The 66,961-nt window shown below is 31.8% G+C and overlaps 7 protein-coding genes across 19 annotated transcripts in view; 4 read left to right on the top strand and 3 right to left on the bottom strand.

Moving 5' to 3' along the window:
* Nucleotides 1-12,187: 12,187 nt before the first annotated feature.
* LOC124424483 lies at nucleotides 12,188-39,655 on the bottom strand. 7 transcript variants are annotated; one of them, XM_046963589.1, is made up of 5 exons: nucleotides 39,095-39,655; nucleotides 37,636-38,341; nucleotides 14,575-14,838; nucleotides 13,993-14,222; nucleotides 12,188-13,183 (listed from the first exon to the last, which is right to left on the bottom strand). In XM_046963589.1, exons 2-5 carry the CDS (start codon nucleotides 37,769-37,771, stop codon nucleotides 12,875-12,877), a joined length of 939 nt encoding a protein of 312 aa, XP_046819545.1. In that variant the 5' UTR covers nucleotides 37,772-38,341; nucleotides 39,095-39,655; the 3' UTR covers nucleotides 12,188-12,874. The 7 variants fall into 7 exon arrangements, with proteins under 7 accessions (XP_046819545.1, XP_046819556.1, XP_046819566.1 ...); XM_046963600.1 differs by having other exon boundaries at nucleotides 37,636-38,317; XM_046963610.1 differs by having other exon boundaries at nucleotides 37,636-38,292.
* A 7,225-nt stretch (nucleotides 39,656-46,880) lies between these two features.
* Nucleotides 46,881-48,901, top strand: LOC124423039 (E3 ubiquitin-protein ligase CHIP). The gene is made up of 5 exons (XM_046960292.1): nucleotides 46,881-47,073; nucleotides 47,158-47,329; nucleotides 47,386-47,584; nucleotides 48,144-48,481; nucleotides 48,573-48,901. Exons 2-5 carry the CDS (start codon nucleotides 47,213-47,215, stop codon nucleotides 48,813-48,815), a joined length of 897 nt encoding a protein of 298 aa, XP_046816248.1. The 5' UTR covers nucleotides 46,881-47,073; nucleotides 47,158-47,212; the 3' UTR covers nucleotides 48,816-48,901.
* Nucleotides 48,902-49,182: 281 nt separating this feature from the next.
* LOC124423010 (GPI inositol-deacylase) lies at nucleotides 49,183-53,835 on the bottom strand. Of its 2 annotated transcripts, XM_046960234.1 has the most exons (11): nucleotides 53,174-53,835; nucleotides 52,680-52,798; nucleotides 52,449-52,602; nucleotides 52,259-52,369; nucleotides 52,024-52,127; nucleotides 51,496-51,939; nucleotides 51,164-51,417; nucleotides 50,640-51,074; nucleotides 50,185-50,574; nucleotides 49,693-50,076; nucleotides 49,183-49,616 (listed from the first exon to the last, which is right to left on the bottom strand). In XM_046960234.1, the coding sequence occupies exons 1-11, from the start codon at nucleotides 53,187-53,189 to the stop codon at nucleotides 49,343-49,345; spliced, it is 2,685 nt and encodes an 894-aa protein (XP_046816190.1). In that variant the 5' UTR covers nucleotides 53,190-53,835; the 3' UTR covers nucleotides 49,183-49,342. The 2 variants fall into 2 exon arrangements, with proteins under 2 accessions (XP_046816190.1, XP_046816180.1); XM_046960224.1 differs by having other exon boundaries at nucleotides 52,680-53,835.
* Nucleotides 53,836-53,952: 117 nt separating this feature from the next.
* LOC124423045 (peptidyl-prolyl cis-trans isomerase 5) lies at nucleotides 53,953-55,177 on the bottom strand. The gene is made up of 4 exons (XM_046960306.1): nucleotides 54,945-55,177; nucleotides 54,648-54,855; nucleotides 54,365-54,549; nucleotides 53,953-54,284 (listed from the first exon to the last, which is right to left on the bottom strand). Exons 1-4 carry the CDS (start codon nucleotides 55,161-55,163, stop codon nucleotides 54,150-54,152), a joined length of 747 nt encoding a protein of 248 aa, XP_046816262.1. The 5' UTR covers nucleotides 55,164-55,177; the 3' UTR covers nucleotides 53,953-54,149.
* Nucleotides 55,178-55,476: 299 nt separating this feature from the next.
* LOC124423030 (peptidyl-prolyl cis-trans isomerase FKBP8) lies at nucleotides 55,477-57,959 on the top strand. Of its 2 annotated transcripts, none has more exons than XM_046960277.1 (5): nucleotides 55,477-55,665; nucleotides 56,133-56,443; nucleotides 56,535-56,734; nucleotides 56,816-57,120; nucleotides 57,234-57,959. In XM_046960277.1, the coding sequence occupies exons 2-5, from the start codon at nucleotides 56,135-56,137 to the stop codon at nucleotides 57,533-57,535; spliced, it is 1,116 nt and encodes a 371-aa protein (XP_046816233.1). In that variant the 5' UTR covers nucleotides 55,477-55,665; nucleotides 56,133-56,134; the 3' UTR covers nucleotides 57,536-57,959. The 2 variants fall into 2 exon arrangements, with proteins under 2 accessions (XP_046816233.1, XP_046816225.1); XM_046960269.1 differs by having other exon boundaries at nucleotides 55,483-55,774.
* A 331-nt stretch (nucleotides 57,960-58,290) lies between these two features.
* LOC124423021 (CCR4-NOT transcription complex subunit 10) lies at nucleotides 58,291-62,013 on the top strand. 3 transcript variants are annotated; one of them, XR_006941994.1, is made up of 13 exons: nucleotides 58,291-58,433; nucleotides 58,518-58,956; nucleotides 59,125-59,450; nucleotides 59,535-59,641; nucleotides 59,716-59,867; nucleotides 59,939-60,138; nucleotides 60,222-60,513; nucleotides 60,591-60,938; nucleotides 61,060-61,169; nucleotides 61,284-61,362; nucleotides 61,440-61,583; nucleotides 61,663-61,891; nucleotides 61,995-62,013. XR_006941994.1 is itself a non-coding variant. In XM_046960257.1 (11 exons), exons 2-11 carry the CDS (start codon nucleotides 58,548-58,550, stop codon nucleotides 61,493-61,495), a joined length of 2,079 nt encoding a protein of 692 aa, XP_046816213.1. In that variant the 5' UTR covers nucleotides 58,291-58,433; nucleotides 58,518-58,547; the 3' UTR covers nucleotides 61,496-61,999. The 3 variants fall into 3 exon arrangements, 1 of the variants encoding a protein (XP_046816213.1); XR_006941993.1 differs by having other exon boundaries at nucleotides 61,663-61,999; XM_046960257.1 differs by having other exon boundaries at nucleotides 61,440-61,999.
* A 617-nt stretch (nucleotides 62,014-62,630) lies between these two features.
* LOC124427043 (protein MTSS 2-like) overlaps nucleotides 62,631-66,961 on the top strand; it is a 5,289-nt gene continuing 958 nt past the window's right edge. The window contains exons 1-13 of one of the 3 annotated variants that reach the window (XM_046969483.1): nucleotides 62,631-63,220; nucleotides 63,635-63,696; nucleotides 63,809-63,882; nucleotides 64,016-64,100; nucleotides 64,190-64,281; nucleotides 64,369-64,661; nucleotides 64,749-65,048; nucleotides 65,266-65,394; nucleotides 65,520-65,676; nucleotides 65,908-66,204; nucleotides 66,275-66,411; nucleotides 66,502-66,869; nucleotides 66,947-66,961. The exon at nucleotides 66,947-66,961 is cut by the window's right edge and continues 958 nt beyond it. In XM_046969483.1, coding sequence (XP_046825439.1) covers nucleotides 63,149-63,220; nucleotides 63,635-63,696; nucleotides 63,809-63,882; nucleotides 64,016-64,100; nucleotides 64,190-64,281; nucleotides 64,369-64,661; nucleotides 64,749-65,048; nucleotides 65,266-65,394; nucleotides 65,520-65,676; nucleotides 65,908-66,204; nucleotides 66,275-66,411; nucleotides 66,502-66,869; nucleotides 66,947-66,961 — 2,081 coding nt within the window. In that variant the 5' untranslated portion in view covers nucleotides 62,631-63,148. The remainder of the gene's footprint in view (nucleotides 63,221-63,634; nucleotides 63,697-63,808; nucleotides 63,883-64,015; nucleotides 64,101-64,189; nucleotides 64,282-64,368; nucleotides 64,662-64,748; nucleotides 65,049-65,265; nucleotides 65,395-65,519; nucleotides 65,677-65,907; nucleotides 66,205-66,274; nucleotides 66,412-66,501; nucleotides 66,870-66,946) is intronic. The other 2 variants (XM_046969501.1, XM_046969492.1) reach the window with 2 other exon arrangements.

The following is a 66,961-nucleotide window of genomic DNA, read 5'->3' as shown; positions in this document are numbered from 1 at the left end:
AGGTAGGAATAAAATTTTACTACCGAAGAAAAATAGTACTTTTCTTTGAGCTTGTCATAAGCAAAGGCACGACGAATTAAGAAACTTTATCGATTAATTAATTTCTCTCAATCAATATATGTACTTCCATTAACGTGATAGAAATTCGTCGGATTGTTATTTTACCTTCATACAATGTAATAGATCTTAATGGCCGAAGTATAGTTGGATATCGCGTGAGTCAAAGCAATCACTCTTTTTCGGATACATGTCTAAGGGCCGTTTCGCCCTTATGATAAAGGATGACCGTTGATCCTTCTCTCGTCCTTTTCGACGAGAAAGCCACTAGCAAGAACTTATCGTATCCACAAAATCTCTTCGAGACTCTCTCTCTCTCTCTTTCTCTCTCTCGAAATACCACCAAGAGAGTAAGAAAACTTATCAGATCGCTCGTAAAAAGTTATTTCCTGAAAACGAACTCGCTAACCTACCCGTTTCAACAAAATCGGACAGTATCGTGTCGATTTTTCGAAAAGTAACTTTCCTCCGACATCCAAAACCCATGTATTTATAATAAAACTACATTGGTTAGTTGAATTGTCAATGAAATTTCTTATATTTATAACATCAAAAATGTTTTTCTCGATGTATAATTCATACATACGTATAAATCGTATTTCAATTAATAAATGTTTTAGTAAATAAAACGTAACATTTATATTTTATATCTTTATATCTACAAAATTCAAGTTTTTTTTTTTTTTTTTTTTTTTTTTTTTTTTGGATAAAAAGGAATCTCTCTACATTACCGTAATCTTATGTTAATGGCCGACCCTTTTGAATATAACATTCTCCATTTGTGCGTTCCGCTTGTTCGCAATCATTTTTGATGATCAAAGATATCTAGAAAATAACAGAAAGAAGAGAGAAAGGAAATAAGATAAGGAAATAAAAATGACTATAAAGTCTGATTATACGAAAAGTTGAATAGACATTTTCTGACCAAAAATCTTGATCCATTAAATTCGCAATTTCTTTTTTATTCTTTCTTATATCCTCTTTCGTTATTTCGCTTTCTTTTCGTTTACTCTCAGTTCGACATGTCGTGGACACAGAAAAAAAAAAAAAAAAAGAAAAATTTCGTGAAACATCTCAACACTTTATCGCCGTGGGGAAATATACACTCTTTCTCTTTCTCTCTCTCTCTCTCTTTCTCTCTCTCTCTCTCTCTCTCTCTCTCTTTCTCTCTCTTTGTAAACGCTTGCCGACGAGAAAGGCAATGAGAACAGTAGTTTTATTTGCAGTAGAAACACTTTTTTAAGGTACAAAGTATCGATCGTTTCAGGTAAAAATAGCTATCGCGTTAGTTCACTTCTAGCATAGTAAACATTGTTAATTATAGATTAACGTGTCATTCGAATTAAAAGCGAATAAAATGATCAATTATAACTAGGATTCGTTCTAATGGAAATTTATTCGTATTTAATCCGAATCCATTCGATATTTTTCAAGAAATTCAGATGATTTTAAACGAAGATATTACGTTCCTAGGTAAAATAGTCTATTACTTACATAGAGCGGAAAAAAAACGATTACGGTTGAATAACGTTTATGTAGTAATGGCATTAGAGGACATTGGTCTGCTAATTTTATTTTAATTAGAACAAAAGCTCGGGTTCATCCAGAGCAAATCCCACGGAACAAAAAAAAAAGTGGTACCTACGTCTTTTCTCGTCTTTCTGGCGAATGCTCTAGACCTCCTATCTCGGGAATAATTCTCAGGGAATAATGGAGTAAGCCCGTTCAAAAGTCCCATAAATCCACGAAACGCGCGCCCCCACCTATGGGGGGCGCGAGGGATGTTGTGGGAGATGGAAGAGGTGAAAGAGAGAAGAGGGGAAGGTGGATGCCAGAGGCATCGAGATGTTAGTGGTGGAACTGACGGAGGTTGATGCTAGCTCTTGAATATATCGGTAGTAGTAAACGTTGGATGGTAGTGCGGTGAGCTTGTGGTAGCAACGATGGTGATGGCAACGGTAATGGTAGTTGTACCCACAGAATTCTATAGCGAGCGAGGGAGTTAAACAGCCGGAGGCTACCAATTCCCCGGCTGCTAACTGCCTTCAACGTACGGGCCAACCCTTCGAGCACTTTTCGTCGGGTATCGTGTAAGCATAACCGTCCTGCGTGTGCACATCTTGCTACAGTAATAATTTACCTGTGTGCTCGCTAATTGGTCCCGATTTACGCTGAGTATACGGGTGTAGAATTTTTCATAATACCTACTTAAAATATTATTGAATTGACTCACCATGGTTATTGGTAGTTATCAGGCACGGAGCTTACGAGATATTTTGCGATAATTCAAACGAAACATTCTCGTTTATTTTAAATTGCAATCTCTTTGTAGAATTATGTATTTGGTTTCGATCGATCGTTTTATTGTGATCCATTTAAAATCATTGGCAAATCTTTTTTCCTTTTTCTTTATTTTTTTTCTTTCTCTCTCTCTCTCTCTCTCTTTTTTTTTCTTTTCTTTTTTTTTTTGTTATAATCGATTAAACGATTCGCCGAATTTATTATAATAGAAAAAACAATATCGTGCATTTAATCCCTTAAGTGTTAATTGACCCTTCTTTTCCTCTCTTTTTGAATTATTGGCAAATATTACGTTTCGTTGAACATCAAAATGTTTATCGATTTTTTAACATTTTTAAATCTCTCGATCTTTTATTTATTTGCATTCATTCACTGTGCCTTTGTCATAGAGAGATCAAAGAATGTAAAGAGGTAGAACTGTAAACGGGCAAATAGAGGATTTTCTTCCGGAATATTAATTACACAATTGGAAGGAAGGATGATAAGGAGTTACCTATTGCATTGCAAATTAAAAGAGGAGTTTGGAAGAAGTGGTTCGAGGTACCATCCAATGATCCTTCTGGAGTTCGTTGGTACGGTGATTCTTTTTTTTTCCGTGGGGAATAGGATGGTGATGTCTGAAAACGTAAAGAAGCGAAGAAAGGAGGAAGAAAAGTTAGAAAGAAAGAGAGAGAGAGAAAGAGAGAGAGAGAGAGAGAGAAAGAGAGAGAGAGAGAGAGAGAGAGAAAGTAAGAGATGAAAGGAGAGAGGTAAGTGGCAAGAATCGTCGAAGAGGAATAGAAGGAGTAGGATAGAGGGGTGTGAATAGGGGGTGAAAACAATTAGCCCAGCATCCTATCTCAGCTCGGCATGCATCAGGAGACGTATCCCAGTGTGGGTGGTGCTCTTCGAGGTGAGAAAAGGAGATCGCTGGAGATGAGCCTCCATGAATATATCGATATCCCATTAGAGGTTTCCCTTCCTCTTCTCTACCCCTGCTCTACCAGAGTTTCTGCTAGACTGTTTAAAGAGTGGGCTGGAAGCCAGGATCGAGCCGATGAACGCTTCTCGCGTTCTCTCGTGTGCTATCGAAGTAGGAAACTGAGGAGGATGAGAAGGTGGAAGAGTAGGTAGGTAGGTAGATAGGTAGGTAGGTAGGTAGGTAGGTAGGTAGGTGTTATAGAAGGCGGAGGATGAGAAGGTCAGGACGCGAGGATGAAACTTGTCCGATGCTTCCAAGATGGTTGGGGCTCGAAATGGAGGTGTTCTGGTGCTTTCGAGTTTTGCCCTCGCATCGACAACGACAACGAAGACGACGACGACGACGACGACGACGACATCGGAGGACTAACGGGGTCGACCTAATCCCAACATTAATGCCACGGCAGGCAACCACTATCCATTCCTTGCGCCTAAGAAGCGCTGTGCCATCGTTTCTACGCTTAAACCCTTCCTTCTATGTTAAAAGGAGGAAGAGAGAATGGAGGAGAGAGAGAGAGAGAGAGAGAGAGAGAGAGAGAGAGAGAGAGAGTGAGAAAGATAGTTATCGTATCTCTGTCTCCTTTCCACCTTCATCATCGAGATCTTCTACTTCCAGAATATCCTCCTTCGCATATCGTATCTTCGATCGCCGATCCTATTATATTTTCAATCACGTTTCTCCAAGATAGGTACTCCATTTTTTCGATCCGAGAAGCTGAACACGGTAACGGAGAAAAAGAAGCATTTTCTTATGTGAACGTAGGCTAAGCGCTGGATTATCACTGTTAGAGTCGAATCGACGCGACGGCTTTCTCATTTTTTCCGATTTTTTTTTCTTTCTTTTTTTTTCTCTCTCTCTCTCTCTCTCTCTCTTTTTTCTCTCTACGCGTCCCGAAACTTTCTTCATTTCGGGATCAGCTGACCACTCGAGGACGTCTAGTAGAGAGTACGAATCGCTGTCTACGCACGAAGTAAATATTGAAAGGAATCTCTGTTAAAGTATCGTCGGGTTATTTAAGTCGGGGTTCACGTCCTTCCCAATAAGAATTTATTTCTCGCTACCCTTATTGCCGGTCTCTACGAAAGTGAGTAAGATATATATCCGATGACTTTAATAGCACTTTAACTTTTTCTCCATATAGAAGATGTAATTTGTATTATATTATACATTCGAGTTTATCTTCTCAAACCCAACCCCTCATTTACTTTGAACAAATATTCCTTCTATTACCGTAGACTCAGTTAATTGTACCTTTTTGGCCGTTGCCTTTCAACATCGACAACCACAAGTTAATTAGTACTTTCTCCTTGCTTCAAGTACTTGTGGTCCGTGGTTTACATTTTTTACGACACGATCCTTCCTACATTCGTATCTATCTATGTCCATTGTCGGTTAACTCATAAACCGACTCCATATTTGTCAATTTTAGCGAGGATGACTTTGACGTTGGAAATAGAAGCAATGATGGACTTTCGTAAGCACGTAACAAAATTTCTCGAGATGGAATAATAAAGATAAGTATACAGCGAAGTAGTAAAGAGAAGATTGATTCTCATTGAGTTAACGATCGATTTATTTTTGGCCTCGTAGTTATAACTCGTAAATTGAACGAAGTTTCAAATCATAAACACACACACAAACGCACGCACGCACACACGCATACACAAACAGACAGAAAAAGAGAGAGAGAGAGAAAGAATAGTTGGTAGGGTTGAATTTCTCGAAATAATATTTCTTAGATCCACTAAAGTAGAGTTGATGTACCGATCTAAAGGTAACTATGCCCCGAGGGAAGTGAGAAATGAAATTCCAGCTATCTCGGTACATGGTCAAAAATAAAGTGAGCCTCTTTACTCGACTGGCCACGTGTAATAGGTTGAAAGAGACGGGGGATACGGTGCTAGGTAGAAAACTTTCATGGAATACCGAGCAGAGTACGATGGAGGAGTCATTCGCTTTCTCGGTACGTGAGCACACGTTTGTAAATAGAAGTTGATTCATGAATTCGTAACCAGGCGATCCTTGTAAAATTTGTTAACTTTCTTGTTCGTCGATTTAAGATCTTATTAAAATTGAATGCCCTTTGAATAATAATACCATTGATAAAATATTATCGTTTTTGTTTTCCACGCATTCAATGTTTCTCCTATTGTTTTCAATTTAAATGATTTCTTTCTTTTTTTTTTCTTTCTTTCTTCCTTTTTTTTTTGTCTCTTCTTTCTTTCAGAAAGGATCGAAAAGACGTGAAAAAGTTTATCGGAAAAGAGTTTCATTTTAAGATTCACTAGATGTATGAATGGATTTAACGTATAAACATGGGAGGGAAGTTTCGAGGAACTTCAAAGATACGTTTAGATTTCAGGAAAACTCATCTTCACGTTTATACTTTGCTCCACGCGAGTCTCATTATTTCGATTTCTTTCAAGTAGTTTACCCCAAGCGAGGCAAAGATCGTAAAAGTGTGTTCCTCCAATTAGTACGTACAAGTACGTATAAACGTGACTAGAAGTTTATACGGATACGGAAAATGTAATCTGATAGAATAGCACGTTTTATGGATACAACTCTTTGGCGTGTACGTTTAAACATGGAAATACGCATGGATACGTAAGATCGAGATGTATGCAATTTCTTAAGTATCATACGCTATATTTATATTTTCACGAAGACAACGATCTGTCGTAGAAAGTAATAATGAATGCGAACGATTCTTATAATTCGTCTTTATGTTAAATAATGTTCGACGTATTTACATATGTATGTATATACATGTAAGGTAAAAAATATCTGTAATATTTTGATCCAATATAATATTTAATAATTATGTTAATTATGTTTGTATCGATCAAAGTCAAGAGATTAATTAACAGCAAATATATACTCGCTAAGCTATCAATCTATTGTATTAGTTAGTTTCCATCTGATATACGAATTTCATGTTCATTAGGTAATTTAATTGTCAACAATGAGTTAAATCCACATTAACAATCGTAAATCATAAATCGAAGAACGTATGATATCTCACGATACATTCTTGGATATTTCTAAAATATCAAACTATCAAAATATCTTTGTTACTAAAAGAATTGTCGAAAATATGTCCCAATGAATTTCAATTGAAAGGATATTTTTCCTTGACAAATCACTTACGATTTCTTATCTCGACGAACTAGTAGATTCTCTACTAGTAGAGAGAACGACCAACTTTTCTAATGTCTCCATTTAAATACTGAAAAATTTCACATTCTTTCTACTATGGATTCCTTATCGGCAATGTTTCTCAGAGATGGAGATCTCGATGTTTTTGGCGAAATTCACGAGTACGATTCGTAGTTTCGTAAGGAGTCGTTCGAATAATGGACCGATTTAATTCGTACTACGTCATTGTCGATGAAGGACAATAGGATAATACTTTCGTCGGTCGGTTTTTAAATCTCAAATAAATTTCATTGATTTCTTTCGCGCAAATGCATGTTCCTTTTTTCTTTTTTTTTTTCTTTGGTTGTTGCGTTTAGAAATTCGAAAAAGAAAAGAAGAAAAAACAAAAAAAAAAAAAAGAAATAAGAAGAAGAAACAGAAAGAAAAGAAAAGAAAAGAAGAGAGAGAAAAAAAGAAAGGAAGGAGGAATTTGATCCACGAAAATTTTAATTGATTTCGATTTCGTAATAATAACTCAATTTCATTTACAAATGGTCTTGATATCGCGGCAGGAACAATTTTCCGCAATATACTTAAACCATATCCGGATGTGCCGTTTCCTCTGCTATTTCCGACAGATGGGATTATATTGTATGCAGATAGTCGCGACCAGAAAAGCACACGACAATAATACCCACGTTGCTCGTTGCTAACGCAACGCTCCGCGTTCGAATGTATCATATACAAGCTAAGAGAATATGCGCCGTTTCGTAATGTAACGCGAGACCGCGTCGAGCAATCGCGCGCGCACGCTTCTATATGTACATATTTGTATTATATATATATATATATATATATGTGTGTGTGTGTGTGTGTGTGTGTGTGTGTGTATGTGTGTGTATGCATATCTATATATGTGGGTGATGTGTGTATACACTTCGTTCTTCTCGTTCTTGTTTTACCTTGTCGCGCTGCCCAATTTTACCAGCCACAAGAGTCCTATGTGAATATTGCGTTCACGAGATTTTACATTGAAATAGGAATATCTCGTGTGTTTTTCTGTAACTAACATGTTTACTATATATATTTTACATGTTTGCCAAAAATTAATGGAGAAAGATAAAAAAGAAATGAAAGATATTTCTCAATTGTACGATTAAAATAAACAATTTGATTTTATGGTTTACTCATCGATCCCTTTATAATGTTTTCAATGAATTAATAATCTCTACAATGCTGGGATTAACAATGAAACGTTTATTTTATAATTTTTCGATAAAAAGAAGAAAAGAAAAGAAAAGAAAAGAAAAAAAAAAACAAAACAAAAAAGAAAAAAGAAAAACGACAAAAACCATATTTCCTTTTCAAAACAATTTTTAATAAATTGATCAAAGGATAGTATCTTGTTTTTATTTTATAAATATTTCAAGCCAAAATTGTTTTATAAATTTATCTCTTTCGACAGTGCAATGGTGCTTAAAATTATAACTCGTTGTATACGTTGTTTCGCAAATATTATATGTGTCGGTACGCTGTTAGAAGGATTCATTACGTTCCATTATTGACATATGAATTAACTGGGAAATCGTAGATAAATTTGTTAACGTTAACATCATCAATTTATGATAGTTTAATAAAGTTTTAATTTGACGATAATATTATTCCAGAATATAATATCTCGTGAAATTTAATAAAAACTTTATTCGATCGAATAAAATTCTTTTATTTATTCATGAATCCGATTAAATGTTATTTTCTAAATAACAAAAGGGGAAAAAAAATTTCTGAAACATTCTCAATCGATTTGAATATCATTTACATAAAATATTTCTTTATATTTTCTTTTTTTCATGATTATTAATTATTAATTATTAATTATTGATTTCACATATTATATATCTGAAATATATATTTCTCTCAATGATCATTACTATTATAGTTCTGATACGATATTACATATTGCATATTATTATAATACTATTTCAAAAATGAGACCTTTAATAATATCATTCTGCGATATTACTGTATCCAAACTAAATGTAAATGAATCGCAATCGTACAAAAGATTCGACAATTTCTGTATGTTGAATCATAATTTTATGTATCACGATCATTTAATATATCTACGGTGATCGATAAATGAATACCAAATGCGATTAACTAAATATTTTAATGTGATCATATAAATCAATGCAAACATGATTTGTTATTATTTACGTTGATAACAAAAGTAAAGAAATATAAATCGTATAATAAGAAACAATTCAATGATGGAACATAATAATGATCATTAGTTTTATGAAGAAAATTAGAAAATCTTCAAACTGCGAAACTATTAAAATTACCATAAACGCTTAACGAAGATCGAACGTTTGAGTTTTCCAAGTAATATTAACTACCGATGCATTTACGAAATACAGTAGGTTATATCGATTTCGTATCAATTTTCGATATACCTTAGCGAAGTACATACACGCATACATATAAATAAATCTTTAATACGTATACACGGGATAGTAGTTCTTCGATGTCGCAGCATCTTTACACTTTTGTATACAGGTAAGTAACATCAGTAAAATGTGTTTGTATGTTTACGATAAAATGCTCGATAAGTTAGTATAAGTACAATATATAAAGTTTACTTTTACAACTCGGAAAGAACGGATATCACAACGTAACTACATCACCTACACAGAAAACACTCGACGATTTCTCGATCCAGAACGATAGAAGAATGACTAGAACGACATCGGTAAGACTGTTTTATTTCTCTCTCTCTCTCTCTTTTTCTTTTCTGAAGTAGCGAAAAAAGATTATATGGGTTATTCTATGTCGAGTGATTGCCGACAGGCGTTTTAGTATCTCACAACGAATATAGGAAAACGAATGAAAAAGTCTGTTCGAGTGTAATCGCTCGTCGTGCACTTCAATTGTTTTATCGAACCGCTAGAAATCATGGAAAAGTTGTGGAAACGTCCTTCTTTGAGCGAGTAGAGAGAAAATAGATTCAACGATATCAAACCTTCGAGTAGGAGAGAATTTTTTCTTTTGCGATGCTCGGCCAAGCACGAACTCGTTCATCCATGAAGAGAGTGCAAAAACAAAAAAAAGAAAACAAAGAAAAAAAGAACAAGGAAGGAAAAAGAAAAACAAAAAAAAAATGAAAGCAAAGAAAGAAAAAGAAAAAGTATGGGACGACGAATAAAAAAAGAAAAGAAGAAAAAACGGGACAGATGATACATAAGGATCCTTTGATATTGATTTATATTCGTATACGATATATGTATGTACGTATATACGTATGTACGTACTTATCTACTCTTTTCCTTCAACCATATCTATACACACATTTTGTGTATTTTTGTATGTACGTATGTATGTATGTATGTATGTGGGACTTCGTACATTCGCAAAACTTCAAAGTTCCTATTCTGGAATGATATCGATCAGGATCGATTCCGTTATCCTACCGAGTCATTCATACCACCAATTCAAAGCGTGTTTCATATTCCCAATGATGAGAGACGACACGAATTTTTTCTTTCAACAATTTCACAGTACAGTACGAGCCAGAGAAATTTCACGACTGATCCTAAAGAAGCAAACAACTCTGTTCGTGTTTAAGTATTCTTCGCGCGGATGACGAAAAAGATTATTTACTGACGCCTATCTATAGAGGAAACTGAAAGGACTACTTTTATCTCACTCTCTCTCCCTCTCACTATTTTCAGCTTTATGGGTTTTTACGAAAAAACAGGATATCCGTTAGTCTTTCGAATAGCAGAATCAAACAGATCTCATGTCGCCACTGACACGAATTTTTCGATAAGTTCGTTTTTTGTATATGTTTTGGACGCGTATCTACTCGATACAGCCTTCGGTTCCAACAGATTATCAATCGCGCAAAATTGCATCAACACAGAGAGTGTGAAGATAAAGACAAACAGAGAGAGAGAGAGAAAGAGATAGTGAGAGAGAGAGAGAGAGAGAGAGAGAGAGAGAGAAAGATAGAGAAAGAGAAAAAGAAAGAGAGAGTGTTATACGTAGTTTTGTGTCGCTTTCATTTTCGCTATCTCTCTTTTTCTCTCTCTCTCTCTCTACAGACGGGAAATGGTAGGATCGACTTACCTTCGTCGTTGGAAAATGTCATTATCGAGTTCGGTGTCTCGTGAAACCGACTCGGATCGACGCTCGTTACGCCTTCCCAAACGGACACTCGACCTCGTTTAAAGGTTCTCGAGGGCGTCCTTTCAAACCAGCGATCCTTAATTAATCTGGAAATCGAGTCGAGGAGAAGGAAGAGCCGAGTTGCGCCGATAGATCGAATCCAAAAGAGGTATAAAGAGAAAGACAGAGAGAAAGAGATAAGAGAAGTGAAGAGAAGAGAGAAGAGAAAGACAGACAGAGAGAGAGAGAGAGAGAGAGAGAGAGAGAGAGAGAAAGAGGGGGTAGAAAATGATAGGGCATAGTGGAAGAGAAAACTAACTCATTTCGAGAATCTGAGCGGCTTATAAGTACGACGGGGTTGCAATGGCCACGAGCAGTTTCTCTTTGGCCTCATATAATCCTTTCGACTTTATTGTTTCTTTCCTTTTTTGCTCTCTCTCTCTCTATCTCTCTACTTCTCTCTCTCTCTCACTGTCTCTCTTTCATCCTTAAGTTTTTTATTTATCTCTTTTCTTTATCATCCCTATCACTGCTAATATTCCACATTCTTATCTCCTCGTTGCGTGCGCGAACTACCTGATCCTTGCGGTTAGAACTTCTCCAATCATTGACGCGCTTCGTCTTCCTTTCTTCACGAATAAATCAAACGCTAATCTATAGAGCTAATTACTTGGGAGAAATAGGGTGGATGGGAGAGGAGATGAGTTAATTAAGTTCGGGGGAAAAAAAGAACTTGGAAGGGGAGGCTTCGTTGCAAAGAGGCATTGACGGAGGTCTTTTTCATTGATTCCTTCTTTACTTTTCTCTTTGTTTTTATTGATTTTTTCACTTTTTTTTTCTTTTTTTTATTTATTTATTTATTTATTTTATTTTATTTTTTTTTTTTAATAATGAGATATTATCGTCTTTATTGGTAACAGACATTTCGATCGATGGTAAGTTGACAGGTTTTTGTATCTTGTAAAATAAGTGTGAATACGACATTAACATTATACGTGTATATATATATATATATATATATATATATATATATATATATATATATATATGTATATTCGTATGTGTGAAATCTTCGACAAAAACAAAAGGAGATTTCGTCCCCTTTTCGTCCTCTTTTTTTCATATAATATACGCTTAATTATCTGTAAACATTTTTTTTTGTTCTTTTTTCGTTTCTTTTTCTATTTTTGCTTTTTAAATTTTGCTTTTAATTACTTTCATTGTTCCTCTAATTCCTTTTTTCCGACTTTCGTTTCAACGCGATTATCGACAAATCTATACGCACAATCGTACACTATTTACAACATTTTTCGTTCTTTTAATTCTCGGCTTAATTTATTTCTTTTCGCCATTATATTCATACGTGCGCGTAATGTGTATGCGATGTTTATGTGTGTATGTGTGTGTGTGTTTTCATATATATATATTTATATGTATTATATAATATATGTAATATGAACGTATATGTAGGTATGTATGTGCGATGCGATATAACCTTGAAAAATTCCGATATAAACATATCATTTATCTAGCTAAGGTCGAACACGCAATAATGAAAAAGTATTGGCAGTCAAATTAGAATAGCATTTATTACGATTTGCTTTCACGGCATAAGGTAGTATAGAGAAACATCAAAAATTTGATTTAATTTATGCCTTTGGCACATTGAATGAATATTCCTGAATCTCGTATTGCTTGGTCCGTGATTAACGAATTATCGCCGTATTGTGTATTCGTGTATACAAATAATTAGCCTCAGATTATATCAGAACGAATAAATAAATATTACAAAATAATGATTATTTCGTAAGTTATTTTCAATGGTTCGAATAATTTTGACGTTTCTCCGTAATTGGATTTCTTGTTTTTTGTTTTTATAATTATTATCATCATTATTATTATTATTATTATTATTATTATTATTATTATTATTATTATTATTATTATTATTTCCCCGATAGCATATTTTTGTATAAAGAATCAATAAAACGTACGACCTTAAAAATAAAACACATTTTCATTTGATTCACTAATTTTTAATAGAGAATATTATTATATTCGCGACGATTACTAAGAACAAGAAGCATCGTGAATTCGATTTTGATTAGCACGATATTAGACACAAACGAGAGAAGTTATCACGGTAGAGACAAGAATCGATCAAAAATGATCGATCAGGGAATGTTTCGATAGATCTTTCAATCTTAAAACTCAAAGTACCAAGTACAATCGATCGATCGACCAATCAAGCTAATTCCAACTAATTCGGAGGAAGCACAATAGCATTGTGAGCGAAGGGACGAGAATTGTACTCGAAGCCGACTTCGGAGCTTCTTGAGCAAGTCTTTGATTACTCGCCGCTAACGTAGCAGTTTTTTCTGTCTTGAAGGCTCGTACGTTCGGTATGTCTGGTAAGGAAGATTGACAGACCAAGTGAAGAGTTCCTCCAGGAAAGTGTTGCCGTTCCAAACGCAAAGAGAAACTCAATCGTGAGACTGATATCAGCATCTCTTCGTTATATCCAGTAATTGGTAAATACGTCGTTTTCGCTCTGTCTACCTGTTTTCGAGATAAAAATCACAATGCTATATATCTTATAACCGGAAAGAAAGAGAGAGAGAGAGAGAGAGAGAGAAAAAAAAAAGTAAAATTGAAAAAGAAAATTAAACGAAAAAAAAAGAAATCTCTCTCTCTGTCTCTTTCTCTCAGAATACAATCGGAATAATCCATAAGAAAAATTTTAAACACGATGAATGATAGGATCAATAATAATAATTCCAATCTCGTTAATTTACTTGATTAAAACAAAAGAGAAATAAAGGATTATATATATTTATATATATATAGAAGAATTATAAATATATTCAGAATATCAATGTGTGGTTTTAGGTCAGTCGATTGAAAATTTATGACATTGTTACGAGAGGATATAGATGTACAGTAGTAAAGTATGCCATTGGATGGGTGCAATGGAAATTGCAATTGTACACAAATCACGTTAGATTTAGGTACTTTGGCAATACGCCAAAGGTAATTGCGGTGCTTAAAGCGTAACATGAAAAATCGTATCTGTTTCTCTCGAATAAAGCAAAGGGATGAAGTTATTTGTGAAGCGATAAGAGAGATAAGCAGGTTCGAACATAGCTAATATATCTATTTTACGATAATTTTATGTATCTTCGAACTTTCTCCGAAAATACATTCTCGTGATTTCATTCATTTTCTAAGGCCTTTAAACTTATCAAATACTTTCTTTTTTTTTCCCGGGTATAAGTCTTTTTCTCTTAAAAGACGTACACGCATAACCATGTAATTCGCGTTTTTCTAAGACCTACACTTTATTTAGATATTAATTACGCTTGACTCACCTCCTTGCCATTGAGAATAAAGGTTAGCACTGCTAATGGATAACTCAATGCAGATGTGCACGCTACTTCAAGAACCTCACCGATCTCGTAATAAGGTCGAAATCCGTCAAGAACAGGCGGTTTTGTCGGTAGCACTGCGACGCTCATATTTGCCTCGGCATATGTCATACGAAAACTTGGAGCCTCCGAAGACACCTCGCATCCATAAGATCCGGCAAGATTTATTCTTTCTATCGATTTCAGAAAAGTCATATCATATTTTTAATCTCCGACATGTCATCATTTCTTTTTCATTTGTAATAAAATATCGGTACATAATACATAGTCATGTAAATTCAAAAATATAATTATTTATACCGATCAAAATATTCACATATTTATTGATCATTTACTTTAAAAAAATATCTACACCATTAATTAATATAAATAATGAATACAAAGGAATAGAAGTAAAACTGATAAACTTAAGTATATGGTCGAAAATCAAAGAAAAATGGAAACTGTCTTTTACGTTTCTATCGTATATTTTATTAAAGAAAACGAAAAATATAATCTTTTCATTTTAATAATTCAATTGCATACCTCCGCGATTGTTCGATTGTCCCAGTAACTTAACTTGTCGTCCATTACTTTGAGCAATATCCACGACTATGCCTTCGACGGGAAAATATTCGCTAACTGGAGTAGAGCTTGGCATAAATCTGAAGAATTCAACTTCATCCTTGAACCATTTCACCGAATAAAGATCTTTACCACCTAGATCGTACTCGCATTGCAAGGTGACTTCTTCCCATCTTGGATCCGCAATCGTTGGCACGTCCAATCTCACTATTTTTGGATCCTGTCCTGAAATAATCGATAACATGCGAGAATTATTATCCGCTCGTGCGTGAAAAATATAGCCGAATTTGTTCTAAGTCAACTCGTGAAAATCCTTTCAATAACATGCGGTGCAACAATTCGAACGATCGTTACTTTAGACGATCTTTTAATAAAACGATATTTACGACTATAATCCCTGTACGTTCGTTCATACTAAACATTATGTTACTCAATATTTCAATAAATACCTTGTTTCCATATATTTCTTTCAAATTATTCATATTTAATATTTGAAACGACGCTCGATACAATAACATTCAACGTTAGATATTAATCATCATTTCGATATAATTTTTATTGATAATTTCATATATATAGACATAAATTATAAAGGTAATTAGGAAAGTAATCTACATATGTTAAATTGCAGCAATGCGTTTAACTTACGATTAATGTCCAATTTCTGATTTCAATTGATTGCAATTAAAATTACATGAAAAGATTATTTCTCAAGAATAAACCTATCCATTTACCTTTTTTCTGTTTGTCATTATAATGAAAAATAATTTTTCAAATGTATAAAATAATTTTAATTATATTAATCAAAATATCTTAAAATTACGAATAACGTATGATTTAAAACACTTTCATAATCATCGTTGTTATTATCTTGAATCATATTTATGATTTAAATGTCTTTAAATTCGTCTACGTTTCGAGGATTATAATAATCGATCGAATTTAATTTCTTGTGTCATTTCAATTGGCAATGTGAAAATTAATTTAATGACCGATTAAATTCATTAATTATTTTTCTCGTAAAATCTTATATAATATTTTACATGTTTCCTTTTCATTTCTCTGAAAATGTCCTTCTTCGCATGACAATTATTCATACTCCTTACGAGTACAAGGCAAAAAAGTGAAAAAAAAAACATTAAACAAATAGGTTAATGAGAATCCTACGCAAGTAGTACGTGCGAGAGAATATTTTACTACGTACACGTAGACTTTTGTAGATGCTTTTACGTTATTATTTTGTAAATGTTTCCATTATTAATCCGTTATACGATTGCAGAATCTCTTGAAAACGTTTATGTTAAACCGACCGAGATCGGTGATAGGCGTTCGAGCATAAAGCTCCTACTACAATATTATAACGTTTACTAAAACGCACTGACCGATGCAAATGTGGAAACGAAAATACGGTTAGTTCGTGAATGATTGCATCCGCGTTTTTCTGCGAATTGAGAATTTTAACGAGACCTACTCGAGCTACTTTTTCAAGCGTATCGCCCCACTTGTGAGAATTATTTCCATCCCTCGTTTTGGAAAAATTCAATATGCGGAAATTTCCTATAATGAAATTAGAAAGCTCCAGATCTCGATTAATAAACATCAATGTACGAAGAGTAAAAGATAAAAAGAAAAAGAAAAAAAAATGAAAAAAAAAACTATTAACAAATATCAATAACAATATCCGATTTATTGATAAAATGAATGTCTCTTATTTTTATATTTCACTTTGTTAACTTCGAATGTCGCACGTTTGAACGTTCGTTTAAATATGATTGACAATTAATGAATTCAATCTTATACGAAAATATTCGTAGGATGATCGAATGAAAAATCGAAATATGAGAGAAAAGGAAAGAAATATAGGATTAAAAATAATATGAATTTTTATTCATAATCATTTACTTCGATCGATCGTACGATGGAAGAATATTAATGCATTTATTGTGGACCAATCGTCATTCAACGATTGCCGCAAACATCGTCGTAATTAAAAATATTCGTTTAACCAACCGTACGTGTAATTATCGCCGTCGAAATCGTGTATTCAACGGGTCGAAGCGTGTTGCGCAGAGTATAAAATGCAAAAGAGGGAAAGACCAACGAACGGTGGAACGAAATGTTGGTCCGAGAGTTGAGAGAGGTTGTGTTGCAGCAAACATTCATTAAGATCTTTCCCGGTTGGTGTTCTATAGCGATCGATAGAATGCAAAATATTTTTTGCTTGTTATTCGACAAGAAAATTGGTTGAAACTTTGTTGAATTATTTATACGTTCATAACACTTTTCGTTAAGATCTTTTCACCCCGATATTTTTTCTCGCTTTTGCCGAGAATATAAAAGTAAAAAAATTATCTCCCCCCGTCCCAATTTCATATCGTTTCATAGTTAAATTATTGGCAATGTACATAGACAAACACGTTTATATCTACGTAAGATATATAATTATTCGAAAAAGTGTAAATAAGGACGTAATTATATTATTTCATTATTTCTCGTTGATACAACGTTATAATCCCAATCGGTCGTATTTTCGTCTTAGCGAATAGACAAAGATACAGAATAATTGCTCTGCAATAATTAACCAAAGGCACTTTTACTGTTTATAAATGCTTCCGTACTTTGTGATTCGATAATAACCAACAGCAGAATTTTCCGAAACAAAAGGATAGAAGATGAAGAGGCTTTTATAATAGGTTTCTTTCGTGATGCCGTATTTACTAGTACAGTGGCCTATTCTTATGATGATACTACACTGAATTCCCTATGGTTTGGTGGTAATTTGACCAGAGGCTTCGCGGAACAATAACGAGAGTTTTTAAATAATTCGTTGCCTTTTCAGGACCTTTGTGTTAGTACAGGCGGTAGTTAATTGCGATACAATAGGGTCCACCCCCTTCCAGCCTTAGCTCCGTTACAAAGTCCTTAGGGTGTACGGAAACATATACTATATTTGGAAGTTCATTTTGATAAATTAATAAACCTGCTAACCACCCCCCAAGAATGATGTTTACACGTCACTCAAAAATACGAAAATGGTTAATATGTTTTATTTATCATCCGCGATTATTTATATATCATGATTCAATTAACGTTGTAATGATCAAGATAAATAATAGCTCGTATACGAAACTGTATGTATACAAACACATTATGTATCTAATGCAATATATCGTTTGTATTAACAGCTATAAGCGTTAGACTCTTCTGCATCAAGTCGTTTTCTAATTAACGTAATTGTCGAAACTAGCAAATATTGTAGACTCAACCAAGAGCAGTATATATTCCTGATTTGTACTGTATAACGCATTTTACAGTATTTATTTTATTGGTTTGCAATAAAATAAAAAAAAAAGTGTTATCGAATATGTGAAAATTGATACAAAAGATTTTTTTTCTACATTTGCCTGTTATTTAAAATAACTGTTATTAATGAAAAATAAATAAATAAAGAAAAAATAAAAAAAAAAAAAAAACGAAAAAAAAAACAGAGAGAAAAACAGACAAAAAAAGAGTTGATTCATCATCGTCGTTCGTTAAATTAATCTTTGCTTTTTTTTTCCTTTTTTTTTTTTATCATTTTGTCTATGACGAAATACACTACGTAATATGGATCTATATTATTTTTTAGAATATTTTTATACAAAATAATGTCAAAGAAATTATTACGTTTCTCGCAATTGTGTATTATACAAAAAATTCTCGGATTAAAAGGACAAAGAGGAACGTTCTCGTTTTACTATCTCTTTCTGACGTTCATTTATATCCTCGTATATATGTATGCATGTTATTTTGCTCATACTATACTTGCTCAATTTTCTGTGTTCACTTTATTCTCGATAATCGTTATAATTACACATTCACCTTCCGTTCAAAGTACTTAAACGAAGTTCGAAGTAGATCATATTCGGCGTTAAACTTAATTCCACTATTAGTAAAGTAAAACTATACGGCTTATTAAAAGTTATGTATTAAATATTATACTCTTTATTTTACAAACTAAGTACTAGTTTGGTGAGGATAATGATCGTTGCATCGATTACCGTTCATAATTAATTGTTTTACTTGAAAGAGAAGAAAACTCTGAATATATTTATTATATTAGCCAACGAGAAATTATTTTACTTTTTTTATCTCTTCTTTATTCCATCCATCCAATTCGAAAATTCTGAAGACAAGCATTTTGCTTACCTCCTCTCTCTCTCTCTCTCTCTCTCTCTCTCTCTCATTTTCTTTCTTTCTTTCTTTATATATAGTCTTTATCTTTCTTTTTAATTTGATCATTCTTTCTTTCTCTTTTCTTCTATTCTATCTTCTTCACTTTCTATCTCTGTTCGGAACAGTAGATGGGTTCTTGGCGTACCAATTACGCTGGCAATTAGTTTAATAATCACCAGATTAATTAATATGCCACGCGACGGGCCAGAGGACGAAAGACAATGGTTCTCCAACGCGATCCACCTTCCTGTCGCGTTTGCTCTGGCGTTATACTAAAAGAGATGAATAGAGGAAGAAAGAGAGAAAGAGAGAGAGAGAGAGAGAGAGAGATTGAATGAATGAGAAGCTTCGAATCGTTTCTTCATTAAAGGTAGATACTAATGCGACAAGAGTATTGAGAATCTTTAAAATATAAAGGATTTTGATTTACTTCATTTCCTTAAAATGATATACTTTGATGCTTTGATATTGAAAGTTAACGTCATACTTGAACGATATCAAGGCCTCATTGTGTATACGACTGAATCTAAATTTTCAATGTACAAATAATGTTTTCATTTTGTAAATAACATTTACTTGATGTTTATAAAGATTGATTGTACGCAATAATGTATAACATGTACATACGTAAATAAACACATAACGATCGACGGTTCGTTCGCGGAAAGATTTCAAAAAAAAAAAAAAAGAAAAAAAGAAAAAAGAGAAAAGTAGAAGAAAAAAAGAAAGAAAGAAAGAAAAGATTAGTAATAATAAGATCCTTGATGTGGTGAGATCATGCGAGAAAACGGTCCGAGATAATTTAAGTTCGTTTTATGAAAGTTCTTCAAACTTTTCCTTCGCAAACGTTGTTGAGTTTAACGAATCGAGGGTAAAAGTGGATGTAAAAACGTGGAAAATAATTAAGCATATATAATATACCGTTTCTTCGTCAAATTTTAAAAATGTGTTCATTAATATCGATAAGTTATAACAATATGAAAAAAGAAAATTACATTATCGTGATTCTTTATACGTTAGAGTATTATTTATCTATATATGTGTGATATGAACGTATATGCATATATATATAAATACATACATACATACATACATACATACATACATACATACATACATACATACTTACGTACATACACCATCATGATGCAACAATTTCACGCAAAGTTTCTCTTTTCTTTTCTTCTTCTTCCCTCTCTCTTTCTCTCTCTCTCTCTCTCTTTTTCGCATTTTTTTCCTTCCCTCCCAGTTTACGCCTAGCTAGGTCAAATACGAGTGCAACTATAGTGCTACGGGTAACCACTATTAACGGTGTTATTTGTTCGCTAATTAATCGACCAATAAATTCGGCGAAAGAGAAAGAGCGACGGAGAACTCGTTGCTTTGATCGTTTGAGGTCTCGGTATGTATGTATGTATGTATATATTTATGTACGTTAGCTCTCGAGCGTTGACGTATAGTACAACGAAAAGCGATAGGTTACGAGAGAACTAGAGTGGGGGAATGAGGGTAGAAGGGAGAGGGAAGAAGAATAAAAGAGAGAGAGAGAGAAAGAGAGAGGGTAGTAGAGTACGAGGGTAGCACGTTTATTCCGTTCACTTGCTATCGTCGCGCGTTCCAACAATTTGCTTTCCATGCGTTCCTGCTTGATCCTAACCTTTCCCTCTTGATCTTCTTTTTTTAGTTCGAATGCGATTGGAATCTCATGTTCTCGTCGCCACGAGCCATTTTTTACAAACGAACCCATTCGTCGAATAGGCGATAGCTTATCACGATATCTCTCTCTTTCTTGTTTTGCCTTTCCCTTGTGCATTCTCTACCTTCCCTTTTCATTCTCTTTCTCCCTCTCTCTCTCTCTCTCTCTCTCTCTCTTTCTCTCTTCTTCTTCACTGAATATTCCGATCGAGTAGAAGCGATCTCAACTTTTTTACGTTAACTCTAATGATAGCGTTTAATCGATGGTTGCCCGTTGAATACGAAAAATGTGGGACTCGATAGCGCCAGTCGATTCATTTTCTCTTTTTTCATTTTATTCGTGAGCTTTTACGAACCAGTCAAATCAGCCGTGATTAAAGCTTATCATTTATCTCGTCTACGTACTATACGTATTCCTTGTAAAAAGAAATGTGAAATTTCTTTGAAATTTCATTGGTAAAATAAGTTAATGAATAGTAATCGATAAATTATCGTGTGGGTGTCTCTCTCTCTCTCTCTCTCTCTCCCTCTCTCTCTCTATCTCTATCTCTATCTCTTTATTCAGTAATTTTGTTTTTATCTCTCTTTTTATATTGTTTTCACCTTTCTCTGTTTTTGTTTCTCCTTTTTCTTTTCCTTTTTTTTTCTCTTTTTTTAAATGTTCCAAAATATATTCGAGCAAAATCAATTTCCAAGGTTTCAAGTTTGTTCGTTTTCGAAGCGACGTGAACGCTTCAAGCGTCGTCAGTTCCTGTGAAAGACAAAAAGAGAAAGAGAAAAAGAGAGAGTACGCGAACGCTTCGAGCGTCGTCAGCTTCAATGAGAGACAAAGAGAAAAAGGGATTAAGAGAGACAGAGAAAAAGAGAGAGAGAGAGGGAAGAGAGAGAGAGAGAGGGAAGAGAGAGAGAGAGAGAGGGAGATTTTATTGACGCAAATTGGCCGAAATTTCGTAATCGTTTGTTGAAAGGCTATGCTCGTATTCTACCAGTGCTGGTGCCTAGTGGTTTACGAGAGATGTGGGCGGGTCAGGAAGTCAAGTGGTCAGTCGCCATATCTTCTTCTTGTTTCTTGTTCTTACTAAGCCGTTGCGGGACTCGTCAAGGGGACACTTTAACGCCACTCTCACACTAAACTCACTGATATGTACGCGTATTCCACTTACTCCTCCACAACTACTATAAAACGCGAGAGTATTATTTCTCCTCTTTGTCCTACGCAAGCACATTTTTTTTAATTCAGCTAACCAGCTGCACGAGAAACGTTGTTAACTAACGCTTGCGCATCATCCACCGAGAAAGAAGAACGGTACTCTTATTCTAACTTACTCAAGAACATAATAAGCGAGATTCTTCTTAAAACTTTTTATCTACGTTGTCCTGGTTTAAAGAAAAATAGATTTTTTTTTTTTTTTCTTTTTTTTTCTTATAAAATTTCTTTTTTTTTTCTCTTTCTTTTTTTTATTTTTATCCTCTTTCGAATTAATAAGAATAACATAGATCCGATATATTACATTCAATTTCATGATTGAACGTTGTTACTTATACTTACCTATTCATATACGTTCGTTCGGTGGATGTTACAGATTTTTTTTTTCTTTTTTTTTTTTTTGTTTTTTTTTTAATAAAAATCAATAGTGAAAGAACTAGATAGATAGATAGAGAGGAAGATAGAAAGAGAGAGAGTGAGAGAGAGAGAGAGAGAGAGAGAGAGAGAGAGAGAGAAAGAGATAGAAGAAATAATATCACATAGCTTAATATTTGTAATTTTTTCATTCTTACGTTATCACGCTGTGCGGCATGTTAATGAATTAATAATTTTTTGTAAAAATCAACGGAAAGAAAGAAAGAGAAAAAGATAAAAACCGAGATGGAGGAAAGAATATAATATGTAATTTTTCTATTCTTATATCATCACATAGAGCTATGCGGCATGTTAATTAAAATTATTCGAAATTTATTCGGAAGTTATACATTTTCTTCGATACCATTCTCGCTATTAATATTACCAAATGCATATATGCATGTTATACATTTCCTTTCCTAATAATTTATCGCAGACGTTAAATTGGTAATGAAGTAGCGCATTCGTACATAGATTAAATTGTAATTTACGAGTAGAATACGTGCATGAAATTTACGTCTACTGAAGTGTGAAATCCCCCCCCCCCTTCCCTCTCCCACCCTCCCCCCTCACCTACCGCCTTTTCTCTTTTACCATTTTGTTTTTGTATTTATATGTTCAAGATTATTTTAAAATTGAAACGAAAACTATAATTCATCGATTAATTACTGTAGTGTTTCAATTTCAATCGATTCGAGATCGTTACTTTTTCAATAAGTTAATTGTAATAAAGTGAAGCAGATAGAATTTAATCTAAACAAAAAAAGAAAAAAAGAAAAATAAAAAAACAAACAAAATTCTTAAGTAATTTCTCTTTCTTTTGTGCTCTATATTGATTGACATCAATATCTTATAACGATAAAATTTTTTATGATTTAAAGTAAGTAATATGCTACAAATCATTGCTCTTCATTGATTTCAATCGAGATATCATCATCAAGGATAACAAGCGTTTATTGGAAGATAATTGATAAATTAAAAATCAAGCCAATAAATTGACATTCCTGTTTTATTACGATTAGTTAAACTACAATTGATTATTTTATCATTTGTCATTAATTAAGAACTGAATATATTTTTTTAAAGCCAACACACGTATCCGATTAAAAAGAAATTAAATTATAGAAATATGATTAGAGATTACTTTAATTATTTTTTTTATATTTCTATTCGTGTATAATCCAACGAATGTTGAAACATAAAGACACAAAGAAACTTCGTATTTAACAAATGCTCATTATCTATTGAAATCAATGACGAATACATCAAAGAGATACACCTAATTCATAATACTTATATGTATAAATGAAAGAATCAAGATAAATACAGATTCTATTATCCGCAACAACCATGCATTTGGATTCTTTCAATATAATACATCACAAAGAAAAAAAGCATATATTTAAGCAAACGACATTAATCGAAACAACTAACATCGAGATATTCTAATTAAAAAGTTTCCTGTCCCACAAAGAATCATACGTTTTACGTAATAACATATTGCATAATATACACGTTAATACATGCAATATCGAAATAGAGAAAAATATTTATATATATATATATATATATATATATATATATTCATACAATGCAATTTCATCGAAATGAACGGGCAACCATCGAAGAAATTCGTTCAGATGGAAAAAGGAGGAAAAAGAAAGAAAAAAAAAGAAAGAGAGAGAGAGAGAGAGAGATGAAAAAGAGAGGACAAAGGAAAGGAAAAATGAAAATGACCAAATGGTCGAGTGAAATCGTAATCGAGTAGACGAGTAATAGGAAGGTAATGAAAGAGTGCGATAAGAATGAAGGGAACAGTGGAAAGTGGTTGATGAAAAGGTAAAAGAATGATCTAAGAAAAGAGAAAAGTAGCAAAGGGATGAGCTCGTTCGATAATTGGTTCTCAAAGTAGCCCTTTCTCTTTTCTATCTCTTTCTTACCTTCTATCATCGGTCATGGTATTCTAGCCACGGGCTATGCATTAATTCGGGAACGATCCCGCGGGAGGAATAAGGAATACTGTTATAAGCAAGGAGTACGTTGCAACCAGCTCTATCTCTTTCATTCCCTCTTTCTCCTCTTCCTCATACCCTTATCCTTCTACGGATAATTGCTTACGAGTTTACCCACTGTCTAGATCTCATCAGGCCTCTTCTACCTCCCTTTCTTCTCTAGCAGACCCTTTGCCTCTCTCTCTCTCTCTCTCTTTCTCTCTCTCTCTCTCTCTCTCTCTCTCTCTCTTTCTCTCTCTCTCTCTCTCTCTCTCTCTCTCTCTCTCTCTTCACACTCTCTATCTTTCTATCGTCCTCTCGGCCTCGTTTCTCGTCCTACGTGCTCCCAACGACAACACGTGGCTACTAGTATCACGCGTCCACCCTGTTTTGCAGATGCAGCTGCGACTCGCGATGCAGATGCAGAAGCCCCCAAGGGACCCTCGAGAAATTGGCTCCTACTATCGGACAGGCTCTAATGTCTTACGCAATAATTAATTTCAATACACTAAGACGACTGTAAAACAATGTCTATGTTATATAGAGAAAATCAACTAAGTTAAGGTTTCCATGTAATTCGTTCATTCTCTCTACCCGTTTCATTTTGAATTTTAATTTGAGTTTGAAATTCATCCCTTCATTCCTTCGTTCCTATTTTCCTTCCTTCCTTCCTTCCCTCCTTTATTCCTTTCTTCCTTCCTTCCTTCTAGACAAAGAAAAACATCAAATTAATCTAAGCTACTTATAAAGACGACGCCGGTCGACTTTCATCATCGCTTTGTCGGTAACGTTTATCTCGAAATAAATAGAAATATTGAAGCTCTCTGTTAAAACGTTGTTTATCGTAAGAGTTGAAAATTTTGAAGCCTCTGTCACGATAAAGTACACTCACTTTTATTGTCCTAGCGAAGATAATCAATGCTTGGCATCCCTCCTTCGGTCCATTACGAAATTGCTTTTCTCATCTCTTAGTTATCACTGAAGCTACGTGGGACACGAAACTTTCAGGTACCAACCGCATGAGCAAAGATTAAAAATATGAAAAACGATACTTCATATATCTATGCGCAGGAATGTCCTTGGCAAAAGAAGAAAAATGAAAAGAATAAAGGAAAAAATTTTCATTTAATATGGACGTTAAAATGTTCAAACCATTTCATTTTATAATTCTTCGTTATATAAATATCATAATTAATTATATTACAAGATTATTATAACTCTTTGCGCGAGTATACATTTTAGTAATATATGGATAAAATAAAACGGACTTTGACTTTTGAGTTATATTCGAAAAGAAAAAGATTTCTTTTAAGTTTGCTTTTATCATTATTATATTCCTTCTTTTTTATTTATTTATTTATTTATTTTTTTTTTTTTTTTAATTACTCTTTTACTTCGACTTCGTTTATTTGTTTCGATTATACGTATTTCTTTGCGAGAATCGTAGTCGAGCACAATTGCTAGTTGCTATGGAATGACAGTGTAGGAGGACTACTGTAATCACGACAATGGAGAAACAACCGTATCCGTTGTTCGTCGTTTTGTATAACGAGATAGCTGATGATAGCGACCGTTACTATAGAGAGACAGAAAAAAAAAAACGAAAAGTGAGAAGTGTGAGGGCGAAAAAGATAAGAGATGTACAAGATGGAAGATGAAGGAAAAGTTATTGGATGCGTTCAAATTAATTCATTAACAATGTCAGATTTCCCAATCGTATGACATCCTTAATATTTCCAAATTTGCATTGCAAATTATTGATATTAATTCACTACAAAACCGACATTATCATTTACCATAGTCTCTCATTCACAACGTTCTTGAATGTAATATGAAAACTCACAATAATCCCTTAAAGGATATTACTCGACATAAGATGTAGATAATGTATTTTAACACTATCACGTATATAGCTAAATTCATACATTATTTATATCAAATTAAAATATCATTGATTCTTATAGATAAAGCTTTTCAATATATACATATACAAAACATTTTTGAAAGAAGAAGAAGAAGAAGAACGTTCGCCTTATCAATATTTCAAATTCTTTTCGAGATCTTTGTAAAATATTTTCGAAACACGCCTACTGACGGCCAGTCCATCATTTTTAATTATGTTTTCTAACCTTTTGTTCTACCTGTCTCTCCAACGGTCCCTGAACCGTCATCGGTAGGATAATGAAGTCCCATTGGTACAACCCGAATACACAATTAGTGCTTGTAATGTTGCCTCTGAAAGCAGGCGAACGAGACGATGGCGTTCTCCCTCTCAATATTCAAAACGAGAACCAACCGCGACGCAATTGTCCCTATATCTCCTTCTAACCCTACCATAACCCTGTATCTAACTATATCCCCGAGTGCCATTCAGTCATCGAGTTTCCGTCGTTTTCAAATCGTTCCTTCTCTTTCATTTCTCTCCTTTCACTTCTCTCTCTCTCTCTCTCTCTCTCTCTCTCTCTCTTTCTCTTTCTTTCCCTCACATACTCTTTCTCTCTGTCACGTTCGAAGATTATCCTCTGATGCACGCGAAGATTTTTCTGAGAGAGGATATATAAAGAGATAAGCGATTTAACCACTTAATTCACTTGGTGTCCCTTTTTCTTGTCCTCTCTCTTTCTCTCTCTCTCTCTCTCTCTCTCTCTTTCCTTCTTTCTTTTTCATTCTCTTCCTTCCTTCCTTTTTTCTTTTACCCCATACTTACGCGTTGTACGAAAGAATTATATCACGTCCGTGCCTTTTGGTTACGTTCGTTTTACCAAGAATGGCCTTTTATCGCCGTAGAAATGTATGGCTGATGTATTTATGAGATCGGATAAAACGAATTTTTTATGGGAACTGGATGTCCGTTTAAAGAATTTCTTAGGACGTTAGGGGAACGGTTATCGATATACGATTATTTTACTGATTCGTTTTCTTTTTCTCTTTTCTTTTTTCTCTTTCTTCTTTTTTTCTTTTTTTTATTAGAAGATTAATATGATTTAATATCGTAATGTAACACCGAATTACATACGAGTCGACGTAATAAAAAATACTTTTCTATTTTTTCTCTGAACAAAGTTTGAAAGATAATAATCGCAAATTCTTCGATGCATTGTCGATTTATACATATATTTAATAAAAATTGAAAACGGGAGAAATAGTGAATGTAAAATAGAAAAAAAGAGGGAGAGAGAAAAAAGAATTCTTATACTCATAGAATGGACTTTTCGATTCTACGAAAGGCTGAAAGTGTCGCTACTCAAGAAATCCAAAGTACTAAATCTAGATTCGATCTTTACGTTAAGGACGAGACTCTCGATGCAGAAGGTTTTCTATGTCCGTGAAGAGGATATCAAGAGAGTCGATAGCTATCTCTGATTCATCACTTTTCAAATCAACCTCTCTCTCTCTCTCTCTCTCTCTCTCTCTCTCTCTCTCTCTCTCTGACTTCTTCTTTTTTTGCCTCCCCCGACATTTTTCCTGGACCAATCACGAATAAAGTGAAATCGATCAGTATGAAACTTTGAAATCCATTCGGAAAATGAATTCGAATTCGACGTATGGAAATATAGCGTATTTAAGCGATATCATTTTCGTAGAATTTTTAATCTTGACTTTATAATATTACACTCGCGTTTTTTTTTCTTATTTGTTTTCTTTTTTTTTTTCTTCTATTTTTTTTTTTTTTTTCTTTTTTTTTTCTATAAAATCGTATTGCCAGAAGATAGAAAACTTCGGTAGGAACTTCTTTCCAAACAAACTGAGTCGCGAAACTTTTGTGTACGTGAGAGTGCAATTAAAAGAGATTTCGCGAGTGCTTTTGAAAAGCGACGTTCTACTAACTCATCGAGATAATACATCTTTATAATTACGTTATACATATTAATATAATCGTGAGAGGTGTTTAATTATGATGTATCTAATAAATCCGATCTCTTATTTAACCTTATTTATTTAGATGGTAATAATCAATACTTAAAATTGTATAAAAGATATGTATAATATATGTTGATCAAATAAACTAGAATTTTTTTTTTTTTTTTTTTTTTTTTTTTTTTTTTATTACGGCATTATATTTATTATCATTATACATACATATATCTGTAGATACGTCAAATCAAAATTGAAAAGGCATAATTTCCTAATAAAAATAATTTCCTATAGATGGATTCGGCAAATGTTATTTCAAATAACAATCGTGTGCCGTTTAGATTGAATTCATTGTTTTGAAGTATTTGTTAAACAACGTGGAGATTACATGAAAAGACGAGACGCGAGTAATGAGTCTTGAAATTAAACAATTGAAGTAAAAAAAGTTAAAAGAACAAAAAGAACGAAAGAAAGAAAGAAAGAAAAAAAGAGAGAGAGAGAGAAAGAGAGAGAGAAAGAGAGGGACAAAGAGATCAATCGATCTATCTTAATCGAAACTTGAGATCGCTTGTAGTCTCGAAAGTATACGTCAAGTCTTCAAGACGATTTTTTTCTCTCTTAATAAAGGCAACGACTCCGACATTCAGGCTGGAATAATTGGCATTAATGAATCGGGTTGAAACCAGCACGGATCTTATAAACTAACGAGCCCAACCGTGACGGGGACCGAAAGGGTAAGAGAGAGAAAAAGAAAGAGAAATAGAGAAGAAAAGAGAGACAACGACGAAGTGGCCATGGTATTGTCCCACGACTTTGACTCGACGACGTTAACGAGCGCGTACAAACATTGGACCAGGGAACGCGTTTTAACCTTTAAAATTTCTTTTCTTTTCTTTTTCGTTTTCTTTTTCTTTTTTCTTCTTCGCCATTTCTTCCCGTCTCTCGAGATGGTTCCCTTGTCCAAGACCTTCTTTCCGTTTCTTTCTTCTTCTTTTTTCTTTTTTCTCTTACCGACACTATCCGGGCTCTCATTTAGATTTCTTATGTTAGCCAAAAGTAAATCGTTTGGAAAGCTTGTCAATTATCTCAATTATGCAATCCCAGGACAATAAATTAAATGTCTGGCATATTCCCTATCACATGTGTGTTTCTATATACGTGTATGTGTATATATATATAATTGAATGAAGCATACCAATGTAAACTTTTTCAATAAAGAATTCCTATTGTTTTCTCATTCTCCGTTCAGTCTTTGCAGATTCGATTTTAAAAAATAACCTGATCACTTTGTACGTCTGATTTATTCAAAAAATAAAATTACTTTTTATTACCATCTGAACAAATACGTTTATGATCCTCATTTGAATAAATAATTTAATAATTTCTCTATTGGTTAAACGATATCATTGAAAGAATTAAAACGTTTACTTCTTTTCGCTCGTAAGGGAATAAGAAGAGAAAGGAGAAACTTAAAAAAAAAATGAAAAAAGAAACAAAAAAGAAAAACTATAAATTAGTCATTTCATAGTGATATTTATTTCATGTCAGAAAAATGATAGATAGTTAAGATTCTCATGACTCCACTTTTTAAAAGGAATGAGGGATAAGGGATAGAGGGACACTCAATGGAACGGCCAAGTTAGATAGCAAATCGAACTAACAATGTCGATCAATGAAAAAGCTCTCGCTTTACGCTTCATTGTCCGCAGATTCATCGATGACAAATTACAAATTGGCGATTGTATGGGCAGACTTAGAGGGTGGGTGGGGCGGGGTGGTTCGATCGGCGGGTCAGAAAGTAACAGAGCAGATTTCTGGAGGGTCGTTCGCCGTCCCTCAATAAAATCAATCTTGTTCTTTCACGTAAAAATTAAAAATAACGTACGAGATACAAACGCGTAGAAACGAACATAGTTTATTCAGCGAACACCATTAATAACCCGATGGTACACGTATTCGTTTTGATAATTAAAAAATAAATCGAAGAATAATAATCGTTTTGTTATCTCGTCTCTGATTACTTTTTCATCGCGACATCTTCGCTCGACAGCGGATGATAACAATTTTTCTGTTCTGTTTTATTTCGTTCCTTTCTTTCCGGGATTTTTTTTTATTTTTTTTTTTTTTTAACCGCTATTGAAATCGTTCTTTTTTTTTTTGTAATCTGCTTCTCTTCTCGTTTCTTCCTCCGTACGAACTTTAAATATAAATTTGCTGCAGAAAACGATGATCCTCGATGAGGAGAGATAAATAGAAGCGCGTATATCGGAGCGCGTATGTCTATGTATGAGTTTTCGAAAAGTATCATTAACGCACCAACGATCGAGGTCAAAAGCTTGCGTACATGTCACGCGTGTTCGCGCAAGCGCATGCTTACGAGTTATACATGTTCACACGCGAATGATCGTTCGCACGTTCGCGCTACGAGTGAATTTTGTAGCATATATATGCCGTGTGTAAGAGAATAAATCCGACCGAATGCACGCGGGTCTCATATCTTTTTCTATCTGTCATCAACAGACCTACGATTCGAGGAACGTAAATATAATACGAAGGATTTTATTGACTGAATGATCCGATGACGATCAGATCTCGATCAATATTATTTTGATGAAAATATTTTCGAAAGATTCCTGCCAATATTTTTCTTCCATCATCTATAAAACAAAAAATAATGGTGAATCGATAAATACAAAAACTAAATAAGCCATAAACATTTGGTCAAATGGCTCCTTTCGAAAATTGAAAAAAATTTCTTTTTTATTATCGTTAAACGTCTTTTATTAAACGTTTTTATTAATATTTTTTTTTATTAAACGTTAACGTAACTTTTACATATACGTAAATATACGTAAAAATACATGTACGAATAATTAACAAATTTAATTTTTCTCAACGATCCAATTACTTTGAATATCTAGATATTTCTCAAGAAAAAAAAGAAAAAAAAAAAGGAAGAAAGAAGAAAATATAAGAATTATTTACAAAATTATACGACAAATTGTATAAAACATTATCAATCTAAAATCTTATGGAATTAAAGCCAAGAGAATAATATTAAAGATTGATTTACCGTCGATCAATATTAAGACAGAGATCACGAATAGCTGCGAAGTTCTTCGAAGATAACTCCTAAGCGGATAGATTTACAAAGAGAGACAAAGAGAGACAGAGAGAGAGAGAGGTTAGGGTGGGGGTAGCATAGAGAAAACGACAGAGAACGAGCGAGAGAGAAAGAGAAAGAGAGAGAGAGAGAGAGAGAGAGAGAAAGAAAGACAAAGAGAAAAAGAGAGAGAGAGAGTGAGAGTAAGAGATCGAGGGAAACTCGTTGAAGGTAAATGGTCGGATTAACGTCAGCTATCGTTCATGCCAGTTTCCCGAAACGCGGTACGCGGTAAACGTGACAACGATCTGAAGAGGCCTTAAAGGTCGACCCAGCAAACACGAGATCGACAGTCGAAAGTGGTCCTTCAACGAGACGGACCTCTCCGCGCTTCCTCGTTTTCTCTATTGTTTCTGCGAACGACATCGAGCACGCGTCCGCGAATAATAAATTCGTCCTGTCGAGTTTCGTTTCCCTCTTCCTTCGTCCTCTTTCTCTATCTCTCTATCTCTCTCTCTCTCTCTCTATATATATATATATATATATATATATATATATCAACAACACGAGATAAGAGTCAGTCAGCAACGAACGGAGAAAGGAACGCAGGAAACAGAGAGAGGAACAAAGAATCCCAAAAGGGAATATTTTTATTATCTCCAATTATTATTAGTCATCGCCAACAACGCGTATTATACCGAGAACACATTTTCCTTGATTTTCTCCTTTATTTCATTCTTTTTTTCTGGTTTTTATTTTTTTCTTTTTTTTACACGTCAGGTTTATCGACCATGAGAGAGAGAGAGAGAGAGAAAAAGAGAGAGATAGAAATTCTTCTGATGGTCATTAGACGATTAAAATTCTCACGTTTTAAATATTTCAATAATAATTTAACCTTCTATATCGAGCTACAAAACTTTTTACGATATTGATTGTATGTAAATCCACGAAATGAAAATGATTATAATCGTTGAAACATATGGAAGTAATTAATGTTAACACGAACAATCGTTCCGTATGACATCTCTCATAAAATTTGAATGATACCTCCAAGCAAATAATTAACTGCATTTACACGTATCATTCACCACCGAACGATTATGAATCACTCCGATTATAGATTATATTCCTGAATAAATATATTTTTTAATGTACCAACGGAATATATATTTTTTATACGTGAATTATATAGTACTATGTATGTATGTATGTATGTATGTATGTATGTCCACGAAAAATGTCAGAAATCCTTTCGACTGATACTTTCGTTGAATTTACGTATCAAAATGCTTAACTATATTTTCTGGCCATCTCTCTTTCTCTCTCTCTCTCTCTCTATATATATATATATATATATGTTAATATTTTGGTTATATAGAGATAGGAGAGTAAAGTTTCGTTGTGGTATCTAGCATAGCATGGACCAATATAAACAAACACGAACGCGAGTCCCTCCTGTAACGTGTTTTCTTGTCATCTCGCAAAAGTTCACTAGACGACAGCTAATTTGCATAACACGGACGTGCAATAATCCGCATAACTTACAGAAGTTTACATTGAGAAGGTAACGCGTCCCACGTGGCACGAATGTGAATTATCGAATTCGACTGATTTTGCAGGCTCGCGTTTAAACGCTTACCATAATGTTGAAGTTAATCAATATGGGAGAACAAAGAAAATTACGAAAGAATGAATTATCTCGAGCATCGAATCGTACAACAATGAGTATTAAAAATACTCTTACATATATTCAGTTGCCTTGTCGATATATATATATATATGTAGTACGTATATGTAAAAATAAACATACATAATAACAAAAGAAAGATAGAGAAAGAGAGAGAGAGAGAGAGAGAGAGAGAAAATGAGTAAATTACTTTATAGAAAAATATAATTACGTATTCCATTAATAGAAACAAAGGTATCGATGCAAATAACGACTGTAATTATTCCAAAGAGTAAAAAGTAATTATGGTCGCAGACAAGTGATCTCGTGAACGATAAATGAACGAGTCAAACGAAATCTTGAATGACAACAAAAACATACATATATATATACAAGCTTTCATGCGTGCCTTCTGTCTTTCCTTCTCTCTCTCTCTCTCTCTCTCTCTCTCTCTCTCTCTCTCTCTCTCTCTCTCTCTATCTATCTCTTTCTTTTTCTTTCTCTCTGTTTCCCCTTCTCTTATTTCCTCTATCCTCAGTGTATAACTCAACAATAATTTCAGTATCGGTCTGTACGCAGCTATTATGAGTTCTATTGTTAGTCCTAACCATTGTCACAGAGCTACTCGCGTGCAACCGCGATGTTACTACCTCAGTACATTGTAGATCTGATTATAGCGTAATATAAGCTTATATGGAATTAATAGTAGAGAAAGAGATAGACAAATTTGATATATATATATATATATATATATATATATATATATATGTACACATACGCGTATATCTATCTTAAATTATATAACATGATTTATTTTCGAGAAATTGTTGAAAGACTAGACAATAAAATTGAAAATATTTAAAAGAAATAACAGAACAAAAATTATTAACACTCAGAGTCATTTGTATTATATATATATATATATATATATATGTGTGTGTTAAAGTTGTTAAACAAATTTTTGTTCAATTTTATTACAGAATAAAAAAAGAAAAAAGAAAGAAAAAAAGAAAGAAATATCAACGATCACAACGAAATTCATATTCGAAATTCATATTTGAATTCATATTCGAAATGTCAAGGAGAAAAAAATCAAAGCACAGCGAAGCAATGAAAAGAATCATAGAAATAGCCTTAGGCGATTCGATGTAGAAGAAGACGTTATCCATCTTATTGCCGTGGCGTATCTGAGCATTTCCCTTATTCCTACGTGTTTACGTATGAAAATGATGCACTCGAGGAAATAGAAGCCAGGAAATATCGCGAAACGCGCGGCGAAATGGGCTACGAAAGGGAGTGAAATGGAGGTGATGGGGGTTTGGTGACAGGTAGGGAAATGGGCGCGCGCATGTTGAGACAGATCGCATCTTGGCTAGGATTACCCTTTCTCTCTCTCTCTCTCCCTCTCTCTCCCTCTCTCTCTCTCTTTCTCTCTTCCTCCTCCATCATTTCTCTTCATCCCACCCCTCCCATTTCTCTCTCTCTCTCTCTCTCTCTGCCTTTCTTTCTCTCTCGTTCTCTCGTTCTCTCTCTCTCTCTCTCTATCTCTCTGTCTGTCTGTCTGTCCGTCTTCTCAGAGCCACATTTCGAAGCTGGGCTCCGGATCATCATATGTGTGCATACATTCGTTATCACGGTATTGTCGCGCATCGCTATAATCCACGCATAGTCACGAACGCTTTGCATGCGAAGTCTATCCGTACGGATGGATAATAGATTGCACGCGGCGTGTGATATTTTCTCTTACACCAGTCTTCTATCTTTCAGTCTATCTTCTTCAGATAAACTTAGCTCTTGAATCGTAGGTCTCGATCAGATTCTGTTTATACGAAATGAAATACGTGTAACGCTACGGTGAGTTCGTGAAAGAAAGGAAAAAAAGAAAGAAACAAATAAACCAAGAAAAAAGAAAAAAAAAACGAAAAAGAAAAGAGGGCAAAAAAATAGTATTATCTATTATATCACGCTTGCGAAACGTTTCCACCGATAAAACTTGCGTATGTATGTATATATGTATGTAGGTGCATATGTACATAGATGGCTATTCGCTGTACCGTATCTCCTTCGAATGATCGCGAACGAGAATTCGAATATAAACAGTAGCGAGTCAAAGCTTGTTTCCAGGATGGAACAGGTATAATATTTGTATATACGAACGTTGATATTTAAGTTCTATTGAAATAGTACTCGAAACCCTTGTTCACGTAGATATATTTACCTACTCGGAGAACATAGCCGCTACAATAAATGGGATATTGCAGGCACCGTAATCTTCGGATAACCTTAATAATATCAATATTTACGTATGAAACGTGAAAATCGTTTATACAAATTGAAATTATTATTATTAATAATCATGCATTATACAAATCTTTTACTAAAGTTCTATTCATTCGTGTATATAGAACGACGAGACTATTTTAAAGCTGTAATTCGTTAATTAACATAATACGAAGGTTTGAATAAGCTCGTCAATTATTTTATATTGGATTTATGTTAATCGATTTGTGTTAATCAATTTATTTTATTTCAAGTGGAGAATTATGACGTGCGGTCGAGGTCGGTCGAATGTTGGATTTACTCGTGCGCAATGTGACTGCTTCGTTAATGGAATTCATTTTATTCCCATCTACGTAGTTTATAATCTAGATTCGTTTCTTTTTTGCTTTATTATTCTTTTATAGGTTACTTGCCTGTAACCCTTCGTTTTTTTTATATTAATGACTAATATATCGATCTGCAAGTCCGACGCGTATGTTCGTTCTTGCATGCAACGCTTATCTTGGATATCCGCATAGAGTTTTGTGTTGTAGGGGGGTAGTACGCAGGTGAAATCACTTGAACTTCAATCCGTGCGATACGAGGCTGGATTTTTCTCGTTAAAAGTATCAACGGAGTGGGAGATGGAAATTTGTACATTTTTTTAGAATCTCACGCTCCAAAAAACACAACGAATATACCACGCACCAAAAAGAAGTCTTTCAGTGAGAAACCGTTGAAAATTATTTCAAATCGATCTGAACAATAAAGGAAAAAAAGAAAAGAAGTAAAATAACAGTTCTCTACCGAAACACTAACTCTAACGAAAATTTATAAAGTTCTTAATAAAAAAAAAAAAAAGAAAAGAAAAAAAAAACAATCAGGATAAAAATCTGTGAAATAAGAAGAAACATGGATGGAAAGGAAGAAGAAAAAAAAAAGGAACAATCGAAAAGTCACGCGAACGACTCGATAAATTGCAATTGAAACGTAAATAAAATGTAGTAGAATCGAGCGCATAGGGTCAATCGCCGTGTAACCGTTGCTTTTTCGTACACGCTCCGCTATCAAGGATAATATCAATCCGATAAGGGATAAATTCGCGGGTAGAATCACAAAGGGAATGCTACGGAAATCGTGGAGCAGATCACTGATACGAAATTAATGGTCCTCATCCGTGAATATTCTACGCGTACTTGTACGTGTACAGCGAGAGTAAGAGAGAAAGAGAGAGAGAGAGAGAGAGAGAGAGAGAGAGGGAGATTGCAGAGAACATATATGGAGAATTCGGAGGCGTTGCATAGGGCTTATGTGTGTGGATGATATTCTAATGGGCGGTAGTCCGAGCAGGCCTCTCGCGCGCATTTAGTCGAATAGGGTAAAACTGCGGTTATTTGCGGTGCACTTCAATCGAATTGGCTGCCGTTTGCATAATCGCCTCCTGGTTTCGCGTACACGACGGCGGCATTCGTCAGCGTTCATGCAACTTTTCTCACGATCACTGCCCGCAGATTTTTCCATTTCTATTTCTTTTCTCTCTCTCTCTCTCTCTCTCTCTCTCTCTCTTCTCTTTTTCTCTTTTTGTTCAACCGTCAATAAAACGAACGTTTTCCCTCACACTTTTTCTCTTTTAAACGTTAGAGAGACAACTATTTAGCAGTCTATTACCTTCGTCGGTTTCTATTCTTTTCTTCCTTACAATAGTGTAGTGCCTACAATTTATGAATATTCGTTCGATATTCATAATTGAAGGCGCCCTATAAAAGTCTGAGTTATTCATACGTTGATTACACACGACTTCGACTTTTTCATTTTTTATCAATTTAATGAATTCGTTCGACGACTTGTAAATATGCTTTTTTTTATTCTTTTTACGATATATCACCTACGCGTTAAAGAATTATTTCAAATACCATTCTATTTGAAATTTGCAATCGGTTTTGATTTTCTGGATTTATTAGTACTTTGAAGAGAATGGATAAACCAATTAATGAATGAACATGATATAGTTATTTTTCTTTTTTCATGCTCTCAACTTTCCTCACGATTTCCCTCCGTTACTGCGTTTTTTAATTAGAGGAAATGTATTACAATATATTATTAACTTTCGAGCGTGTGCTTTTGAAATTGATTGAATCATTATGTTCGCATGAACAACGTAATAAGGTATAAAATTTTAATTGTAATTTTAGATAAGTTCGAATAATTTTGTTATATTTTTCATATTATAATTTGAAGATTTAAATAAACATTTAACAAGATTATATTTTATCGATTTTGAATAACAAAGCTGGGGAAAACATTAATTCTAAAAAAAGTAAGAAAAAAGTTTGGGTTACGTCTGAGTAGGATGTAATGGAGTGTGGCAAAGACGAATGTAAATGGTCTTTGAAGATAAAAAGAGTCAAAGAGAAGAGGAAACGAAGGAGAAAAGGGGAGAAAAGAAAGAAATGAAAGAAGAAGAAGAAGAAAAAGAAAAAGAAAAAGTGAAATAAAAGAAGAAGCAGAAGAAGAAGAAGAACAAGGAGAAGATGAAAAAGAAAGATGAGAAGACGAAGGTAAAAGAAAGAGTGGGAGGGAACTTGGGATCACCTCGACGAGATTAAAGTCGTCTCACCTGTCGTCGGTGAGGAGTAGAGTAGCACCGCCAGTAGTATCAGCTGCATTTTAGTCAGACACTTTCCGCACCTGGAGCACGATTCACCTACCGAAGTGGCGGCCCACTTGCGCACCTGCACCCTCGAGTGGTTCATCGTTCACTTGACATTTGTCCGGAGAAAAATCTACGACGCTTTCGCGCGGACCGATTGTCTTTCAAAGAGAAGAAAAAGAAAAAACAAAAAAAAAAAAAAAAGAAAAGAAAAGAAAAGAGAGAAGAGCTGACCTCGGAACACCGTTCTCCTCTTTTCTCGTAATTTATAATCCAAGTAGTAATTGAACTTATTGGATTCTTTATTAAGGTTTCCCTCTTCTGTAATTTTACCTAGGACGATGAAACTCCTAGGATTTGCAATTTTAACTTTTCTATTACGGCCACTTTTCTCCCTCTTTACCTTTTTTTATTTTTACTTTCTTCCCTGAAAGAGAAAGATATCTTTACGATATCTCGACGTAATTTCTAATCTTCATTGTTAATTGAAACTATTTAATTTTTTATCACAGCTGTCCCTCCTATAAATACGCCCATACAAACTCTCGTGTATTTTTATCCTATAACGATCGTGAAACGTCTTTTTCTTTTTCGTCTATTTCTTCTTTCTCTTTTTACTGCAAACTGAAAAATTTTTCTTTTCTCGTTGCTAAAATAGTTGCTAAAATTGAAACTGAACTCTTCTTTGTCGCTTGTTCTCTCTCTCTCTCTCTCTCTCTCTCTCTCTCTCTCTCTCTCTCTCTCTCTCTCTCTTTTGTTTCTTTCGGTTGTTCTCCCGTTTGCTCTCTTTGTCCTTGGGGCGTTAATTAGCACGAATTAATTATTCCCACTATCAGAAACTCTAACGCTACTTATCAAACTTTTCTCGGTTTCTCTTTCGAAATGTATTCACCACTGTTAAACCATGATACGAACGAATATTTCCCTGTAGATTTTCAGCTTGAAGTACGTTTGCGAATACTTATGGAATTTCCTTCGTTGATTTTCTCTACATAGCTCGCCGTTTCTGTCCAAGTATCGTTCTACTTATTCGTTCGTCTGATCCAATTATCGGAATACTCGTCTTCCCAACTTACTTCAACTTCTTTTTCACGTTATTGTCCACTCGAATCATCATACGCTCCGTAATTCAAATTTCTTTTTTTACAGAATAATTCCTTATTTTTTTTTTTTTTTTTGTAATTATTCGCATGCGATAATCAAACATTCACTAATTATTCGAACCTTATCTTCTTCCATAATCTGCAATCTTCACGTCGTGTAGATGAATCAAACGAAAAATAGCAAAACGAAATTCCAACAACATTTTTGAACGCGAGAAAGAGAGAGAGGGAGAAAGAGAGAGAGAAAGAGAGAGAGAAGAGAGAGAGAGAGAGAGAGAAACGCGCGTATTTCAACGAAATTTTCCCACGTGCGATTTTCTTACTTAACCACGTGGTTACGATATTCATTCACGATCTTAGTCACATCCAATGATGATTATATCGATCTCAACCTGTCCACCATTTATTTTTCTTCTTTGATTTTGTTCATTTATCACGTCTTCGTCATATCCTCTTTGATCCCTCTCACTTTTAACAATCAAGAAGCACGCAATCCATCTTTCGAATCTTCTTTCACATCACAAATAACACATTATATCATAACGAGTCTTCAAAGAAATTATCTTTATATAATATGAATTATTATAATATTCGTAAAGAGATAAAATGGATATATTAGAGATTATTGATAGAAGATCGATAGAGATTATTGAAAATTCGAAAAAAATCTTCACATATTTAATTAACTTCCGTAAGAAAATGATGGAATCATTGGTTCACGTGAAAAATTTTGACACATAGCAAGGAACCTTTTCCATCGGCAGTTCGTAGTTAACAGAAAGCCTTGGCGGGAGCTCTACGACGAATAAGGTACTACTCCCACGCGCGCATGCTCTTCCATTCTTTGGATCATCGTCCACCACCAACCTCTTGCTTTCTCTCTCTCTCCCCCCCTCTCTCTCTTACCCTTTTTATTCCCCTCTCTCTTTTCCTGTGATCCTCACGAAGAGTACTTTCGCTCTCGCTCCGTTCTACACAGCACACATCTCTCGATCTGTTTTCTTTTCGTTCGCTTCTATTCGTTTCGATATTGCCCCCACCATCAGCATTCGTACAGAGAACTGCACGTGGACGTAATGTGACCAAGGGTTGAGATGATCCATAAATCAATTAATTCGGTTTAATAAACCGTATCGTCACTCTATGACTAGCAACTTTTCGTAGGATTCCCTCTCATATTCATTGAATACTCATCTCATACTCGTGAACTTATACTCTCTCTTTCTCTCTCTCTCTCTCTCTCTCTCTCTCTCTTCGATCCAAATATTTTTTTCCATTTGAATCTTTTCGTTTACATATAGAGAAATTGATCTTTTTATTTTGTTTACGATATCTCTCTTTGTTTTGATTGAATCTTTTTAAAAAATAGTATAGGAAGAAAAATATCATGTTTCTCTCTATATCGAGCGGTTAGAAATGGATGTAGAAAATGTAATAAAAAGTTTAACGATTTATTCCTTTAAATTATTTATAAAATTTCTGCGTTTAGCGTTTAGCGAAAAGTTTAATGTGAAAAAAAGAAAATGGTGATCTAGGAATAGAGATGCATTTCAAAAATGAAATGTTCACGATAACGAGATTAAATAGGGCGTACGGAAGTGGTTACTATTAGGAAAGGTTGGAGCTTATTAATGGATCAAGCCCTTAATCGGAATCGAATAGTTCTGTACGTTGTAAATTACCGCTACGAACGCTATCACGAAATGATAGATAATGGAATATTCTTTTACGTGTAAATGAACGTTTGGAACATTCGAGTAAATTACATTGAATAGATTATTTCTCGAGAAATTTTTTTTGATGTATGGAAAGAGAGAGGAAGAGAGAGAGAGAGAGGGAAAGAGAGGGAGAGAGAGAGAGAGAGAAAGAAAAAATAGCTTTCGCAGAAATGCTTCTAACGGTTAGTATCGTATATCGCCTGTAGAATGAACGACGAAATGTAATTCTCGAGTACAATGGTAACTGTGGAAGCACGTTCGTTAATATTTGCAGGTATATAGGTGGGATGATAATTCATACAGTGAATACAATTGGTGTATTATGTTTCAATATGTGAGCTGACCGATATTGCGATTGAACGTGACCACGTAAAAAAGGGGTTACATTTATTTGTCTCGTGTTAGTGTAAAGATGAGAGCTAATTCAATTATAACGGGGGCCTATTCATCGTTCGTTTACGTTTACTACCAGGGTCTAATTTTCCCAAAACGAGTTTTCGCGTAGTTTAATTCGATTGTGGACGTAGAACCAAACATCGATTAAACTAATCGACCCCAATAAGCTTAAACTCGTAAAACCACTTCCCCGTGCATATTCAAGATTAAATGAAATCGAGTAGAAAATTTAGTAGTAGGTAGTTCGTATTCATTTTCAGGAGTATATTATTTTTTATATTTTATTACCTTAACAAGATATATGCAGGATGAATTTTTTAATTGGAAACACTTAAATATCTGGGAAACAATGTATTATTTGAAAAAGGAAAGTTTAAAAAACAAAAACTGTATATTCACGTGTCATTTTATTCTTTCTCGTTACTTTAAAGTTGCGATCGAGTTTATCGTATCAACTTTCGAGATGATAATCGTTAAATAGAATCGATTTTTCTTCAAAATGTGTGCATTCGACCCTAAAATTTTTCATTCGGCTGACCCTTCGAAAATGGACTTGCCACATCATTTTTCGAAGTACCCTGTTAAAATCGTTATTATCGTAATGTCTCAAGGCAAGTGTTATCGCGTTGAGAAGGTCTTAAAGTCCGTTAAGAGCTCATTTGTCTTTGGAACTCATCTTACCGAGTCTCTTCTTTCGTATCTAGCGAAAACTCATTTATATCGAGACGACCCTTGTCCACCACAAAATGGTCCTTGAAAACATCTTCAAATTCGAGAATTGATTTGCCATCCCTCCTCGATTCTTATACACACCCTTTCTATTTCCTCATTTTATCTATTATAGAAAAGTCGATCTTCGTTAGATCCCTTTATGATTCAGTTTAATCGGAAAATCCTGTTAATGTATCACGCAAAAGAAATCAATCTGCGTTATCTTCACACGAATTATTTTTTCTGACCGAACTGACTGATCTTGACGTTAATAAAAAAAAATGATAAAGTTAACTCGACGTTGTTCCTTCTTTTTCTTTTTTTGCTTTCTCTTCATTCGGCCAAATTCCTAAAACATATTGATCGCCATTCCCTAATAAAAGAGAAAAAGAGATAAGATTAGAGAACTTCAACTTTGTATTCCTCCATATTTCTCTTTGATTCTTCACCATTAACAGAACAGAACTTGATATCCTCTAACGAAATCACGCACATTTTTCTTCATTAGGACGATTACGAGTAAAGAGGATCAAACAAGTACCTACCGGCTATCTTTATATCGTTCTACAAACTGTTTAGGTGTGGCTCGAAGAAAGGGAGTATGTATTATCATCCAGACTTGATTTCCTGGCGTGTCGACAGAAAATTAAAGCTAATCGTTCGCTTAAGGTAGATTGCTAAGATAAATGGATTGATGTAGGTGTAACGCTATCGTCAAATTATTAAAAAATATTGCACTGGTCATTTGTTATATTAGAAAGAAACAAATGTTTAATTTAACAGACAAATGTAATAGATATATTGAAATTATTTCCTTTTTTTTGAGATCATTTCTTTTTGTTTTTCTTTTTTTTTTATCTATAAGTTATATTGAATTGTTACAATATAAAGATGGAAATATTGTGAAACATGTTGAAATTAGAATGATGTCTAATGAGCCACACAAAATGATCGGGAAAATCAGCTCTGTTATTTTCGCACGAATAGTTATTCATTCAGTCGTGAATCAGGTATAATAGGTAGTAATGGAGCGATAAGCTTCATAAGGATATATAAAATATTTTATCTAAAAGTATGTGATCACATTGAATGTTCAACATCGAACATAAACAATTTGTTTAAGTAATATCTTGAACTTTTCAATATTACTTAAATATTATGACTTTATAAAAAAATTATTTGAATTGAAATGTAATTGTCATAGCGTCAACATCTTCGAGTCGATAAATATGATAAACTCTTATAATTACATTTTATATCATTTACACATACAATTAAGCTACATATTAAATCTCTTTCATTTACTTTACGTAATCTTAATTTTTACGTGAAAGTGTATGTATTTTTTCAAATGAAAAATTGCATGTACTTAATAGTATTTAATAAATTGAGTTTCTATGTGCAGCAACCACCATATTGTTATACTCTGGCAATCGATAATACTTGCTACGTTATCCTTATCACATGATCCATCACAAGCCCTATCGAAAATGCTTAATTGATTGGATATCGCATCGAATTAATAACTTTGCTATCGAATAAAATTATATAATATTACTTTCAAAGTACATCCTTATTAATATATAAAATAATTTTTATTAATATATAAAAATTCCTTATTTATTATTTAAAAAATTTGAAAAAATTTAACAAATTTTGGTGTTAAAAAGTGTTAAAAAAAATTGTATAAATTTGGTATAATCGATACTGGTTTTTCATTAATTAAAAATTTCAATACTTTAACATTTTTGTCTCATGGTTATTTAATATAAGCCTTGTGTAATATAAGCGCATAAGGACTTTTAATGAATTTCAACGATTACCGGTTTAGTTCTTTTTTGTTCTCCTACGAATAAACATCGAAGATCTCTCTTACAAGTAAATATATTTTTATATCACACGTTTCTTCAATAATTTATCCAGTTTCTTATTATAATAATGATACTAATAATTTTTTTTTACTTTTCTGTTCCAGAAAATCATTGTAATCGCGCGCGAAACAATGATGTAATCGAGTGTTTATGACGCTAAATTTAAAATATCGCGAAATAGAAGCAGTATTTGTTCGTTCGCGTTTCGCGATTTAAATAACAAGTGTTTTTGCATCGATTGCATGCAATGCAGTGCTTAGAGTCAGTGTTTGTTCGCAAAGTATTTTGCTTTTTTAATAATTAAATTAACAGGTTGTATTTATAAAAGTCAATAGAGTTTCGCGAAGTAAATTCAGTGACCGTCCGTTAATAAATAACTACCGCGAATTAGATTCAGTGCATCACTGAAGATGATCTCATCCAACTTCGATGTCGACCTACCTCATTTTCAACCACCTACGAATCATCCACCCTCAATTTCGACCTAAATCACGGACGAGTGTTTTGGAGCTATCACAGAACTTTTTAAGTAGTAAGTGAATTTTTAAGTCCCTCCGATCACTTAATCATATCGAGGACGAAAGGTCCGAATCGATACGAGTGATTGGTTGTAATTAATTAGTAGAAAAACATTGAGTGACCATGAATAAATTTCTTCGAATATTTACTCGTGAATAGTTCCTTATTTTTTGATTTATTTATTAGATCAAAATAAAGTCTTCTTGTTCAAACGCGTTAGTTATAATTATTGGAAATTTTAAATATTTTAATACATTATTAAATATTTTTCTTTCGCGACAATAGTAAAGAATTGTTCTTCAGGGATTCTAATAAAGAATGAACAAGACATTCGCGATGGATAGTCTCTGGATTACAAGCGAAACTATATGATTTACTTTCTAATAATTATACATATTGCTTTTGAAAGAAGAAAGTCGAGTAGAGTTATTGATAGAAGACAAAGAGACTTGTAGAATCAGTACAATTCGTAGAATAAATTAATCAATTTTTAGCATAGTATTTTCAGCAATTAATATACCAATTCTCGTTTCTCTCCCTATGCTTTCTTGATTTTTCTTTTTAGGATTTCGTTAGAGTTGCGTTAGATTTATCAGTATTCTTCCACGTTTTAGAATAAAAAACGATTTTAGTTCTTTGGGATTAATAATAGTTATCGATTGCTCTATAATAGTGGTTAGGATATGAAGCAAAGAAAAAGCTATATGCCGAAAAGGCCCCCACAAACTGTGGCTGAAAAGGGCGATTATTAGCCTATTGAGTTATTTTCGAAGATTCTTTGGAATCTTTCGAGAATGGCTGTTAGTCATATTTTAATTTGACCGTAAGCGGAGACTAACCCTCCTCCAGATAGCATTGGTAACCAGAATTCACAATTGGCTCATGTCAAAGTCATCATTATTCTAACACTCATATAAGTGTGTGTTAACGGACACGATTAAAACTCCTATCGAAAAGTTCGTTTTATTTGCTCGAAAATTCGATTAGATTACCTCGCGAACGCAGATTTTAGAATAGAGTCATCGTTAGTCCATCGTGGGTTTCCAGATGCAGCAACCTCCACGTGGTGAGAAACCTGAGTCGATAATACTTGCGATATATTTAAATCTAATTTTGTAAATCACCCTACACAAGTATTACCGGGCGAATGGCTCCATATTTCAATGTATTTTTAAAATCTCATCGATCTAATTCTGATTAAACACTAAAGTATTTAAACACTTTACATTACCAATAATACGTCTACAGACAAATAGATAAGATACATACCGATATCGTATCTAGCACGGATCACTACAAGACTGATACTACTATGAAAAAAGATATACATATGAGAGACTGAAATGTATGAGTTTACAGTCTACTAACACACTTACTTTAATCTACACGAAACCGATTGTTATTATGAGAGGGATATACCAAACAAGCTTATACAACGACACGATAGATGGGAACGGGTCTATAAGCTTGTGTAGATTATACTTCAGAAATATAGTATGGAAATGAATTAATGTTTCAATTTTTATAAAAATTATATATAATATATAAGTATATATTCACTAATTATTATTTTCACAAGTATATAAATATCTAGAATCAAACTAAACGACATTCATCAAGCGTTCATAAAAACTTTATATGTATCTTTCTCACAACGTATGATTTTCTCACGTATATATCATCTATACATGCATATATAAATTTTCTTGGAAAAGTCCAAGCTTCGTAGGTTATATATTTTCTTATTTCCGAAAAGAAATAAAACCGTGTTGAGATATAAAATATGTACAATATTTTTCCTGTTGGCTCATCCTACTTTTTCATCTCAAATTATTATTAACATTTATAGCATAACTTTAACAAAGTTCTCTGTATTAATGTTAATATACGCTAAGTATGTAAGAAATACGATTAGAATTATTTTATATCTAAGATAACGTTCACAATGTTTTATTTATAATTTTTTAATAAATAAACAATTATGTGCATTTGATTAAATATTACAAAACTATTAAGACACATTAAATATAATATAAATGTAATATGAAATTTCTTTTAATATTAAATATAAACTCGGAATTGTTTCTAACTAATAATATAAAGAATTACGAGTAGGTAAAAAATTTTTAACTATTAACATGTCAGTCTTCTTTTAGATATAGATGAATAAGCATTCTAGCTATCTTTTTCCATACAGATACATTTAAATAATTAATTTAGATTATTTTACATTTATTTAAATATTTAGCATATTATTTAAATATGAAGCAATGTTCATTATTATAGCATAATTTACTAATAATTGAACAAAATGTATTTGTTTAAACGTTACATATTATTAAGACATACTCAATATAAAATAATTTTAAGTTTTGATAAAAGAAAATTTCGAATTTAGAAAGAATTATTGTTAATTAGTAAAATAAATAACAATAGAGCTGAAGAATTTATACGACCTCGATAATACTTCATCGTTGGATGTCGACGAGGTAACATCATAGTTTTCTTAGTCTGTACTATAATTAATTTATTTAATTAATCCCTTCGATGGTTTATTTAAGCAATGTATAGTATATACTTCCAACTAGTTTGCTAGTAAATAGTAATTTCATAAGAATAATTTAATAATCGAAATCTGTTCAGTGATGTAAACAACAACAAAGACGTGATAATTCGTGGAAACTTCGATAGAAGATAAGTCAGTCAGCTTACCGTTGGATACCAAAAAGTTAATATTATAACTTTGAACTTATTCATTTAAATAATTAATTAATTTAATCTACAAACATATATATAAGCCTTGAGGTGTAATAAACTTATTTGTCACATCGTATAAATATATATTGTACCGACTGTGTAGTTACGCCATCTAGACGTTTGTCTACCGAACTAACATTTGTAACACTTTTTATATTACAGCTAAGAGACCCTTGAAGCAAACGTATATACGTATTTAACAAATAGTTTATTATCTATTACTGATATTTATAAGATTGTTTGAAAAAATCATATACATAGAGTGAGATAAACGAGAAATGATACTTTTTTTACAAATTAAATACAAATAAAAGCGGAAAGTGAAGAAACGTATGTAGATTTAGAGGTTAAGATATTGTGGCACTTCTTTTTCTTTTATAATATTTATTTGTATTTTTGCGTATACATTTATAGAATTTTAATACGTTTTCGGCGTTGTGTCCATTGTGACACGTAATAAATCATCACCATGAGCAAGATGTATTCCACTGCAAATTTATCAGACAAGGAATTAAAGGAGCAAGGCAATCGTCTTTTCAATCTTCATAAATATGAAGATGCTGCAAACTGTTATACAAAAGCAATTGTGAGTGATATCTCAAATATGTGCAGATCAGTTACGACTGCATTTTATTCCTTCAGATAAAGAATCCAACTCAAGCATCATACTTCACAAATCGAGCATTATGCCACTTAAAATTGAAGCGTTGGGAATCGTCATGTCAGGATTGTAGGAGAGCTTTGGATATAGATCCTTGTTCTGTGAAAGGACATTTTTTCTTGGGTTTAGCTCTACTTGAATTAGAACTTTATGACGAAGCTGTCAAACATTTACAAAGAGGTATGTGTTTATCTAATAATGGTAAAGCCAGTATTTATTAAATTTACAAAATATAATAAAGCTTCTTGGAAAAGGTTAATATATTTTGTGCTTAAATATTTGCTTGTTTCAATTTATTCGATATGCTAGAATAATAATTATTTTAATGGAATATAATATGGTGACAGTTATTATACTATTTTTAAAATACAGTGGAAAATTTATGATATCTTAGTTTTTAATGGTATTTAAATATTTAATTAAAAATCTCCATCGAACGATAGCATCTTCAAAATCTTATTATATTTTCTTATATTATTATAATTAATATTATTCCGGATCTGACACGGTTGCATGGAGCATTGTGACTGCGCATAATTCATCTATAAATGGTAGGAATATGTCCATTAAATTTTGAGGTAAAATACGATAAGTTGCATTGTTGCTTGGTTCTTATCATTTGGCTACTTTGCACAACTCTTCTAGAAATTAGATGCTACTGTCATCAAATTAATTATTATTAGAATGATACTAATATTATTTTGAAAATGATTAACTATGCTAAATGACAATGGCATAGCGGTGGACTTGGCCAAGGAACAGAAATTAAATTATGGCGACGACATTACCAGTGTCTTGAGGCAAGCACGCAAACGCCGTTTTCAGTTGAGGGAAGAACAGAGGATTGCACAAGACATTGAACTTCAGACATATTTAAATCAATTATTAGCTGAGGATGCAGAAAGAAAATTAACTGCTTTAAATGAACAAGAGATCATAAAAGATGGAGACAATAAATCTGGAACAGATGCATCAAGTAGTGATTTAGCTAGGAGAAAAGAAGAAATAGAAGAAAAACGAGATATTTGTACAGCTCATCTTAATGATTTATTTGCTAAAGTAGATGACAGAAGAAGGGTCAGTTTATATTATTGCGCATTATTTTAATTCATATGCATTTTTTTTTATATTGGTCCAGCCTCGTTAATGCAAATATTAATTTTAATAGAAAAGAGAAGTACCAGATTACTTATGTGGGAAAATTAGTTTTGAGATACTTCAAGAACCTGTAATAACACCTAGTGGAATTACTTATGAACGAAAAGATATTGAAGAACATTTACAAAGGGTAGGACATTTTGATCCAGTTACACGTGTTCGGTTAACACAAGACCAATTGATTCCAAATTTAGCTATGAAAGAAGTGGTGGATACTTTTCTTCAAGAAAATGAATGGGCATTGTATTATTAATATGTTAATACGATATACTTCTATACTTCTTACATTTGATTCGTATAAAACACTAAAATATATTGTCAGTATATGATTTATTATTACTTTTGAGGATAAGCATTATTCTTTGTATACATACATATTGCGTCATTTTTATCAAATGGAAAAATAGACATCCAATACTTTAAAATAATTTGATTTTAAGTTAAACTATCTTTTTACTACATTATTTGTAAATTGTATACATATACTTTGATGGAAAGTCAATGATAAATACTTATAAAACTTCTTTGACAATTTATATATAAATAGAATTATTTATTGTGTATAGGTATACTCAATTTAGTTTAAAAATATCTGTATATTAGAATCAACATGCTACTACTTTTATGCACTCATAAGGTTATAAGTTTGACTATTGAATATGTATATCTAATTTTTTTTCACGAATAATAAGTAAAATCATTTATTTTATGATACAGTTCAGATTTTTTTATTTCCTCTGTTAATATTTTCATAAATAGTTCATCTACTTATTTCATATATTATGAGTTTAATCTGTCATTAATAATACAATGAAGAGAAAGAATAGCTGTAACTATTGCCACAGAAGGTGGAATAAACCATTGATAAAAGGATGGGCGAACAGTTGCTGCTGTAGAAAGCATAATCCAACTTAAAAATCGTAATATATTGCTTAATATCCATGATTCTGAAGATTTTGAAGATATTTTTACAAGTTCAAGAGTGCTGCATACAGCTAGAACTTCCCAACTAACAAGAAGTATAGAATCTTCTGTTAATAATCGTGTATTATAACTGTAAAAATGTTTAATTTTTAATTTTAATATCGTAACAATCAAATGATTGAAATATTAATAGTAAGTTAACTGACCTGAAATTTTTTGCCCACACAAGAACAGATGGTATAGCAGAGATAGCAGTGAAACTCAATAAAATAAAAAGAATCATGTAATCTATTATTTTTTGCTGAGTATTTTCATTTGTTCTTGTAACTTCTGTTTTTGTTCTACTCCTAAAAACTCTACCAATGGTAAAATGTTGTAAGCAGGACATTAATAATTCTTCTAAATAATCTTCATACATTCTCGTTAATTTTAAAAAGTGCAAAAATACTGAGATAATCATAGATAATGCTCCACATGTTGCTGGAACTAAAGATATGACAAGAATTGTTGTGAAGAATGGCAGTTGATTCAATCCACCAAGTAACCAGTCAGCCCATGTTACTGAAAATGCTATTGCACGTGCTAAAAATCTATAAAGAAACGTAAGAATGTATTAATGTAAGAATGTATTTAAAAAATTATAAAAAAATAATAATTTTATTACAAATAAATAAATAAATAAATAAATATAATCTTACCTTACAGCTATACCATGTGCTAATGAACCAAGGAAAATAACAGAACAGCATGTACCTATAGCAAATAGACAAATGATGGTCAAAGCCACACAGCTTTCGAAAACAAGACCAAAGTTAATACATAAAGCCATTGTAACAATCAATGGTGGAATCACATTTTTATCGCTATCTATTCGCAACGATATTATTATTAAAAGTAAACTTATAATAATTATATGAAGAATGGACCAGCGATCTCTCACTAAACAAGAAATTTGATCTATTATGCCACTTTCTTTAATGTTAAATTTATATGCGCATTTCGGTTCTAAAGTCAACCTTAATATTGCAGAAACATTGGTGTCGTAGTTGTAATGTGTCTGCACTTTCATAGTTTTGGGTCCGTTATCTCTGTAAAATAAATAAATAATGTGCAGATAATTCGATTAAAACTTCTAGAAAGAGAATATATTTACATTTCAGTTAAAAATATAGTTTGACTAGCGCCAGAATTCCATGGTTCTAATAATTCAATACTAGTGTGAACTGGTCCTTTAATATTCTTGCATTCAATATTTTTAAGCTCCACACTTATTGCATTTATTTTATCTAGAGTTATATAATATCTTGTTTGACCAGGCCCAAAGTTCATCAGACCAAATAAATTAGAATTAAAAAGATTTGTAATAGACCAAATCCTACTTTTAATAGGCAAAATTCTTTTTTCACGAGAGTATGCATCAATGGTAACTATAACATTGTTTTCTAAGTCTTCCGAGGTCATTCTAATAATAATATGTGTCATATGTGGATATTTAATTTCTTGTGTATCTAAATCAACAACACGTCTGAGTTTGTGAAAATAATCTGGAGCCATTCTTGTCCTATTTGTAAGATTCCAGCCCCAATCACTGTAAGCAAATAAATATTTAAAAAATAAGTGATTGAATATAGCTTTAATGTTAAGATATAATTATATCTTAATTATTATCGTACTAACCACACTCTAGAATAGCCTTGCAAATTTGATGCAGAACAAACAAAGAGCCAATCTTTTGTTTCTAAGTTTATTGTCTCAATTGTCAAATGATCACGTGGATCTGTAAGTCTAATCATTAAATATGTAGAACCTTTTCTAGAACTATTAACTTTACTCTCCCATGTGTATTGCCTTTGTATATTTTCTATCCATTCACCATTTTTATCAAAATTAAATTTTTCTTTAAAATGATATAATCTTTTTCCTGAACTTCTCTATAAATATAATAATTTATAATAAATATACATTTTCCTTTCGTAAATATTATGGATATCAATAAAAATTTTCCTTACATGTAAAAAATGATAAGATAAGGCTTCCAATTTACGAGCAGGCTCATTATAAATTTGAGCTGGTTTTTTTGTATAATCAACACTATCAAATAAAAATCTCACAATAGAGAGCACCAATTGTTTGCACCATAGAATACAAAGATGATCGGTAGATTTCCAAACATCTGGTATACTTGTAGTAAGAATATTTATATCTGCTGTAGGATCTATGGCTTGATTTGCTGGTACAACAATGTCTCTTGGTCCTCCAGTAATTGATACGACTGTTATCCCGGCTTCTTTAATTTGATTTGCTTTTTTCTCTAAATTATAATAATAAGTGGCAAAAGTATTATCAAATACTAGCGACGGCACAGAAGGGGTTGCTAAGTTGATAATAATACTGACAGTACTCGGTTTTGCATTTGGAACTAATAAAATAGCTCCTTTGGCTATGATTCCTCCCTGAAAATATAAGAATAATTATTCTTTATATAATTATTCTTTTAATTTCTATTTTTTATATTGAAAATATATATTTATAATTACCATAGAATGACCAATAAGTATAACATTATCCATGTTTCCTTTATACAGACTTAAAATTTTGTTTATGCAATGGAAAACATACATAGTTTCTTCCATCAATACACCTTTTATTTAAAAAATGAAATATACATCATTACTATTTGTATTGTAGATACATGCATTTTTTTATACTGAATATTTTACAAAACAAATAACATATTGACTATAACTCTTTGATATAATACATTATACATACCTCCATATAAAGCAGAATAATCTCTACCCAATGATACGGTGAAAAAGTCAAAGTGAAAGGGTGTTCGATTTTTTTGACTTTTTCTCAAACTGACAGAAGCAATAGATCTTACTACGTATGCAAACAAAAATATATATAAACAGGAGTATAATAAATGTTAATAATAATTAAAAAAAAAATTATAAATTACCTTGTTCATGAGATCCTGCATTTCCAGGAATAAAAAGAACAGGTATTCCTGTAAAATACATTCTTCTAAGTTTTTCTGTAACAAAACCTTCTCCATATGCATATAATCCAAATCGTGGATATTTGTTCTCTATATTATCGTCCAAAGCAATTCTCTGTATTAGAATAAATAAACAAAGAATGATAAATTAATTCTTTATAAAATAATGTATTCTAATTGAATTATACATACCACATATTGCGGATATTCGAACATATAAGTCATTTCACAAGTATTTTCCTCAAAATCAGTAATGTATCGCACACCTCCAAGGATGTACAATAATAATAAAAATAAGAATAATATAACTACTGAACAGTAAAATAGAACAGACTTTAGAAAAATCATTTTTTATTATTATTTTATATATATATATATAAATATATATGTATGTATATATGTGTCTATATATATATATATTTTTTTTTTAAATAAATCTTAATCAAATTTTAAAATAATTTCAACATTTCACTGATTTACATTAACCTTTCCATACTTTTTAACACATGTCAAAGATTTTGACATTTATTAATTATCACTTTGGACTTTCTCAACATTTTTTACAAGATTTAAATAATCTAACAACGATATATTTGAAAGTATCAAGAACATACTTTTAACTATATTTTAAGAGTATTACAGTTTTTTTAAGAGTATTAGTTATTTATATGAAATTTGGTACAGACCAATGAAGACGATCATAGAACGGACTGATCATAACAATTCCTAAAATTCATTTTAAATTTATTTGAAATTCAAATTTCAACATGAATTAATTAATTTGTTTAAATATATTTTTTATAAATTTTTTATTGCATCTCACGCATCATCTAATTCGAACGTATGCAATATGAAATAAACGTGAGACTATCGTGAACTTTCTTATATTATAGTACTTTCACGCTTTCAATATCACTATTCTTCAAAGTCGGATTAAAAAAGACTAGTTTTAAATCAAATTTTAAGATGATTGGTACGATAGTTATTTGTATGAAGATTGGTGCAGATCAATCTAGACGATAGTAAATAAAATGGACCGATCATGATAATTTTTAAAATTCATTTTAATTTACTTAAAATTGAAGTGTCAGTATTAATCAATTAATTTGTTTGAACACTTGTGTATATTTATATATTTTATATTGCATAACTCAACTACGAGTCACGTATTTTTCGATTCGAACGTATGCGATATGAAATAACCGTGAGAATGTCATGAACTTTCTTATACTATAGCAAAGTGCTTTCATGGGTTTAATATCATCATTCTTCAGAGTCAGAATACAAAAGACCGGTTATTAGAAAATGTCATATCCAATATAAATCTCTAATAATTTAATGATTTAATAGTACTAATTGATTAAAATTAAACTATGAGGCATGTGTGTATATATATATCATATATATATACAATATATATTTTGTTAATGGAATCATTTGTTAGTGGAAAAATATAAAATAATCGTTTAAACAAATTACATTCATTTATTAGTCATACAAATGGAGTATTTGTGTAAAGATATACACATAATATTTATAAAATTGTTTTATAATGGGAAATAATATTTGTTTAAAATTATATATAATTGGAATATAATACAATGATCAAAATTGCATTGTTAGTAGCATAGACCCTTGCATATTTTGTACATTAATTAATATTTATTCAGTTGCATCATCTCTAGAAACTCCAAATGGTTCTGTTACTGTCTCTGATCCACTGTTACTAATAACAACATCCTCTGTTGGTTTATCTCGACTATCGGTAGATACACTTTCTATTTTTTTCACTATATCCTATATAAAGATATTAGAAATATATTAAAATTGGTACTATTTATACATTCAAGATTACAGTTTTTTGGATCATCACGTACCATTCCTTTAATTATTTTCCCAAAAACAACGTGTCTGCCGTCTAACCATGGAGTTTGTACAGTAGTAATGAAAAATTGAGAACCATTAGTATCTTTTCCAGCATTTGCCATTGATAACCATCCAGCACCATAATGCTTTAACTTGAAATTTTCATCAGCAAATCTGGCACCATAAATACTATGTCCTAATGAGATAATTAAATAATATATTAAAGTATTATTAAATTATTTTAAAAATGTAATTTATATATATATTTTTTGAAATGATAAAAAAAAATTTAACCTCCAGTTCCATCTCCTTTTGTAAAATCGCCTCCTTGAATCATAAATTCTTTTATAACTCTATGAAATTTACTTCCTTTGTATCCTTCTCCAACAGGTTTCTTAGAAAGTTCAACAAAATTCTGTACTGTTTTTGGAACTGTATTTCCAAAGAGACCAATTTCAATTCTTCCGACGTTTTTACCGCCAATTTGGATGTCAAACCATACCTAAATATGTTAGAAAATCGAACGAATAAAAAATTCTGCACATATTACTATCATTGAAATTATCATTATTTTATCATGAATTCACTTACCTTATCTGTTACTTTTGGTCCCTTTGCTGCCTTATCATCTGCATGAACGGCCAAGCCGAAAATTATAGCCACAAGGCTAAGAACTAGAATTATCCTCATTGCAATTTGTGCGATATGTCGTCGAGAATTTCGACTTATTGAACAAAGACGTTCGACGAACAACTGTCGTTCATCGATGACTAAATTGTATGTAGTCAACGGTGAAGTTGAATGAACCATCAAGACTTGAAATGCGCACCACTGCGCACGCGCAGGTGCAAGTAATGTGGGTACATTTCATTGGTCTTCCTATTTAGTAATACACTGCCGTATGCTAGAAAACAGGCACCCCAGCTTTATCAATAGAATTCATCTGATTAAAATATTATCGTTGTAATTAAAATTATTTTAATATTTTATACATATTAATTATGATTGTATAAAATAAATATTATTTGGAAGGAATATTAATTAAATAAGTTAGGTAAAAGAAAAGTTTATAAATATATGTACGCATAAATGGATACACGAGTTATAAAGAAAAAGAACAACTGTTATTATATTTTTTTTACTTATTTTTGTAGTGATAATAAAGTTCTATTTTTCACATCGTACAAAAAACTTTTAATCTGTTTGTCATTCTTCAATCATCTCTATCTTATGCGATCTTACATAATTGAAAGAAAAAAAAGTTCTTGATGAAAATTCGATTATCGATTTCACTACGTCGCCTAATTTCAAGGTATAAGTCCCTTTCTGCCGGTAGTCCATTTATTATACGTTCAAATGTGAAAAATATACAAATATTTTAGGAAACTTTCATGAATGTTCATATCTTTTAAAATATTAAGGTATAAATAGTTATTATATTATATTATATTTTTTTGATTTTGAAAAATTATAATATATACTAATCATGCTTTTTATATTCTATTATTGATCACATGAATTTGTATTTTTTTTATAAACTTTATCAATTTTGTTTTCCAAGTTTATTGTTATATGAATTATTTATTTCTATTTTCTTTTCTCAATGTTTTTTTTTCTTTTTTTGTTTGATATATTGTTATTATTACTATTATTATAACCTTCGAATTTTCATGACTCATTTAATTTTATAAGATCATGAATATGGAATGATTGACTATTGAATGTGTTTAAAGTTTCTTTATTCTAAGGTGAATATAATTTTATAATTTTACTTTTTAGAGATGGATAACATAGAATTACAAACAGAAAAAACCCAGGCTGATTTTATTCGTGAAAATTTAAATTTTGATATTGATCCAAAAGATCCACAAACTAAAGCAGCTTTATCCGACCACCCTGTAGATGATTGGATTGATATTCTTGGTAATGGACAATTGAAAAAAAAAGTTATAAGAGAAGGACAGAATGGAATGCGACCTAATAGAGCTGATTATTGTACATTGAAAATTATTGGCAAACTCGAAGATGGTACGATAGTAGAAGAACATGAGAATATTACTATACAATCAGGTGATGTTGAAATTATTCAGGTAATGTGTCCTTTTCTTATTAGTTACCTAAATTTTTCATTAAATATTTTTCATTATAAATATAAAAAATATCCTTCTTTTTTATATGTAGGGATTAGATCTAGCAGTTGCGCTAATGAACGTAGGTGAAATTGCAGAAGTGGAAGTTGCTTCACGGTTTGCTTATGGTACTTTAGGAAAAGAACCTAATATTCCATCTAATGCTACTATTTGGTATACCGTTGAATTAAAATCAATTGAATTTGAAACAGATATTGAAAATCTTAGCATCAATCAAAGAAAAGAAATCGGGTAATTATTATTATTATGATTTGTTTGATTTGTAATCTTTGTTGGAATAAGTTTTAACATATAAATTTTATTACTATACAGAAATAAAAAACGAGAACGAGGTAATTGGTGGTTCGCACGAGATGAACCAACAATTGCAATTCAATGCTATAGAAGAGCCCTAGATTTTTTGTTTCCTTCAAAGAATTATTCAAATTCTCCTTTTGATGAAGTTGAAGAATCTGCCACTGATACGGAATTGCAGGCTTTATTAGAGGATCGTATGAAAGTATTTAATAACTTAACTGCAGCACAAATAAAAACTCAAGCGTATGATGCAGCATTAAAAAGTGTAGAGAATGTTTTAACATGTCAACCATTGAATATAAAAGCATTATTTAGAAAAGGTAATATTAATTACAACTTTATAAAAATAGTATCAATTTAGATTTAATTCAAGTTTAGATATTAAAATTTAAATGATTTCATATATTAGCAAATATATATTTTATATACACAGGGAAAATTTTGCACCTTAAAGGAGAACATTCTTTAGCTTATACTACTTTACTTCAGGCTGCAAAGTTACAACCAGATTCAAAAGCTATCCAACAAGAATTAGCAATTTTAAAAGAAAAAAATGTGAAGGATGCACAACATGAAAAAAATCTTTATCGTAAAATGCTTGGAACACATAAAATGAATAATACAACTTCTAAAAATAATAATAAAAATGACACTTCAAATAAACTTGTTTGGAGTTTAATTGGTGGGGCTGCTGTTACTGTTGTAGGAGTTCTGATTTATAGGTTCACATCATGACGGAAGCATTGGAAATTGTATTCAATTGAATCGCATTTAATAATGTCTAAACCAATAATGAAATATAATGATGATACGAGATATGATATTTTGTTATATAAAAATATCTTTATGGACAGATTATTTGAAAATATCATATGACTTCTTTACGGTAGTAACTTAAAAAACTAGTGCTTCCTTGTAAGATTGTTCATAGCATTACCAATAAAGCATACACCATTTAATTATCTATAAAAGATCTATTAATTTAAGCAAAAATAAAAGACAGATAAAAGAATGATTCAATATACAAAATTTATTAATTTATATAATACTTTCATTTATTGAAATTATCTTCCTATACTGAATATTGTTGAAATATGATAAGAGAAAATATTTGTATACGCGTATGTATTTATGTACAATTATATGTTATATGCACAAATATTTTTTATATATTCTTTTAATATTACCTGAATATATTTGATCTCTTGATAAGTTTTATATTTATTCCATCTTACATTTAAACCATGTAATGTATTTACTACAATCAATAATAATGTTAAATAAATTTATTATTGACATATTAATAGATCATGTGTAAATATACTTTTATAATCTTTGTTAAGTCTACATTGGTACATCTAAAATTAAAAATTATATTATTGAAATTAAATTATATTAAAAGTAAATTATAATTTATATACAAACTATTTAAAACAACTTTTATGATTATTATTTATTATATATTTAAAGATTATTAACAATACAGAAATAATAAATTGTATAGATACATTTGACCCCTCAAGTAACTTAAGTTATACGTCACTGTTCTCACCTGGTGGTATCAATGACAAGGAGCAGTTATTGCGTAGTGGAATGAATACAGACACAGTTAACCTATTTAGCAAAATTAAATGTTAGTAACAGAATGTATATTGTGTTATAGAAAATATTGATTTTACTGTAATTGACGTTTTTATAAATCATTTTTATGTTGTAGTAAAATTTTCGTACTTTTCATTATATTACGATGGCTGAAATATCTGAGGTGCAAAGTAAAGATTTTGGACAAGCAGTAATAACAGAACAAGAACGTGAATTAGCCCAAAACGCATTATTCGAATTTCAGAAAGGTTCATATACATCTTGCTTAAATTATTTGAATAAATTGGAAACTCTCAGGCCAAAGGATCTTAAAGTAATGCATAATAAAGTTGTAGTAGAATATTATAAAAGTGATTTGAAAAAGACAGAATTGATGAGAAAAAGTTTGAATGCAATATGTGGACAAATGTCTACGACAGATTTGGGTGATGCTATAGATGATGTTGAAAAATGTGTAATGAGATATAATCAAGCAGTTTTGTTATATCATACGGGACAATATACTGCAGCATTACAAATAATGAATAGATTATTTGCTTATATTGAACCAATGGGTACGTATAACAAAGTTATCTTAAGTATTATTTATTTTAAGTATTATTATTATTATTTATAATAATAATACTTAAGTATTATTATTTATTAATTTTAATTAAGTATTATTATTTATTAATTTTATTTATGAGGATGGAAAAAACTTTAAATTTCTTTTAATGTTTTAGAAGAAAATTTGGCACATAAAGTTTGTTTACTTTTAATTGAATTACATATAATAACTGAGCAACCTGATGCAGCATTATCGTTAATAAATTATATAGAAAGTCAATTCATTTCAATGGATAATTCTAAGATTGCATCAGTAGATAAAGAAGGTGTAATAAAAGTTGTAAAAGAACAGAAAGAACAGAAGAAAGATAATAATGATACAGTTACAGATTTATTTAAAATGAAATTATTAAAATGCAAAGCTAGAATATACCTTTTAACACACCAATTAAAATTATGTAAACGAGAATGGAAGACATTAGTTTCTTTAGGAACTCCAATAGTAAGATTATACATGTATTAAAATAATAATATATATATTTTCTTATTTTATTATATGTAAAATATTTATTTAATATTTTTCAAGAATATATCAACATTATGTTTGAAAGCAAATTTGGAATACTTAAAAGGAAATTATAAAAAGGCTATTAAGCTTTTAAATTCACTCACAACAGATAATTTAGATTTCAAGTTAGTATTTTTGCAATATATTTCATATTTTAGTTTTTATATATTGCATTTATATATTGTATTTTCTCTTTTAGATCTTGTGGAAAATTTTCTGCAGTCTTATATTACAATAATATGGCATGTATACATCTTGCCATGGGTAAACCGAATTTAGCATGTTTTTATTTACAAAAGGCTTTACAAGAAAATAAAAATGCTGTAGAAAGTGTGCAAATAAAAGATACTGGTAAATATACTAATTTATATCATGTATTATATTTTTTTTGATAAACACAAATAATAAAGTATCTGTTTAAGATCCTTTATCTTCACAACCATTGTATACACTTGGTGGAAATAAACATTATGAATTAATGTACAGTCTGGGTATATCATATTTACATGCTGGTCAAGCATCAAAAGCTTTTGATTGTTTTACTGAGGCTGCACAGAGATTACATAATAGTCCTAAACTCTGGTTAAGGATGGCTGAATGTTGTATTTATTGTCATAAACCAGTACGTGTAATCGGCAAGTAATTTTTTATGAGCATATACATCTGAATGAAATTCAAAGTAAAAACTTATCTTTTTTTTTTCAGACGAATGAGGTTGATTTTAATATACCTAAACGGCGTAAAGATTTAGTTCAAAAAGTAATAGGTTCTGGAATGCATAGAAAGATAGTCTTAACATCATCACTTTCAAAAGATACAAAATATCATACAGAAGGTTTATCTTATGCCATACCACAGCCTACTTTAGAATTTGCATTATTATGTTTAAAGAATGCTTTATTTTTATTACCTAATAATAGCGAATTGAATTTATCTATGACAACAATTACAAATCCTCAAACTGTTTCATTAGCATTGACACCTGGACATAATTTGAGTATGAAGATATTTAGTATTTATTTATATATTCTAATATCAATAATAAAATTATATAAATTATTTATCTACATATAGATAATCAGAACTCCACCTTGATATCTCAAGCAATGACTATAGAGGCATTGAATTTAAAGATCAATGTCTTGGCTGCAAGTGCATATGTATCTTTATGTCTTGGAGATTATATTGTTGCATTAGAACATGCTAAAGCATTATTAAATCTTAATAAAGTGCCTGGAGCATATAGAATGCTCGGTAATTTGTATGCTGCTGAAAGTTTGATTTTCATGGATAAAATTAATGAAGCAATCGAGTATTTGAAGCCAGAAAATATACAAGATTTAAATACTTTTGTTTCTATTCCTGAAATTCAGGATAAGGATAAAGAAAAAATTGAAGAAGTAGTTTTGAAACCTATGAAAGGTAAAATATTTGCTAAATGTATTTACACTTTGTCTACACTTTGTAAGATATGTATATGCATTCTAAAATAATGCACTATTATATCATATTTTGTACAGTAAATTATGCTTCTATGTTATAGCATGGTATCCAACAACTGTTCCTACAGGTGTTGCAGTTCTTCGTTATAACTTAGCAGTTGCTTATGCTATACGTGGTGAACTTGATAAATCTGGTGAAACATTAAAACAGGTGAATAAAATAATTTATACCATATTGAGCTAGTTTGTGATATAGCTTATGATAAATCTGTCATATATATGAATTCTTATATATTAATCGGTGAACTGATATTGATCATTATAGGTATGGTTGTCAAAAGGTGCAGACTGTGATGTACCTATACATGTAATAATGTTAGCATTATATATAGAATTACAACTTGGTAAGAATTACATTTGATAATTCTAATAATTTTATTTTTTATAAGTTCATTCTAATATATCTTTCTTTTAATTGTAGGTCATGCAGATATTTCGAAATCGATAATAAAACAACATTGTCCTCAGTATCGTTAGTCATTTTTTTATTTGTACTTTATATAATGTCATTTGTAATCATCCCTGTATTATGCGTATCAATATGTATATAGAAATGGAAAATATGGTAATGACGATCATTTTTTGTATTTTTTACCATTCATATATTTGTGCCAATTGTATCATATTTTTATGATATGTTCCAGATTACATTTTATTGTACATATGCGATAATTGCAATTTTTGGATCTATGTTAAAGGGTAAACATAAAGAAAGTAATCAAGATTCCAATTATTCAGATATATATAGATGTGTATATATATGGGCATTTATATACAGTTATATACTTTTGTAAAAATGATTCTTAGATTAATATTTGGTTGAACAGATTTATTAGTTCAGCTTTCAACAAACGCTTCGGCTTTCTATTTAATGTAATTACAAACATTTGTTATACTTGGTATAATTAAAAGATGAATTTACTATAATTATATTTAAATCTGTATAAATCATGTGTTGAAATATACTTTTTTTTAGTCAAACTATAATAAAATATAAATTCCTTCTTGAAAAACATCTAAACGGATGTGTATATATAATATGTATATATATATACATATATATGTGTGTTCGGTACGTGATTTCGAGAATGAGTTCAGAAGGGAGTGGGGTAAGGGAAGAAAAAGAGGAGCAAAAACTATAGCATGACACAAAACCAGAATACGTTCATAAGATTAGCGCATCCTAAAACTGACGTCATAAAATATGATAAAGAAAGAGAGAGAGAGAGTGTGTGTTCATTTATATTATATTATATTATATTATATTATATTATATTATATTATATTATATTATACTATATATACATATATACATATATGACTAATGTCATTAATTATATCAAATTAAATGAGGATTACATAAGAAGTAGATCATATATTATATAAAATTAAAAAAACACGAAAGTAAATAAATTATTAAAAAAAAAAAAAAAAAAAAAAAAGAAAAAGAAAATAAAATAAATATTATTTTGTATTTAACATTATATATAAACACGATTTGAATTTGGCGGTAATTTTGAAATAATTTCAATGCTGACGCTTGATTGGTTTGCTAATAAATATCCTGCATATCATCATACTGTTATATCGACGGCCATGAGCGCACAAATCAGAATGAAAACAGTATCGTACGCAGACGTGAGCCATACTTGATCCATTGAATCGACATACTTCTGTCGCGTTTGACTCGAACTCTTTCGTTGTGTTTATAGCGAATAATTGGGGGAAAAAAGATTAGAAGGATTTCTGTGTATAATAATAACTTTAACGAAATTGAAGAGAAAAAAAGAAAAGAGGAGAGAGAAGATGAATGATTTAGAAGTGGAAGGTGGTTCATTTCTATTGTGGAAGGATTGATGTCAAAGCGTTCGTGGCACGTTCGAGACGGCCGAATAAGGTACAAGTGAGGATAAGGAAAGGGTATCCCTTGCACTCTCGATTCCGAAAAAAAAAAACATCTTTTCTCTCCTGGCCGATCGTAAGAATGAACGATATCGTAGAAATGAAATTGAAAGGTAAACATTTATTGGATACTTATGTGGATGATAAAAAATAAATTTGTGAAGAATCGTAAGAAAACGGATACATCGCGTACTGCAGACGGTAGTATTTGAAGTTCTCTTTTAAAAGATGGATGCGACGATCGAGAGAGAGTGCAGCGCATTAGGCGGTCTCTTTCAGCAGATAATTACTGATATGAAGGTAAGAATTGTTTATTTATGTCAATGGATAGAACTTCTTTCGAAGATACTTTATTCTTCTTTTTTTTTTTTTTCTCTTTTTTTTCTTTCCCGCCTTGTTTTCGCCTGTGCATGTCACGTAGCTATTATGTATCGTTTATGTATACTCTCTTTATAAATTAGAGACGTTTCAAAACGTACGTTTCTTAACATACATATTAATATCATTTCTAACAACTTATTTGGAATGTTTATGTTTTTTTCTCTATTTTTCTTTAGAGATAGAAGGAATTGTATTTATAATAGAATAAGTAAACATTCCTTTCACATCTTATGTTTTTCTTTTTAATCGTTCGTTAAAAAAAAAAAAAAAAGAAATGTTTAAATATTTCATTGGTGAATTTTAAATTCATCTCTTAAAAATAACTTGTTGCAGAATGGAACACCTCTTTGGGAAGATTTGATCTCAAAAGCTACAAAACTACATTCATCCCTAAGGTAATGATATATTGACACTAAATCCAAATACTTTTTCCCAAATTAATTAATAAGATTAGTCAGTTTTTAAGAGGATATAAATTTAGAACAAGTTTTTTTTTTTAATTTCTAGAGCTGCCATTTTGGCATTATCAGCATATCTAGAAGCTTTTCAAAAAATTGCAGATGTAGCAACCAATGCTAGAGGTAAGAGTTTGTAGAATCATTTATTATTGTAAATATTGGATGAGTATAGAAGCATGTAATTTTTTTTCTTGTTATTTCTTCTTTCTTTTTTTCTTTTTTTTTTTTTTTTTTTTTTTTTTTTTTTGTAATTAAGGTGCTACAAAAGAGATTGGAACTGCTTTGACAAGAATATGTTTAAGGCATAAAGCAGTTGAAAATCGTATGAAATCATTTACAAGGTAATATTAATAACATGTAATCATATGGTAACTTATACTTTCTTTTTATGTATGTTGTATATATGTATATTGAATGTATTTTTAATCAGTGCTATTATGGATCGCTTGGTAATGCCACTTCAAGAAAAAATAGAAGACTGGAAAAGATCTTTGATTAATTTAGATAAGGAACATGCCAAAGGTAAAATTTTGTACAAGATTCAAAACAAAATCCGATAATAGATTGTAGAACTTCCTGGATTCATATACTCATAGAGAAAATTTTCAGAATATAAAAAAGCAAGAGCAGAATTAAAGAAAAGATCAACTGATACATTGCGATTGCAAAAGAAAAAGGGTCGGAAGGGTCAAACTTCTCATATTCATACTCAGATACAAGGGCAAATTCATGGAGTTGTACAAAGTGATTCTGAGTTTAATAAAATGTTAGAATCTTCTGCTGCAGTCATTCAAGAAAAACGTTTAAGTTTGGAAGAGACTGAAAGAAAGGCAGTGCGTGCAGCTTTGCTTGAAGAACGTGGTAGATTCTGTCTACTAGCTAGATTTTTAAAACCAGTACTTGTGAGTAACATTACTATACTATTTATGTTTGTAATCATATGCTTGTATTAGAAATGATATATGTGTAAATTTATAAACAAAATGAAGGATGAGGAGATTGCAATGTTAATGGAATTGACACATCTTCAAGAAGTTTCTGATCAATTGCAAAGACATGCAGCTTCACCACATCATCTACCACCTGCATCTGAACAAGTGATAACGGATATAAAAGGCTGCGATGTTACACAATGGTCATTAGCAACTCCTCCTTCTAGCCCTTCTTTATCTTTAGGATCAAGAAAAAGCTCTATGTGTTCAATCAGTTCTTTAACAAGCAGTAGCAGTGGATCTTGTAAAAGTCATCCAAGTCCATCTGGACATCCATGGCACAGATCCCTTTCTCAGGTACATAGAGATTGATTGAGATCTATGTGTTGAATTATAGTTTCTTATTTCATTTCTAAAGAATTTAGATTCTAGATATTAAATTATGTATAGTGCATGATTATTTAGTGTCACTGCTAGTGCATTACTTTTGCACAATTAAGGTAGTTGCTCGTAGATTATGGCATGACGGCTACCTGCTTAGTGTATGTGGTAGTCGATGTTATACTCGTTGTAGTCCGTTGGTGCCAGGCCTTCCAGCATCAGCAGTATGGCAATGTTGCGTCATTTAACAAATGGCAGTTCCCGTGATTCTGGCTTCACTTCTCAAGATACGTTATATACACAACCTATTTCTGAACATCAGGTAAAGTTGTTCACAATTAGTGGCTTACTAGAATTGTTCACTGTTTATTTTATAGAAGCTTGTTTGTTACAATAAATTGTATACTTATTATTTTTATTACCTTTAAAATTAATGTATTCTTATAGGTATCAAATGTCTCTTCTCAATATAATCAAAGTACTGGATGTACTGTTACAAGACCTGTAACTACTTCAACTTGGCCTGATTTACAGGAAACATCTACTACGTATGATAGACAAAGCCAAAATACAATTAATGAAAGGCCTCATACAATCTCTTCTGGTAATAAATGATTATATATATGTAATGGACTATATTTACGACATAGATTTATATTATTATCGTTATTATCGTTATTATTATTATTATTATTATTATTATTATTATTATTATTATTATTATTATTATTATTATTATTATTATTGTTATTATTGTTATTATTATTATTATTATTATTATTATTATTATTATTATTATTATTATTATTATTATATCAATTAATCATTGGTTCAGCTTATGAAAAGGGGCATCAGAGACCTGCTCTTAGTGTTTACACATTCCAAGCACCTGATCAAGAGGGAAATAATTGTTGTCACAGTCAGCCAGCTTCTCCAGTTTCTTCTTCCTCATCATGCTCTTCCTCTAATCAACAGTTATCAAGAATACAATTGCGTCGAAATAATGGAAATCGTCCACCCATACCTAATAGATGTTCTAGCCTAGAACGACCATCTACAACAGTAAAAACTGAACCACCTAGTAGTCCACGGGGAAAACCGAAATTACCGCTTCCAGCTCATTTAGCAAAAGGTTTCTATAATTTTATTTTATAACAATATTTAATTATTTACATTGAATCAAATTTTATAATGTGATTCAGAATTAGCCACACATCAACTTCAGCAACCAATGTATGTAAACATGCATGAATTGGCAAACTTGGCTGCTAGTCGTGCACAAGAAATGCAATTTCCTTTACCACCTCCTCCTTCAATGCCAGCATCAGGAAATGACAAGGTATGTTTTTAAAGGCTAAAGGTCTTATTTTAATTTCTATTGTTTACGAATAAAATATGTATGATTTTATTTTATGTAAAATATATATAGGTCGAAGGTACAGAAAAAGATGGAGGAAGCCAAACTTCGGAATCAAGCGTAGAATCAAGTAGTGGATATGGAAGTCAGACTACTTTACCGCATTCCCATTCTACTCATAATCAGACTGAAAATACTTGGAATGTACCTGCAGCTGCATCGACTTTACTTTCGCGGAGAGGATCAATGCAGCAAGCTACTAGGCCACCTCCGCCGGCAAGACGTACATCTACTATTATTACAGCTACCTTCAGTAGTCTTGTAACTAATCCCAACGAAGAAAATATAGAAAATATTTGCGACGATACTGAAAATCTTCCGCCACCGCCAGCATTCCTATTAGAAAGTTCTTCGCCTGTAGCTAGCCCTACTCCTCAACGGTATGTATATTCCATTTTTACGTACAACTACGTATTATGAAAGAAATATTTAGAAGTATTTATCTTCCATATCACAGATCTATTTCCGTATC

Source organism: Vespa crabro, chromosome 1 (genome assembly GCF_910589235.1).
Source record: "Vespa crabro chromosome 1, iyVesCrab1.2, whole genome shotgun sequence".
Taxonomy (NCBI): Eukaryota; Metazoa; Arthropoda; class Insecta; order Hymenoptera; family Vespidae; genus Vespa; species Vespa crabro.
Note: the sequence above shows the minus strand (reverse complement) of the source record. Positions and strands in the feature narration are given on the sequence as shown.

Coding starts and splice junctions, on each gene's coding strand:
- LOC124424483 (XM_046963589.1), bottom strand. CDS start 37,771: ATGAACCACTCGAGGGTGCAGGTGCGCAAGTGGGCCGCCACTTCGGTA. Junction 14,223..14,574: donor ACAATCGAACAATCGCGGAG/GTATGCAATTGA, acceptor TGAAATCGATAG/AAAGAATAAATCTTGCCGGA. Junction 13,184..13,992: donor TTATTCTCAATGGCAAGGAG/GTGAGTCAAGCG, acceptor TCTCGAAAACAG/GTAGACAGAGCGAAAACGAC.
- LOC124423039 (XM_046960292.1), top strand. CDS start 47,213: ATGAGCAAGATGTATTCCACTGCAAATTTATCAGACAAGGAATTAAAG. Junction 47,330..47,385: donor ACTGTTATACAAAAGCAATT/GTGAGTGATATC, acceptor TTATTCCTTCAG/ATAAAGAATCCAACTCAAGC. Junction 48,482..48,572: donor AAGTAGATGACAGAAGAAGG/GTCAGTTTATAT, acceptor TAATTTTAATAG/AAAAGAGAAGTACCAGATTA.
- LOC124423010 (XM_046960224.1), bottom strand. CDS start 52,835: ATGATTTTTCTAAAGTCTGTTCTATTTTACTGTTCAGTAGTTATATTA. Junction 51,418..51,495: donor TATCTTATCATTTTTTACAT/GTAAGGAAAATT, acceptor TTATATTTATAG/AGAAGTTCAGGAAAAAGATT. Junction 50,575..50,639: donor ACTATATTTTTAACTGAAAT/GTAAATATATTC, acceptor TTTATTTTACAG/AGATAACGGACCCAAAACTA.
- LOC124423045 (XM_046960306.1), bottom strand. CDS start 55,163: ATGGTTCATTCAACTTCACCGTTGACTACATACAATTTAGTCATCGAT. Junction 54,856..54,944: donor GACCAAAAGTAACAGATAAG/GTAAGTGAATTC, acceptor TAACATATTTAG/GTATGGTTTGACATCCAAAT. Junction 54,285..54,364: donor GGAAAATAATTAAAGGAATG/GTACGTGATGAT, acceptor ATCTTTATATAG/GATATAGTGAAAAAAATAGA.
- LOC124423030 (XM_046960277.1), top strand. CDS start 56,135: ATGGATAACATAGAATTACAAACAGAAAAAACCCAGGCTGATTTTATT. Junction 56,444..56,534: donor GTGATGTTGAAATTATTCAG/GTAATGTGTCCT, acceptor TTTTATATGTAG/GGATTAGATCTAGCAGTTGC. Junction 57,121..57,233: donor AAAAGCATTATTTAGAAAAG/GTAATATTAATT, acceptor TTATATACACAG/GGAAAATTTTGCACCTTAAA.
- LOC124423021 (XM_046960257.1), top strand. CDS start 58,548: ATGGCTGAAATATCTGAGGTGCAAAGTAAAGATTTTGGACAAGCAGTA. Junction 61,170..61,283: donor CTGGTGAAACATTAAAACAG/GTGAATAAAATA, acceptor TGATCATTATAG/GTATGGTTGTCAAAAGGTGC. Junction 61,363..61,439: donor ATATATAGAATTACAACTTG/GTAAGAATTACA, acceptor TTTTAATTGTAG/GTCATGCAGATATTTCGAAA.